Consider the following 70,290-nt stretch of genomic DNA (forward strand, 5'->3'; position numbering starts at 1 on the left):
AATTACTGCATAATTATTTTCAGCTGTTTTCCTACATGTCCTTATCCTCCCTTTTCCCCAGCTCCGACCGTGATTGTGGATTTGCAGGAGTCGGACGCTCTGATGCAGGAAGAAATATTCGGCCCTATTCTGCCCATCATCACCGTAGAGTCTCTGGAACAGGGCATCGACTTCGTCAACCAGAGAGAGAAGCCTCTGGCTCTCTATATCTTTTCTGACGAGTCTCAGGTAGGAAGCTGAATAAGAACCATGCCAGCCAAACCAATTTTCCCTTCGCAAAAAAAAAAAAAAATACAAGGTGAAAAGATACAGAGGTTTCTTTGCTTCCTTTGCCCCCCAGATTGTGAACACAGTGTTGGAGAGAACCAGCAGTGGAGGGTTTTGCTCCAATGACGGAATCATTCACATGACTCTCCCTGGTTTGCCTTTCGGAGGAGTGGGTGAGTGCACCACCAGTGTGTTTATGGATCTGAGCCATCGCTGCTCTTAAAGCACTAGTCTGCAGGTGGGGAAGTAACAGGAATACCCAAATGTTGTCATTAATAAAAGATGGTGGAGTCTAATTTAGCAGCACCCGACTAGCCATTACATTAAAACCACTGGCAGGTGAAGTGAATAACATTGATTATCTGGTCAAGAGGTGGGATCTACATATTAGGCATCAAGTAAACAGGCAGTTTTTTAAGGTAGGTCAGAGCGTCTCCAAAACATCAGGCAGGTCTTGTTGGGTTTTTCCAGCATGCAGTGATCAGTACCTACCAAAAGTGCTTAAAGAAAGGACAACCAGTGAACCGGTGACACGGTGGCTCATCGTGGTCCACCTCACAACTTACAGGACTTCAAGGATGCTGCATTGTCTGATCCACTCGAACCAACATGACACACACAAACAAAGTGTCCAAAAGGGTCACCCATATAAGGTCTGCTCTGTGGTGGTCCTGACCATTGAAGAACAGAGTGAAAGAAGGCTAATAAAGTATGCAGGGAAACAGGTGGACTACTGTGCTAGAAGCAAGGAGGTGGTTTTAAAGAAGTGGCTGGTCAGTGTATTCAAATAAATAATTTAATAAATAAATAAATAAATATTTTCTTTGTTTTTTTTTCCTCTCCAGGTGCTAGCGGGATGGGCAGTTATCACGGACGCTGGACCTTCGAGACGTTCAGCCACAGGCGTGGTTGTATGCTCCGAGGATGGGGCCTGGAGCGTATTAGCATGCTACGCTACCCACCGTACCAAGAGAGAAACCTGAGCTGGCTACGTTGGGCCACCACAGCCAAAAAGAAGGCCTGGGGAGGATGTTCTGTGATGTAAAGGGTGTGGTCCTTTTTTTTTTTGTATGAGCCAGTTTTGAAAACAAGGCTCTCATAGAATCCGACTAGCTTGAACAATCAGGAGGAAACAAAACAAAAAACAAAAGCACGCAAGAAATGCCACACTGGAGTAAGGTCATAGTGGCTAGGTTGCAGTGTTTTCTTGCAGAGTATTAGGGTGTGGGTTTCCCTTTTTCTGTCACTTAATACACTGTGTCTCCACTAGAGGGCGGACTTTAGCTGGCCAAAGTCTTACTACAATCACAGATCAACAGTTTTCTATGAGGTATTTGTGTGGACCTGAAAATCAAATATGCAGAGAAGTATCTCTGATCTTGTATGGTCATAAATTACAATCATTTTTCTACCAAATATTGCAGTGTTGTTTATTGTCTTCTGAAAAAAACCTGCTTCAAATGTTCATAACGTGTACTGGACACACCTTGCTGGTCCTCCATACTAGAGAGATACATAGAGGACAATATCAATATTGATTAAATGAGCCAGTCTCCTCTTAAACACACAATCAAATGGAAAAGATTGTTCTTGGTTGGAATCTTCTCACCTATCATACCACACTAGTGGAGTAAGAGATCTAATGAAATGAGCTGCTATAGGTTGGACCAGTAGGTCTACTGGTTGGCTCCTCGATATCTACACTCTAAGTATAAAGGGTTTTTGACTCACAGTGGTGGAACCTTTCCTTGGGGCTATTTAGAAAGGTTTCCACATCCTGAGGAATGCATTTAAGCATCTAAATCTGTATACACTATATTGGCAAATGTTTGTGGACAACCCTTCTAATACATTCTCATACTTTCAGCTATTTTGAGTTGCACTAATTGGTGACCCAGATTGTCTAGTCCCTGTAGAAAAGTATTGGCAATAGACTAGGACTCTCTGGAGCAGATAATCATGAACAACATGCCTAATGCTAGACGTGAGCTAGAGTTGTATTGAGCCCCCCAGCACTGAGCTGTGGAACTGTGTTCTCTGGAATAATGGCGCTCCGTCCAATACTTTTGGGATGAGTTAGAGACGAGGTGGGTTGGTGATCATTTAACATCCTGACCTCACCAATGTTCGTCATTGAAACCAGTCAAACAGCAAGAAAGCCATCCCTGGACAGTAGAGACAATGACTCCAACGAAAGCAGAATAAACTAACTTAACATCCCAATGAATGAGAAGCTGTCCAAACACTTCTGACCATGTAGCCTTCTCTCAAGAACTGCTGAAGAACCTTTCCTACCAGTTTCCAATCGGCTTCAATCCATATGAACCCTGCGTGACCCATCGAATTACTGTCTTTAAGTAGATCTCCAGGAGAAAGACTGGTAACCACTGGATTAGAAAGTTATGAATCACGGTGTACACATCATTATTATTTTATTCCAGATTCTGATTAGTAAAATCTGAAGGTTTTTGTAGGACACACATGAAAGTGAGACAAGATCCCATGTTCCTGTAAAAAGTTCCAAAATGTTTTGGTCAGTCTTTACCTACCAAGGCCAGAGCTGCCCAATGAGAGACTCCAAGACTATGTGAGGAACAGGAGAAAGGCTCAGATTCGGATAGCCAGAGTGTCTAGTTTCTTAGAACCACCTAGCTCGTACTTATCGGCACTGGAAATCATCTCCCATATAGGTCCACTTTATATGTGTACAATCACTGACTGTAGTCCAACCATCCATCCATCCATCCATCCCTGCACAATTCATCAGCACCCCTCCACACCTGACCAGATATCATTAGATCTACACTCAGCACCGCAGTGACTCTGCTTACATAGTAGAGTGTGTGACGATCATATAAGAGCATCCTCTAGTTCTTTATAAGAGCTGTTCTTGGGTGGATATTTTTAGATGGAGCACCATTCAGGGATGACCGTCTTGGTCCTGTGGTCAGAAACTAGCAAACTAGCCAATCTAATGGGGCAGATGGCTGCAGAAGGGTTGTGCAGAAATAAGCAGACTACAGTGTGTACCTGTACACCTGTATAGTGGACCCATAGTAGTAGGTGTTTCTGATAAAGGTAGGTGGACCTACAAATCTGACATCTAAGTGTTTAAGAAGATACAAAATAAATCAAACTCTTCATCACAGACATCGTTTCATAGAAACGCAGCACTAGATCCAGGTCCATCTTATGGTTCAGGTTTGTATGAAGACGGAGGGCTAGCCCCAGTTTGGGCTGGTTCAGAAGCTGCTGCTTGGGCAGTGGGGCTGGATGAAGCATCTGGTTCTTTCTGAACCAGCTCCGGCTCGTCCTGTCCAGCCTGAGGGGGGTGGACCAGGACCCGGTCAATAATGCCAAAGTCCTGTGCCTCCATAGGGCTCATGTATCTGTCTCGCTCCATCACACCCTCTGTATAATCCAAAGACAAAAAAAAAAACAGCTGTCAGATAACTGCAGTGTTCTCTGTATATTTGGGATTTACTAAGCAGTGAATAGCTACTACTTATCCGGCATAGCTAAAAGCTTGATAACGAAAAAAATGAAAAGTGGCTTCACATGCAATACCTATGGTTTCCAGAGGCTGGCCTGTATGTTTACAGTAGATGTTGTTAATCTGTCTCTTCAGCTTCAGAATCTCCTCAGCTTGAATGGCAATGTCTGTGGCTTGACCCTAAAATCAGGAATTACGAGTGTGTTAGATGCACCATAGACACAAGAAGTATAGTAAATGTATGGTAACAAGTACAATACCAGTTAAAAGTTTGGACACACCTGCTTGTAGGCTTGTCACGACAATTATGTCAGCGACTTATTGTACAATTTATGGACAAGACCTTGATCATTTTTGTTGACCTCAATATTGCCCATTGTGTTTACTTGCAAGCATTTTATCATAGATATTGGCCGATTCTCAATCTGTGTTCTTGTGAAACGTCATCAGTAGCACCCCAAGTCCTGCTCCATTCAAAAGCTAGACGAGTACAGTCCGAACGCCCGAGTGCGCTCTTGTTCCAACCCATGTTATGCATCAGAACGTGACCTGTGGGGACTTGGCACAGCCAAATATCCCAAAATGCATTACGCACCACACTGCTGTTCCAACTGCAAAATGACCGTACAGCGTCCTCAGGAGTTTGTACCCGCGAATCGAACTTGCGGTCAAGTAAACCATCCTGAACTTGGCATACTTTGTATTGAGAATCCCCCCAGGCACTCTCGTCTGCTCTTTCTAGGAGGAGAGGGTCTGAGTCTGTGAGCAGATAGCGACATCTGTCTTGATTTTGGGGGGGGGGGGGGGGGGGGGACACTAAACGAGCAGCTGTCCACAAACGTTTGACCATGTAGCCTTCTCCGAAGAACTGCTGAGGAAGAACCTTTCCTACCGGTATCCAATCGGCTCCAATCAATATAAACTCTGCATGACCCATCTAATTACTGCCGTTAAAAGCGTCCAACTAAATGAATGAGGGGTGTACGATAATTCTGCAATTGGAACAGCAGCGTGGTGCGTAATGCATTCTGGGATATTTGGCTGTGCCAAGTCCACACGAGTCACGTCACGATGCGTCCTTGATAACATGGGTGGAACAAGAACTCATCCGGGCGTTCGGACTGTACTCAGCTTGGGTGCGACTGATGACATTTCACAAGTACAGACACGATTGCAGATTGAGAATATAGCTATATAAAACCATAATAACTAATATATCTATAACTACTACCATTTATACGATATGATTACAAAAAATAATTATCATGACAGGCCTACCTGCTTGAATACGTGCAGATTTAACAATGCTAGGGTCATATGTATGGCACTGGGGGCACACAGGTATCCACCGTAGTTAGGATATCATAGCTGAGGGGTTTCAAGTAGGCCTAAGTTATAGAACTGTGGCAGTCTGTGTGTGTGAGAGAGAGGGTGGAAGAACCTCTCAAACCATGCAGCTATAGTATGTCGATGTACATTAATACACAAAACTTTGTGTGTGTGTGTGTGTGTGTAATTTAGACTTAATAGCCTTAATAGCCCCTATATATACTATGACGACAGTTTTCCTAAAATTTGATGTAATAATACATATTTTTTAAATATTGTAACTCGCCAGGTACTTGCCGATACACAGCCCTAGTTAAAAGTATCAAGATGCTCTATTGCCCACCTTTAGGCAGTATCATGACCCCTCTCCAAACTCGGTCCCCACCGCCCCCCATCTTACCCTGGCCCCTCCTGAAGGCTGGTGCACCATGATGCGAGCGTTGGGCAGTGAGTGTCTCATGCCTGCGGTGCCCGCAGCCAGCAGCAGACTGCCCATACTGGCCGCCTGCCCGACACACCACGTGGAAATGGGGTTGAGGATGTACTGCATAGTGTCATAGATCGCCAGCCCTGCTGTGACTACGCCACCTGTAGGAAAACACAGAGAAAGACAAGTGGCAGAAAAAGTCAAGCAGCGCAATTACATATCAGTGACCTATCAGGATAACGCTAATGCTAATATACTCACGCTATAGAAACCCAAATCAAAGCACACTCATCCACTATAGACCAGTTATTTCACACCAGCAGTCAACAAAAAACAACAGATATTAGTCCAGGGTGTGTACCACTACACACACACAGGAAGTGATTAGAGTGTTGTAAAGGAGCTGGGAGCTGATTGGTCAGGTAGGAGAGTCAGACTGGATTATTAGATATTAAACACACTATAAAGCAGTCATTTATAAGAAAAGTCTCTACTAAACTAAACCAGTCCAGAATGTCTGATCATAGAAACTGCCACAAAAAATAAAGGGATTTTACCTTACGGACTTCGATCAAATTGGGGGCAAAAAATACCTTATTGAGACATCCCTAGAAAATACTTTTTTTTTATTCTGCATAAACTGACAGGTGAGTCTGCAGTGTTGCCTGGTTGGGAGGTTTTGTGCATATTTGGACTGCTTTTTTGGGATGGTTTAGACCTTTAGAGAAACACTAACAAGTTTATAAGAATGTTCTTTAATGCAAGAACAAAAAAAAAGCCAAAAAATGTAAGACGTTCTCAAACACTCAACTCTATTATCTTCTTAAGAAGGCAGTCATTGTCATATTTAGGCCAATTGTAACAATCTTATGCTGTTTTTCACTTACATAAGCTTGCATAAACAATGTGAGAACACTTAATTTTCCATTATTCAGCTAAATCTATGCAAAACATAGGACAAACAGAATTAAACTAAGCGTTTAAACATTTTCAGTGTATAATATTTTAGAGGTGGACCTTTTGAATGCTGTCTGAAATCAGTGTGAGGCTGTACGGTCCTATGAACAAATTGACTTTTTTGTGGAATATTAATTCATACTAGAATGTCCTAGAAAGAAAATATACATTTATAAAATAAGGAAAACATTATTTTGCAAAAAATGTCTGCAGAGCCAAGATTTTATTTTTGTTGTTTTTTACTTTTGTGACTCTAACCCACCCTACACTAGAGTTTGGAGCTGTACTAGCAGATCAATATTTGCTTCTGTTGTAGAATGAGGCTTTTTTAAATTGTGTCTAAAAACTGAATTAGTCAAACTGATCATTTTAGAGCTTACCTCTCCAAGATCTTTCATTTAAGAAAATTATAAATATATATATTTTTACAAATACCATTTGTTCTTAGAATGTATCCTAAGAGGAAAGTTAGTTAGTAATAATAATTCTAATATACAATAAGATTGTTGGTGTCATCTTGGTAGTAAATGAGGTTCATATTGACTATTTTGGGGGTTTTTAAGCATTTTCCCCAGTCCTAAACAATTGAATGGCCCACAAACATTTGAGAAATCTGGCAACCCTTCAAGATGTTTGGGTCTCTCTCACCTGGACTGTTGATGTACATGTGAATGGGTTTGTTGTTGCTTTCTGACTGAAGGAAAAGAAGCTGTGCAATTACCAGACTTGCCACAGAGTCATCGATCTAGAGGGAGAGGGAGATCAAGAGAGGAAATGTAAATAGAAATGACTTCATCTACCTGTCCAGCCAAATCTAACCCATGTAGAGACACTCACCGGACCCATTACACAGATGATCCTCTCCCTCAGCAGCCGAGAGTAAATGTCATAGGCCCGCTCTCCTCTGCCCTGTGAAAGAGATGACAGGAAAGCGCTTAGTGTAACATGCTGGTGAAGTTCTAGTATGCTGATTTTAAGAAACACTCGAGATGAAGACCAACATCGCAAGACCATCAGCACCTCCCTGTCCCACAAGTGGTCCCTCACTAATAACGAGTGATCACTAACCACAGGAATGGAGTCTGGGGCAGGCCTAATATTTCAGAAATCCGTCCCACATATATAAAGTTATGCATAAGTTTGCGTGCCTTCGGCCAAACGACAATTAGTAAACACAGCCTCTGTAGCTAATCAGGCATACCTTGTACCTTACAGAATCAGTTTAGTCCTCCTCACACTATTCTTCACAGCTTGTTTAAAGTCTATCCACAATTTCTCCATGAGGTTTAAATCAGGGCACTCAGAGAGCCAAATGCTTCAGTTTGCGTGTTTTCAGGTAGTCCAAGGTGGATTCTGAGGTATATTTTGGATCACTAGCCTGTTGCAGAAGCCGTCCTCTTTACAGCTTCAGCCTGGTTTGACATTTGCATCCAGGATCTGCTGGTATTCTTGTGGAATCCATTTTTCCACCAACCTTCCAGTATTGCCAATGCCACTGGCAGCAGGACAACCCTAACGCTTCACAGTTGGCAAGGTGTTCTCTTCATGAACTGCAGTTCTTCGTTTTCTCTGATCTCTGATTTCTCTGATTCTTCGTTTTCTCTGATCACGGTCAAAGAGTTGTAGTTTGACTCAATCAGTCCATCGCAGTTTCCAAACGTCACCTGGTTTACCTGGATGTTCTGAAGCATACTTCAAAACTATGAGATTCGTGGCAGGTAAAATTTTCTTCTTATGACTCTTCCATGAAGATAGAATGGACGGTGCACCACTCCGCTAAACACTCATGCATGTTCTTGACGGTCATTCGGGAGTTTTGGTTTGCCTTTTCTTACCAGTATACGAGCTGTTCTCACTCCTCCAAATCTCATACAGACCTCATCTTACCTTTCCTTGTCTTGTGGGCATCCATTTTTTCATCTTTAGACAGTTGCTTAACAAAGCTTGGACGTTTTGTAGAGTAAGTGCATTGATAAAGCTTGGAAATTTACATCTGACATGTTTATTGAAATTTCCCGTTCCACCTTAAATTGTACAGCAGTTACAGTCTGGCAGCTCAGGGCGCACCAATGTAACAGCGGCGCCATTTAAGGTGGAACGGAAAGTTGTGGGGAAAAAAGTGGAGATCTGACAACTACTGCTATTGTGTGGTTGAGTGATGAGCCTTAAAATGACAAATACATTCAGGAAACCACCCTTACCGTCTGTTCAACAACTATGGGTATGAGAGGACTTCTCCATGGAGCACTCTGGTGGACAGACCGCTTGCCCTTCAGTGCAGACACACCGCACTGTAACACCCTCTGGGGACACAAAACAGGACTTTAGCAATTATCTATAGAGGTCATTAGTTTGTCAGGAGACATTCTTACGCTTGAGTGTTTCTACGTGTTCTTCTAATGTGTCTGACCGTGACCCATTTCACCCAAACCCAGGAAAACCGTCCGTTACAGAGGCATGTTTCATCACAGCTAGCCTAGCTAGCCTAGCTAGCACTGCTGCTACCGACCCATTACACACAGGCCGAGCTCTGTTTGTCCTCGATAAACACCTGAAGTGGATATTTTAACCACCTTAAAACTAAAAAGTCGGCTGTTTTGGTATAAATAGCTTCACTTACTCGTAATAACATGTTATTAATTAAGTCAAGTCCACTCAGCCCAGGCTCTTCTTCGTTGTGAGGGTTTGACGGTAGCTGAACGGCGCTGGACTCAATACCGCCCCTACTGGAAGTGCGCCACTCGAACATGACTTAGCTCTCCGTTTACTCCAATGGCTGAAGCGGTCACAGAGGGTCGGTTTCAACCGTGTTTCAACCTGCCCTTGTCGACTTGCCCTCGATAAACTCCCCTAAAAACGACGGAGGCATTTCAGCTTAATTATTGCTTCCACATCTAAAAAAAAAACAATATTTAAACATCGCTAACAAAGCTGTAATCTGCGTATCTGGAGCAGAAATGCACAACACGCGGATGTGGCAGATGTTAGGGGACTAACTGCTAGCTACCTTATCAGGGATCCACGACGCCATCTTAAGGGAAGTTCACTCTCAATTAAGTTCACTGCAGAGGTTACCTAGCTAGATAGATAGCAAGCTGGGTAGCTAGCAATAACATAGTAATTAGGGTAGGGGGTCGCCTCTGAAATGTTAAGGAAACCAACTTTTGCCATAAATGATTATGTAGTAGCCATGTGTAAGCATTTACCTCAGTATCTACTCCCAGTTCTGCAAAGTTTATTTTAGTAGACTATTGTGGTTTGATTGATTGTTTAGGATGTAGAGTTTTTAAAGTGGAGTGAATGATCATTTATTTCATATTCAGTAGTATTAGCCAATATAAATATTGTATATGGCCATTTAAATAACAAATTATACTAATGGAGTAATAGTTAATAAATAAATACATTAGTTAGAGAAAATGTTTCAGAAATTGAAACATTTAAACGCTCTTTAATATATACATATTTCCTAGATTAAACATGTTTGTAGTCGGGTGGGTGTCTCTTATTTTCATGTATGAGATGTGGCAACCCTAGGTGTCGGAAACTGGAAATATACATATATATATATATATATATACAGATATATTGCAACCCTTTCACTTTTCCATATGTTTTTAAGTATATATATATATATATATATATATATATATATATATATATATAAACTCACTTGTAAATACAACAATATTGAATGAAATGAATACATTTTAGTCAGCAAGGAGTGTAAAAACAAACAAACCCAATATATATATATATATATTGGGTTTGTTTGTTTTTACACTCCTTGCTGACTAAAATGTATTCATTTCATTCATATATCACAATATATATCATTTATATATCATTTCATTCATATATCACAATATATATATCACAACCCTTTCACTTTTCCATATGTTTTTAAGTTTTTTTTTTTTTTAAGACTTTTATTTAGAGAAAATGGATCATCACTGTGCGATATAGGGTGAGAGCATTTAGTTGAGAAACATAGGAGCCATAGTGCATTGTGGGTAGTTCCCTTAAATCCCACGTTCGATTCCACTTCACAATTGCTAACAATTGTCCAGGCGTTGCTCCTAAAACACATCAACACAATTATAAACAAAATAGTTAATAATGTGGCTTCAGCAGAGTGTTCACTATGTAGGGCACTATATGTGAAATTCACGGCGTTCAGTAGCTCATGATTATCAATTGCAAACGTCGTCAGCTCCATTTCTTCCCACTGGCCGCTGTTTAGTAACGCCACACACGGTGAATCTGGTCCACGTTCAGCTGACGTAGTGAGCTACGATGTTCACTACAAATTACCAGTGCATTGTGGGTAGTTCCCTCAAATCCCACTTTCAAATTCCACTCCGAAGAAATGGCCGACATACTCATTAGTGCCCAAAAACATAAACAGGGTTCGTTTTGGTCACAGTCTAGACCTAAACCTGTGATGTGAATTGCCCTAATGTGGGATCGACGGCACAAAATGGAGCTTCTGTTGCTAACATGCCGCACGTCTCCCTGGCGACGTTTCTCCTAAATCCGTCTACACAATTATGAACAAAATACGCTTCTTAATCGTTTATAATGTTTGTCTTATTGTTTAAGTTAAGGTATATTTTAATCAACAGTCTTGGCTAAACTAGAAAGTAGCTAGCTAGTTAGACTAGCTATAGCAGTGGAAATGTGGCTTCAGCAGAGTGTTCACTATGTAGGGCACGATATGTGAAATGCAGGAGCTCATAATTCATATGAAATTTTATAACATAAGTCCTTATTGGCCCCATTTCACTCTCTGGCCCGTTGTTTAGTAACGCCACACGCGGTGAATCTGGTCCACGTTCAGCTGACGTAGTGAGCTACGATGTTCACTACAAATTACCAGTGCATTGTGGGTAGTCCCCTCAAATCTCATGTTCGGATTCCACATTTCGGACACTCCGAAGAAATGGCCGGCATACTCATTAGTGCCCGAAAACTAAATAAATAGGGGCTCATTTTAGTCACCTACACCTAAACTAAACCACAATGGAGCTTCCGTTGCTAACATACCCGCACATCTTTGTGGCAATGTTTCTCCTAAATCCGTCTACACAATTATGAACTAAAATAAGCTTCTTAATTGTTTATAATGTTTGTCTTATACTTATACTTATAATTAAAGTAAGTTTTAATAAATAGACTGAGGATATTAGAAACTAGAAACTAGCTAGCTAGACTAGCTATAGCGTTGGCAGTATGGCTTCAGCAGAGTGTTCACTATGTAGGGCACTTAGGCTCGATATAAGACGAGGCCGCTCCTGAAGAGTGTGCGGAGGGGGCGCAGACGAGCTGGGTTTGACTTTTTTTTTTTACACTTGAATCCCAGTTCAGTTTGGAGCACTCTCTGACCACCTCGCAGGCGGGTGAGATGTCAAACAACAGCGCAAGCAGCTTGGTCATCGCCCAAAAAGCCGTGAAGCAGCTGCGGCTGGAGGCGAGTGTGCGCCGGATAAAGGTAGGGAAGAAGTCGAGGCTTGCGGAGAGGAAATGAGTGGAGTTGTGAAGTGAAGTACGAGGGTGTGACTGGACTAACTAGTTTCACGGTTACATAGGAGCTCAAAGTTTTGCAGGTTACACGGTCCTGTTTTCACAAAACTTGTTTTGGAGCCAGAATATTTTGGTTAAATCTAAAACTTTAATGTTTATTAGGAAAGCTGTCCGCTGTGTTACGGTCCTGAACAGACACCTGTCACTCACCTTCAGCGCCGCCAGTGCAGCCACCCCGCCGTCCGCCCTACGCCCTACGCCCTCGATCAACTCGCTTTTAAAGGTGTAGTTTGGTAGAAAATCAAATGTCCACAGATTTCATCCTTAACCTAAATGTAGTCGATTGCTGATTTGATTTTGTTTGCGTTTGAAGCGCTTGCTCCTTTTTGCCCTGGAGTTGTGAGGCTAATGTAGCTAACAAGTAATGGAAGCGTATGGGCACCGAATCGATCCGCTAAAAGTACATAAACCATCACATACCTGCCTGAAACTATAGGAAATTTGTTGATTTTTGCGGATAACAGTATAAGAAACACCTCATACACTAGTCTATTTTTATTTTTATTTTTTTAAAATGTAGCAATATAGTTTGAGACAAGTTTGTAGTTATTTAGATAGCTAATTCTGCGTACAGAATTGTGTTAGAAATATAATAACCAGCCCAAAGATATGAGAAACGTGTTAGCTAGCTGGTCAGTAAAGTATTTAGTAATGCTAAATATACTAGTATTAGAATTTGAAGGTAACATAGTTGGGCATTTCCATTACATGTTAGCAGTATTAGACTTTAGCTAAGCTAAAGAAGCTTCAAAAAGCTTAAGAACAACAGTTTACATGATAGCGAGGCGCTGGCAAGGTGTGAACACCAGCTTCACTTAAAATGTAAGAAAAGCTCCCATACGGTGTGGCTTCAGGCCGCCACCGCCTCCCACTCTCCGAACTCTACATGTTGATGTTAGTGAGCTGTGGTGAGCGTGAACATGTGGCTGTGAACAGAGCAGCTCTTTGTTGATTGTAAACCGTGTGACAGTGGGCCGATTGTTGGCTTCCAAAGGCCAAGTCCTAATTGGAGACCATCATCCAGACACATGGTTTTCCCTGCGGGAACGATCAGATAAATGTTTAATGTCTAAGAGGGTCTATAAATAACGACGAATGCTTGAAAAATGCACCATGTACAGTACGCCACTGTCCAGCAATCACTGCACACCCTTCATTTACTTAATGTCCAGTTACTTAATTTTTACATAGTCTAATGTAGATATAAGAGAATCTACTTGCATAAGGAAAGGAAATAAGGGGGGGGGTTCTCCAAACAACTGTACCCATGAAATAAACTGCACCTAAACCTTGTCATCTTTAAGCGGGACTGGAAAACCCAGAGCCAAATGTGTCCCAATAATCAACAGGAAAGATTTTCCTGTATTACATCCTTAGAACTATGATGTTGAGGTCTGGACTCTGGGAAGGTCAGTCCATTGTCCTGTAAACACCTTGATCTTTTCAATAGAGGCTACTCAACCTAAGCCTGAGGGGTCAGACAGAATATCAAGTTTTGGGCAAGCTTGGGTTGAGTAGCCTCTATTGAAAAGATCAAGGTCTTTACAGAACAATGGACTGACCTTCCCAGAGTCCAGACCTCAACATCATTGTTTTTTGTAATATTTATTTTTTTTAAGGATGTAATGTAATAACAAAATGGCATGCAACTAAAACAGTTGATGTCTGGAGGAGGAGGGGACTGCTCGTAAGACTGCTAGAAAACAAACCTAGAACCCTGCTCTACTGTGCAATGACCCCTGCACAAATATATGACCTTCAAGAAAATCTTTCCTGCATGTTCGGCACAAAATTCAGCACCAGTTTTCAGAGAGGAACGTCTAAAGAAGCCTGAAGCATTAAAAACCCTGCTGAAATATAACTTTTTGGCTGCGGTGGAGAGAAAAGGGGCAAAATCTTATTAGAAGAAAACCATTCCAACTGTCAAGGAACTGTTGGATCGATCGTTCATTGGGTTTGTGTTGCAGCCGGTGACACATGGGCCCCAAGCCATTCTGCTGTGCCATCAGTGGATGGAGTCTGAGAGAGCACAATTGGCCATGCTCACTCCGGAAAGGTAGATGGCGCTCTCTCCACTCTTAAGCAATGTAGGCCAGCACTGCCTTTGAGCTTATCAGCTGCCTGGAAACGCAGCAACGGTGGCAATTGGCTTACATGTATCAGAGGAGACGCGTGTTAAGTCCTAGTGTCGGGAGCGTCGCTAGAGCTGGGGGGAGCTACGAAAGGGTGGGCCAATTGGTAGAACGGTCAACAGCTTGAGCATCTCTCAGAACTAGAAGCCTCTCCTTAGCGGCTGATAGGAAAAGTTTACAAGCTGTGGTATTTACCCAAGAAGTACTGACCGTGCAGGGTACCTAAACTTTTGCTTTGTTTTTCCTTCGGAATTTAAACAGAAAAAGATGGAAAGAAAGAAGTAATGTTGTTTAAAATATATAAAATTAAGGAAATGCTTCATCTTTAACTTTGTGAGACATTTCAGGTCACCTTTTACTCGCTCGGCTATTTAACGTTAGCTACAGGACCTTAGACCAGGGTGCCCCAACTTTTGAATGCTACTGTAAATAGAACAGCATCTACAAATAATTCCTCCTTCTTCTTTTTCTTTTTTCCCTTTCAATGACATTAGGTGTCCCAGGCTGCCGCTGACTTGAAGGCGTTTTGCTTGCAAAATGCCCATAAGGACCCGCTGCTTGTGGGGGTCCCGTCCAGCGATAATCCGTTCCGGCCACCCAAATCATGCGAACTCTTCTGAGGTAAACACAAACAGCCATGAGCACAAACTTGGGTTACAGATAGTAATCCGGGTCTGATGCCCAGCTCTCACCATGAGGAAATACCACACAGTAGCTTTTACAGTAAACAACAGCCAGGATCAATCCCTGAGCACAGGGGGGAATAACAAGCAGGTGGTGTGGCTGTCATTTGCTTATGCAGTGTGGGTAGTGTTTGTAGACAGACAGAGAGACCTATTGCTCACTGGGAGAGATTAAGGGTAAGGCTGACGCTGAGGGGAGACATCATGAAGCCTGTAAATACACAGGGACCAGTTACTGCTGCACTTTTTATGGTGGAATAGAGAATTTGACTAAGAGATGGAGAGTACATATTGTGTGCATGCAGTTCATTCTCTCTCTCTCTCTCTCTCTCTCTCTCTCTCTCTCTCTCTCTCTGTCTCTCTCTCTCTCTCTCTGTCTCTTCTCTCCGTTGCTCTTCCTCTCTGTCTACCTTTGCCACCACCTTTCCCTCCTGCCCCACTCTCTCTTTCTTTTTCCCTTTACTCTTTCCACCTCTTTTTATATCTTTCCCTCTCCCCTTCTATCTCTCTACCTCTCTCCTTCTCCCCCCACCATTCCCTCCTTCCCCACTTTCTCTCTCTCTCTCTCTCTCTCTCTCTCTCTTGCTCTCCCCTCCCTCTACACTCCCTCCCCATCCTCCCTCTTTTTCTCTATCCACCTCTCTTACCCTCTCCCCACCTTATTCTCCTTACCCCTCTCTGCCCCTCTCTCCGTACCTCTCCCCTCTGTCTCGCTTCCTGTCTCCCTCTCCCCACCTTTCCCTCTTTACCCGTACCCCTCCCACCTCTTTCTCCCCCTCTCCTTCCTTCCTCCGTCTCTGCCTCCCTCCCTAATCTTCTCTATCCACCTCTCTTACCCTCTCCCCACCTTGTTGTTCTTACCCCTCTCTCTCCTTCCTCCCTATCTGCCTCTCTCTCCATACCTCTCCCCTCTGTCTTGCTTCCTGTCTCCCTCTCCCCACCTTTCTCTCTTTACCCGTACCCCTCCCACCTCTTTCTCCCCCTCTCTTTCCCTCCTCCGTCTCTGCCTCCCTCCCTAATCTTCTCTATCCACCTCTCCCTCCCTCTCTTCCTCTATCTCTATCCCTCTCTCTCCCCAATCACTCCCCCTTACCCACTGTCTCTCTCCTTTATATCCTTTCCACCTTCTCCCAACACCCCCCCCCCCTCCTTCTCGTCCATTAGAACTGAAGATGAAGGCGGCTACAGACACATTCCCTTCCACTCGTTCTTAATCGCGTCAGGCGGCACTGGATCAACACTGGATCAACACTACCCTTACATTACAGACCTTCTAGATTTAATGGCTGAAGGTTTGCTTTAGTTCTATAGCACATGTATACATCATCGCTCTCTTACATTTTCCCGCCATTGAAGCTGCCATCCTTCATTTTACCTGACCAGTTTCCATCATCTCTTTATCTCTATTACAATTAAACAGGCTGCGTCTGTTACTGTGCATTTAGAGGCTAATGTGTGTAAACATGCTCTGTTCTGATTGGCTGTCCTGTATTGTGCCTTATTCTTATACTCCTTATAACTTCTACAGGAAGGGGCGGGGCTAAATCGCTGATGTTTGTCATTGTAAATGTGTTTGGTTTTGTGACATCACAAAATTTGAGTCATTTTAGAAACATCATTGTCCATATATGGGCTAAATGAACTGGGGACTGAATTGAACCTTGTTTACAGGATACATCTTTTTATGTTTGTTTCTGGAAAAAAGTTGGAAAATTGAAGTTTTCCCTGATATGGGCCCTTTAAAAGAAGTGATTGTTGTTTTTCTTTTGCATCAGTTACTGTAAAAACGAAGGACGTTGAGTCCTGAAAGCTGAAGTGTGCCAATAACAGCTGGAAGAAAGAAAAAACGAAGTTCTCAGGCTTTTTATTCTAAACGCTGAATAACCTTCCTATCCTGCCTCCTGTTTTGCTTGTCTATGTTATTTTCTTGCATTTTTTTATTTTCTTTTAATTGATGATAGACACTAAATTACCACTTTCTGGTGGTATATTCGATTAGGTAGAAAATTTAAGTAAAGTAAAAAATGTAAAATGAAAAATCTAATAGCTTACTGACCCCAGATGCAGTTGATCAGTCAAGACATCTAAAGATGTCTGGTATCTAAAATGTGCTTCTTTATATTGCAATGGGGGGTGCTAGGCTGATGGCTAAACACTGGACTGGTCATCTCTGTTAACATACCATCTTTATCAAAATGGGTGAGTCCATCAGACTAAGATGCTGCCACCATGCCCTGAGGATCACTAGTTCGAATCCCAGGTCATTCTGACTGCCATCAGCATCCAGAGCCAGAGAGAGCACAATTGGCCTTGCTCTCTCCAAGTGGGTGGATGTGGTTCCTCTGGTTGAATTGCTGCCACCATTTACCATTCAATACTTAATATACTTAATAGCTTTTTAGACAACATTAATTTACCTGCACAAAGCAATCAAAAATCTGGAGGCGTCTTGAGCTGAATGTTTTGGGCGGGTATTTACAGAAATTAATTCTGTTTAATCTGGAGAAATAATTAGATGGGAGCGATGTTAGCAAATTAAACTGTTGATCGTCTTTGGCATAGGCTCCCTGTCTTCAGCCCAGGTCTTACGACATCAGGACTCTCGCAAATCCTGCTGAACTGATAGGCAGGGGGCCAAACTGGTAAGAGAGACGTGACGACACTTCTGAAAGCAGCAAAAACGCCTTTTAACTCAAGTGGAGCGCAGCTGTCAGTCGGCAGAAGAAAGGTGGTGCTGCATTGGAGCTTCCACTCATTTCAGATACCAAACATGTCTTGGCTGATCAAGACTTCTGTGGGGAGGGATAAGTGAAGATGATTTGATTTGATTGAAATATTTTTTTTACATTTTCTGTTTTAGCAGGATTTATATTAATCTTCAGATCTTTATCTTCAAAATTTGACTACTAAAAAAAGTTTGTGAAATAATCCCATTGCCCATTTAGTTCAAATATTGACTAAACAGGCTGTAAAACAATATCCATCAAAATGAGCCAAATGGTGTACCATATTTTGTCACATATGTCATCAGTGTATTGAGCAAATAGGAGCTGTGTTCTCAGTAGCAATAGCAGATACCCAATTAGAAAACCCCTATTACTTAATGTACTTCTGATTGTAGCTCTACAGTGTTTGAAATATGGAAATGTACACATTTGTATAGATTCACCTGCTCTGAGTGCTCCCCATGGTGAAGGATGTCTGTTGCTATTTTTGTATTATTTTGATGTTTGTATCAGGCCTCCTGATATTCTTCAAAAACGACTACGATGACATGACACTTACAATATGTCAGCACTGTGCACCAAAGCTCAAGATGATTACTGTCTGAACTGAAGAACTCTGATCTAAGCATTGACGCCGCTGTTAGGAGATCATACAGCAATGCCACCCCAGCCATGGCTTCCTGCATAGCGTCACTGGCCTTGCTCTTTTTGGGTGGGTAGGCTCTGCACCCTACCATCACCACCACTCAGCATGAGGTGAGGACAGTCTGCGTTCTCCTCCAAGTCCTCCAAGTCCGTTGAAGAAAGCTCACTGGTAATGCCACCACGCACATTATTATGAGATGTTCAACCTCCAAAATGGCAACTTTACAAGTGAACATCCTTGGTAACTTTCAGTAAAAGGCCCCGTTCACACATATCCGGATATTTTTTAAAAACTGAAGGTGGAGATTTGTTGTCGTGTGGACGAGGGAAAACGCTGCATGTTTCTGGCTGAATCTCAAACACCTCCTTACTCCCTATATAGGGAACTAGATAAGTCATAAAGCTACAACGTCAACATGCAGTGAGCTAGATTTCAGATTTCCACGTTTAAATACATGTAACTACTGGTCTGCTGAAAATGATGATGATGATTCAGCGGCTTGTATAGTACACTACATAGGGAGTAGTGTGTCATTTGGGGTTAACTGCCAATGCAAGCATCTCTGTGGACAGAAATATTTTCAAAAATGGGACGAGGAAAAATCCCCTATGTGTGGAGTGTTTCTATTGGTCCATCCGGCCTGAAATTTGGACACAACGTGGACACAAAGAGAGAGACAGGTTTTTTTGCACAACATTGACAACATGCTCGGCATGCTTCACCCTGTCAACACTGGTACCACATGACTCACGCATTCAGTCATGTACCCATAACAGCTAATATACATCCACCCAATTTGCAGAAGTTCATACTAACCCACAGACATACCACTGAGAACTGTCTTGGGTTTGTTCTGCACATCCACAGATATATTTGTGTCCATGTTGCTCAGGCCTACATGATATGTGCCAAATGAATATCATTTCTAAACTGGCCAGGTTTTACACGGTTCCTGCCTGGAGCGGTTCTTCTTGTTCTTCTTGCTCTTCAATACACCGCGAGCTTTCAGCTGCTTGATGCCTTGATTCGTATTCAATAAAGTGAGACGATAATGACGTTTCCATGTGCTTATATTATTACAGCACGACACCAAGTGTTGACATGGTATGACCTGGGTGTGCGCACCGCCTTCTTTAGAGCTTTCTGCTCTCCACAGTGCGGGTGTAGACCGTTTTGAGGATGCAGGGCTTTATACCAAACCTCCTCGGCCGCCTGAGGGAGAAGAGGCGCTGCTGTGCCTGTCCATGAGGTCCACTATCAGCTCCTTGGTCTTGTTGATGTTTACAGGCCAGGGACCAGGGTCCAGTTAGAGATCAGGGCCTATTGACAGGCCTAATAAATGCACACATCTCAGCATATGTTTATGGTACTAAATGAACTTTTAGTATTATTCATTTAAATGATTATTTTTATAGTCGTTTAAAAAATATTGAGCCAATATTTTGTTTTGATATCGATCAGAAAAAAGGGTAGCTATCTATTGTATCGTCCACTCCTAAACGCTGTTATCTTACACGGGTTGCCCGAGCGGGGGCGGTAGCGAGCCCGGCCTTCCTTCCCCGCCGAGTCCGCGGGAGATCGGATCAGAGCGGTTGCGTGTTCGCTGCTGCAGCTGCTGCTCTCTTCCCCCCCGAGCTTGAAGATGGCGGTGTCGGTGTTCCCCGGCGTGCGGCTCCTCTCTATTGGGGACGCGAACGGAGATATCCAGCGGCACTCGGAGCAGCAGCCTCTCCGACTGGAGGTGAAAACGACGCAGGACGCGGCCCTGATCAACCTCTCCAACAGTGAGTGGACGCTCGCCTTTACGACCAGCCTTTGTGTCCGGCACGCTTAGCTAGCTTTAGCGAGCGGTGGCTAGGCTAGCACGTATACAGCGTTCATCACTTCGCTAGGTGTTACACTTGGACATATGCGCGTTTATATGTGTTTGGGTGTCGCTTTCGGGTTTAGGGGGTTTAATTGGCATGTAGCTGTGATTTGTACCACTTATTCCAGCTGTAAGCGGCGAGAAACGGGCTGTTTATTACACACGTCCTGCACCACGTTGGTAGCGGCGCAGCGTTAGCTAGCTAGCATGCCCCGATTCATTTGTATGGAGTAAGCTGCTTATAGCGGGCTAGCTAGCTAGCTCAGTTAGCCGCGTCTCCGCTGTCTCCAGCAAAGTGTAAAAGTTTCGTTTGGCTGTAAACTAAACTAGTTATGGCGTGTTTTTGGACACAAAGCACAACTCCAGTCTTCACCTTGGCGATCCAGACAATAAGTGTGCAGCTAGGTGGTTAGACTGGTAGCTAGCTCGCTCGCCAGGCTAACTCCTAGCTTATTGATGCTGGTCGGCAATAGTGGTGAATCCACGTCCAGACGCTTCAAATCCAGCCCGGGATTTTGTTGTAACCACCTGCGCAGCCACTCTGCTGCGAGCGTGCCCAGGCAGCTGGGGTAAAATCCCGGGCTGGATTTGAAGCGTCTGGACGTGGATTTGCCGTTTCTGTTGATTGGCGCCGAGTCGTGAAGTTCTCCGCTCTGTGTCTTTCTCTCCTGTTGGTTTACGAGTTTGCAGATGGTAGAAAAATGAAAGTCGGCCATCAGATCTACCCCAGAGTTGAGTCTAACGCGTTTAACTTGAACTTCTCTCGCCGGCGTGGATAGTTAAAGCGCCCCGGCTAACTAACCTGAACCCCAACGCCTAACGCCTGCCAGCTGGCAGGGGGAGTGCGAGTGTGTTGTGGTGGTGAAGCTCGGATGGCGCACATCGCTCCCCCGCTTCTTAGGAGAAATACTGATGGATATAAACGGTAATCAGGAGGTCTGCCTAGCTGGATAACATGCAGTGCGCCGAGCCCGTGGGCTAAGACGTTCATCTTTGTTCGCTGCGAGACAATAGCCGGTCCCCCTCGCCTCGCCTCCCCTCTTGCCCGCCTGTTCATTCAGCGGTCTCGGCTTTTGTTCGAGACGAGCTGCCTCGGAGCCCCCCTGGAAGAGAAGAATGGAGGGAACAGCAGCCGAGCTTTAACACCCATCCACACTAGGGATGTCACAGTACCTAAAATTACCATAAATAAAATCTACCTCATTCTCAAATCCAGTTTTAATATTAATTATTAAAAAAAGAATTATTTTATAGCTGGTCCCAGCTGCCTGAAATAGGAAAAAAATTTTAATAAAACATAATAATGCAAAATATTATTACATACAAACAGTGCTGTACTTTACTGAAACTCACTCACTCACTCAATCTGGTATGGCACAGCATGCCCACAGTGATGCCCGGCCTGGTCATTAGAAACAGGTGATCAGAACAGAAGGAGCACTGACCGGGTCCAGTGCCGAGTCCAGTGTTGGAGCGTACCCATAAAGCACCGTCCAGTGATCATTATGGCTGTACCGGCTTCGAACCTCGCAGAGAGTAGGCAAAACCAACATGGCGCTTCTAGTAGGTAGTCGGAGCGGTCAGATGACCGGCGCTCTGCGCTCTTCTGCATTTCTTCTTCCCTTTGCTTCGACTAGGCTTATGATGCTGCTCGTCAGTTCCAGGTATCTACGATGACCTTCGATATCGTAGAAAATGAGTATGGTATTGGTGCACCACTATTCAACACTATTAAATGGTTGATTCAAAATGTAGCCATGCAAAATGAATGGGTCTGAAATATCATTAATTACACACACAATATTATTTACCTAAGTATTAATTAGCGGCACATCGTACCTTTGTAATTATGTGATGGTATGATTTAGAGAAACCCAAAGATCAGCTCTGTATCGGCCGATGCTCAGAATTAAAATGTCTTACAGTGGAAGCTCTTCTCAGTTTTCTTTAATCGAACCCGTTTTCAGTCAGACCGTCCGGTATCATCTCCTCTTGTCTGTTTACGTGTGTCTTGCGCTTTGTCTCTGATCTGGACCGTTCCAGGCTGTCCGAGTTTGCCTCTAAGTTTGTGCCCCGTCTGTGGGCTGCTTCATTGCAAGCTGATACAGCCTTACCTCATCCTGCTCAACAGTCAAACCGCTAAGCCAGGCCTCAGGATCTCTGTAGGATAACAAGTTTGTCCCCCTTTTCAACAGTCAGACCACCGTGAGATTAATTGGTGGTTATGAAATGCTGGTTATGGTTGTTTATTAAACTGTCAGGTGTGGACATTTTAGATGGACCGTTTTTAAAGAGTAAGTACTTGGGGATGTCCTGCTCCAGTTATTTTGACCCCGATCTGATCCGAGTCTCTTAAAGCCGAGTATTGACCGATCATTTCAGATAAGATGAGCTGCTGATTAATCCGTTCAGTAAAATCCCTTTATTTTAGTGTCAGTTTCTATAATCAGATGTTCTGAACTGATTGATTTAGTTTAGTAGAGACTTGTGTTTAATATCTTTTACAATCCAGTCTGACTCTCCTCCCTGACCAATCAGCTCCCAGCTCCTTTACACTCCATTGCTGTCTGTAGTGTGTAGTGTTGCACTCTCTGGACTCATATCTGTTGTTGGTTCTCTGGTGTGAAATAACTGGTATATAGCCTCCATAACTCTGGAATACAGCATTAGCCTCCACTAAATGGGCTCTACAATGCTGGTTTAAAAGCAGAGAAAGGTGAGTGCTTCTCCCGCTGGTAAAACTGAGCTTTTCAGTAATAGTTTTATATAAGTGTCAGAAAATCTGTTCTGTTTGTTTCACTGTAAAATAGCTCCAAACTGCTCTACTCTACGCTGTCCTCACTGCTGCAGCTGGCTGGGCGATAACCTCGGTTAATGGCGCCCTTAAGGACAACAGATGGTTAAAACATTAAACAGTATTAAAATACCCGATCCAGTGAAATATGCCTGAATTGGCCCCAGTCACTGGGTCGGACCGGGACGTCGCTAGTACTTTAAGTGGTTCTAATGTAATTCTGTCATAGAATTGTCTGGCACCAGTGAAACTTGAATGGTTGATGTGTAGGCACCAAAACCTACAGGGGTGGAATGGTTTTACTGTGGTTTAGTCCAGGTTTTACTCCATCTTTAGCTCTGTGGGTCCGACAGTGAGACTTCCGATGCACCGATTGGTTGTATTTGGGACGTTATTTTTATTTTGCCCAATACAGAAAGGTTGTGGGCGGGACCTTGACGTAGGAGGCATGCTTCTGCCGGTGGCCTCGGAACACAAATAAGTGATAATTTTGATCATTATTAAAATTATCCATATGGTCCAGCCAATAATCAGCCGATCCCCTACTTTCAGCTTCCAAATATTTTTTGTTTGGGCCTTATGACCTATTCTGCTTCTCAATAGCACATATAACTCAATGAATAGCTGTAATCAGAGGTTTCAGAAGAGAGAGGAGGGGGGGGGGGGGTGTTCAGAATATGAAGTTCTCAACCCTAGTCCTAGTCACCTGCAGTATGTTGGACCTCCATCACACCAGGATGCAGGTCTGAGGACCAGATCTGCTGTTTAATAGGGGGTTTGACTTACCAGCAGAAAATTGATTGAGAATGCGAGACAGATCGGGCTAGATCTGTACAAAGTTAGCAGTGTCAGTCTTCCTGTGGAGTAGCAGGGTTTGAGTAGTTGGCCTACTTTTAGATTATCCTCTTAGGTGAAGTGCTTCATTATATATCATTATATATGAAGCACTCAGCTAATATATGGTTTTGGTGTTGTGTGAATTCGTCCCTTTTTTCCGCCCAATTGGGCACTGCCGACTTAACCCGCCCATTCGTAGCTTCCCCTAGCAGTAGCAATAATCCCGACACTAGGAGCATAAGGACTTTACGTGTATATCTCCTCCGATACGTGCAAATTGACCAGTGCCAGGCCAGTTGGGCTCTCTGACACTGGCTGCTGATGGCAGGCAGCATGACCTGGGATTCGAACCCTCATGGCAGCCCATTTGGGCCAAGCCCTTGTTTGCGGCTTTACGCAAGGTGATCAGGAAAACGGGTCAGCAGTTTGCCGATGAGATGATCATGGCATATCGCAAACGGAGGCTTCGTTTTCTTGTGGCTTCATGTCAGATTCTGCTTTACTGTCTAGGCTTACACTGTCTGCAGTGTGGAAGTGATTCTGTAGATCATCATTCACAATCTCGAGCAAATGCAGAAGTGAAAGAGGCTCTACAGCAGAAAAGGTTTCTGTAGTTTTCTTTTTTTTATGTTTTGAGGATTTTCAGTGTATGTCTCGTCATTAGCCAGTCAGAAAACCTCAGCGCTTGGTATGTTTATTGGTATCACTCAATATCTGCCAGTGCAGGTTATGCTTTCTTTGGTTTATAATTAACACAACTAGTGAAGAAAATCAGCCATTAAATCTGCACTTAAGTCGATGAAGGTTTCAGTTGGTGTCCTTTTTTAATAGAAATCCCCCCAACTTTGGTACTGCAAATTAACTCCCCCATTCATCACCTCCTATCAGTGCTCCTGACACTGGGAGGGTAAGGACTAAACACACGTCTCCTCCGATACATGTAAAGCAAGCCTCCCTTTTGCTGCCAGCACCTGCTAATAGACACCTGTGCATGCCAACTTCGCTTCAAGAGTGATGAGGAGAGAGCGTCATCTTTGCCGTGCTTTCTTGCGCTCCGGCTGCTGATGGCAAAGAGGCATGGGATTCCAACCTGTGAACCCTGGTCCGCTGTGGTGGCGCATTAGACTCCTGAGCTGGTAAAAATCTACCCTGAGCAGGACTCATCCTGCAGGTGGAAGCAGTGCAAGGGTAAGGTACATGATGTGAACCAGCCACATTAGCTAATCTCGCCTGGCTGATCATGATCGACACCTCGTTTTAACCCTCTGGCAGCTAAAAGACTGCTGTAAATGCTAGTGTTGGTGCTTTCTGAGAGCATCCCGTTACTGTTTATTATCTCTTAAGCAGCTCCTAATGTGGAATTCTGCTCGTCTGATTCTGTTAGAGGCTGCAATGGAAGCCCGGTATCTAGCAGGGAAGTACTAAGTGTGCTTCTGGAATACAGCTAGCTTAACCAGCCTGCTTTATGCTATTAACATTTAGGCCTAACACGGCCATAGGCGAGCGCACACATTAGATTCTGGTCAGATCCCAGCCGCGCCCACCTAGTAATGTCACTTAAGGTCAAGATGCCGTTATTCCACTACCAATGTTTGGTTGTTGACCATGTTGCATGCTCGGTTCTCGTGTTCTTGGACTAACCTGTTGGTATTTGTGTTGCAGATGAAGAGGCGAGTGTGTTTAAGTGCTCAGTGTCGCGGGAGACGGAGTGCAGCCGTGTTGGAAAACAGTCCTTCATCATCACGCTCGGCTGTAACAGCGTCCTCCTGCAGTTCGCCTCCCCCACAGGTAACACTTGACCTCCCGGCCCACACACCCCCCACACGCTTACACTCCTGAACAGTCACCTAGAAATAATTTAGAGGAGCTAACCGGGCACATAATTAGGACAGTGTTTTGGTAAGAACCTGGTGATGCGATACACATCATGATGCAGGGGTTACTATTCTGTCTGTTGTGGTGCTGAGAGTTTCGAGAATTGGTCAGAACATCAAACCCTGCACTTTTAAAGAATTAGAATTATCTGTTGGTTCAGGCTGGTAGGTTTCATTAGACAAAAAAACTAAAATACATAGAATCTAAAATGGTTAAAGGATTTGTGTTCTGAGCTGTATTAAAAAAAAAAATTGACCTGTTTATTGAATTTTGCAAAGTAGAACAAATAAGTGGCAGTAACATTAGTAGTATTGTACAATAATCAAAATCTGAATACAGAGGGCTTAAAAATAAAGAAATGGAAAAATAAGAATGTAATTAAACAAGACAAATCTGCAATAAAACTGCACAAAATAAATAAATAAAATTATATAATTATGTAATGTTCTGTTACAAGAGTCAGTCAATTGAAAGGTAAGCATCTTAGAAAAATGTGAGAATGTAAGTAACTGTATAATGTGTTAAGGGAGTTTAAGGGAGGATATGACTTCTACATGACCAAAAAAGGAGTCCTGTACCTTATGGAATTTGCGTACAGAGCCAGCTCTAATGCATCTAATCTTCTCCAGTTTTGCCACGTTACACACTTCTTGGATCCACGTGGTGTAGGAAGAAGGGATAGGACATTTCCATTTCAGTAGTGTAGCAAGAAGAGTGGCGAAGGACTCTTCAACGGTCACCCTCCACCGTTGAAAGGGAAACAGTAGTGGAAAGGGAAAAGTTTGTCTATGAGCCCAAAGAAGCTGGTTTGCTAAAGCCTACAGCCTTTTAAAGTTTTATTTTTTAACATATTAATAAGGTTATGGGAAGCATTTAAGATATTATTGATTTCTCTGATGTTGCAGAGGTTTAAAGGCTTGCGTTAATTATGATACACCAGACTTTAATAGGGTAAAAAGTAGAACATGTAGGTTTGGATTTCTATGAATATCAGATTAATGAAGCCTTTGGATGTTAAAAATGTTAAGGCGGTATTGTCCTAACCTGCTGTTGTCGGGTGCTGCTTTTATCAATGTGCAGATTTCTCCTCCTTCTACAACCTCCTGAAGAACTGCCGCGGACACCTCAACGAACACTCGGTCTTCAGCGAAAGGACGGAGGAGTCATCAGCTGTTCAGTATTTTCAGGTGAGGATCCACTAATGCATTTGCTAGCACATGTGTAATCATTTTTTATATACACACCCTTCACATGATCACATGATTCAGTGCTTTTACCAATTATGGGTTGTGGCGGTAATCCACACCACTGTATTAGTAGATATATTTCCATTTTCTATGTGGGTGGTTTTGCTGATGATGAATATGCAATTTGGGGGAATTGTAGATCCGAAACCTTTGTGAAGGGGAGGAATCTGTGAATCCTCTCGCCCACGCAGAGCACAGCAAAAGCTCATGTTATTGTTCGCCCAACCCTTAGATATAATATACAGTTTTATTTGGGGTCTTTCAGAGCTAAGCCATGTTTTGTGAGCCTTGACGTTGGGATCACTTTCTCATAGTTGGATTTCCATCTTCATTGGTTTTCTGGGTTAATCTGTGTAAATGTTCGGACTCTGGCCCAGTCAGCAAGCATTTAGTACGTGCTCGCTTGATGAAAAGGAGGCACTGATGAAAGCCTGTTTAAGGCTTAAAGTTGTATTTAAGCATTTCGCAGATGCAGGCCGGCTGGTGCTATGTGCTTTTTGGGTTGCTGTCATCATGTGAAGCTGCCAATTCAGCTATTTCACAATTTTTACCTAGCAAACATCAAAATTCGTATGTTATCACTAAAGTACTATGAGTATTTAGAAAAACTACATGGTTTAGTGTTTAAGTACATTTTATATTTTATGTTTTTTAAAAGCTCCTAAATATATGCTTAGTAGCGGTTAGAAACTGTAGTGTTTATTTGACCTTCGGACCAATTATTAATTATCTATTGGTTTTAAAGATTTCTGAGAAATTTAAAGAGATCTTTTTTGATCTTTAGATCTTTCTGGGTGTATTTAGAAGCACTGCATGGTTAAATGTTGTGGGTTTTTTTAAGGACGTTTATATTGTATGTCCTTAAAAAAAAAGAAACTGTGGTGAAGACTTTTATTTTGAATGTTTGCTGCAGAACAGTTTTACAGAACTGTTTAAAAAAATCCTATTCTCTTTTCTGCTGAAGTGCTTTTAAACACTGGCTTATATATGGTAGATTTATGTTTTATGCCCTTTAAAAACTCTAAATAATTAGCATTTCTATTTAGTTGTAGACTAAGCTTAAGCTGTGTGTAGGAAACCAGTCCATCTTTATTTTTAATTTTTTTTTTAATTTTAATTAATTAATTAATTTATGTATTTTCTTCCCTTATTTCTTCATTACGGCCTGCGGCAGTTTTATGGCTACCTCTCCCAGCAGCAGAACATGATGCAGGATTACGTTCGAACTGGAACTTATCAGCGGGCCATCCTACAGAACCACACCGACTTCAAGGACAAGGTACTAACCTAACTGCTACCTTCTTTGCAGGCCGAAAGAGCGGAAATGGATCGAACCGTAGCTTTATGATCTCAAAGGGTTTATTCCTGTTGTGCGCCGCAACAAAGGGATTTATTGCAGTTCTAATCAGTCTGACGTGTTTGTCCTCCTTCAGACGCTCCTCTAAAGGTTTCGTCAACTCTGTAAGGTGTTCCATTGGACTTTTAGACTAATGTGGAGTAAGAGTACTACTTTAGACAGGTGGAATGTACTGGAACAAGCTGCGTTCAGTTAAACTAGATGGTTGCATCATTCTATGCCTTTATTTATTATTTTTTTATTTCATTAACACATTTTTCCACATCGGTCATGAACTCCTTATTAGTATTATCCTGTTTGTTTAGACAGAGGATCCATGTTCACAATAAATGTGACTGGGTGGTAAATGTCATCCTAAAATGACTGCAGACCACTTCCTTACCTAACACAATTAAACCAATTCATTGAAATGTATATCTTTTTCTTTTTTAAGTAATAATGTAAAGGTTTGAGCAGATTACTCTATGTCGTTCAGAGCAACAGTACACGATTTAACACTAAGCGAACGGGGTGGTTAGTCATATATTTACTTGGTTTTAGGTCCTATTTTAACAGTAAACGAACATGATGAGAAAGATGGTTTGATAAATGATGTTTGTTTTGGTGATATTTTTAATGCAGATGTGAGAAATGGGTAAAAATAGCTTGTTGGTGTAATTTAATAGTATAATTTTCACTTATGTTAACAAGAACACTTGAATTGAAAGCTGTAAGCTTTGGAAAAACAGTGCATTAATGCAGATTCTCAGACATCGCGGACACATGGCACCTGTTTCGTAGAATGACTCGGTAGGCATTGTGTGCTGTATTTGATGAATCGACTTAATTATAAAAGTATTTTAGGAAAAATAAACAGTTTGGCCTGCTGTGTGTGCGCACACTTTGATATTTGCCTTGCTGAGTAGAAGGCTCAGCTCTGCTGAACACACGCTCTTCTGATGAATTAGTTTGATGATGAGGCGTGGTGATATTTTTTCTTTCTCAGCAATTTTTGTCTTATAAAGCTCCAGTTCACTCTGATGCTGATTCTATAAATCTAAAATGCGGAGAGTCTGACTTGAACAGCTCATAGAGGTTTCTAGCTTTCACCAAAATAGTCTGTATTGTCTGGAGTGTATTTGGGTTTATTAATATGCAGGAATTTGAGGTCAAGACAATACTCTGATAATACTGCACAGATCAGTCTGGGCCAGAAAAATAAAGGTTTTCCGATAGAACACTTACAGTGCATGCAATACAGCCCACTACCACCCAAAAATAACTACCTCTGGAATTAATAAGCACCTTCAGAAAAATGCCAAGTCATAGCAAAATACCCTCCTCCTCCCTGCCCACTGTACCCTGCTAGGATGCACCCAGATTTCTTCTGCTAGATGCAGTAATGGAGAAAAGGCCTGTACGCTTTCACACCATGCTAATCATGCATCCCCCGAATCATCACTTCCATCAGGTGACCTTCTCTTCCTCTCTCTTTTGTAGGTGGTGCTGGATGTGGGCTGTGGCTCGGGGATTCTTTCGTTTTTCGCAGCTCAGGCTGGAGCGCGGAAAGTTTATGCTGTGGAGGCCAGCACCATGGCTCAGCACGCAGAGGTACAACACTTCACTACATGTTTGTTTCCAATTCATCAGATATGTTCCTCAAATGTAGCCAAACACAAGGCAAGTTTAGGAACGCTGTGGTTAGGAGGTCACTGTTTGCTAAGAGATCAGTACAGTGAATGGGGAGCAACAGAAAGACACTTCGGACACCAATCAGCTTTAACTAAACTTGGCATGGTGTCATGGTGTTGCCTACAGCTTAAGGGAAGGGTTCCCAGACCTTTCATGCCGAGACCTATTTGTATCCACTCTTGCTCAGTTTACTGTTCTTTTATAAAACAATATACTATAAAAAATATAATCATAAAAAGGACCTTAATTTGTTCCATTTCAGCTCTAATCTTCAGTGTGAACAAGTTTATAATTCAGAAATATTCAGCAAACTGATTCTGATCCATGCTGTCAGCTGCAGAGCTGGGTTTTCCCTCTTAAGCACAAATTAAAGATCTTACAGATGGTATAAATCAATGAGCTGTGTATCGCTATTGCCCGGTTTTTAGCCAAAGTATTCATTTCGCCGATTGGTCTCTGATTTAGCCAGTCCTGAGAGCTGATCAGATCATATTAGTGAGTTAAGGACTACAGCAGCTCTGCATGAGGCTTCTTTGTCACAGGTATTTTTAGTTCCATGTTCAGACACTAGATCAAACTACAGAGCTTGTGCATGGCCATGGAAACCTATTGAAGCCAGCATGGCGCTCTGCTCAGTGTGCTGCAAGTTTCCAGCATGTCTGGGGGGGGGGGGGGAACCAGCAGAGACGCACAGTCCACATGCATGTCTTACTGGAGTGTCAACCAGCCAGTTTTCATGTTCTCCGATGTTTTCCTGTTCTCCGATGAATTGCAACCTTGTAATCTGGTGGTTGGTGTGGCGCAACAGATAACACCACTACCTGCCGCTGGGTTACAACACCATGTGGGAGACCAGGGTTCGATTCCCGGTCTGGGTGACTATGCTGCGCTACACCAATAAGAGTCCCTGGGCCAGACTCCTAACACTACATTGGCCCTCCTCTGTAATACGAGTAACCTTGCAAGTCGCTCTGGATAAGAGTGTCAGCTAAATGCTAAATGTCATGGTGTGCATGCGCAGGTGCTGGTGAACAGTAACCGTCTGACTGAGCGAGTGGTAGTAATCCCAGGGAAAGTGGAGGAGGTGACCTTACCTGAGCAGGTGGACATCATCATCTCTGAGCCAATGGGCTACATGCTGTTTAATGAGAGGATGCTGGAGAGCTACCTGCATGCCAAGAAGTTCCTCAAACCTAATGGTGAGTGCTATAGGTATATTTGTCTCTGTCCATACAGGCAGTGCAGTATTGGTTTTAATGCATTGGTTGTTTCTTTGCTTTGTGCGTGTAGGTAAAATGTTCCCCACCATTGGCGACGTCCATCTCGCTCCTTTCACAGACGAGCAGCTCTACATGGAGCAGTTTACCAAGGCCAACTTCTGGTGAGCGTCTTTAGCCAATGGTGAACAGCAGTGTCCATCCCCGACCTTATAGCAGTTGTTTAGGATACAATCCTTGGAATTATTTGGAGTGTTTTGGTACAGTTTACAGTACACACAAACTTCTGCACCAGCAGGTGACAAACAACTTATTTTAAGGCCGCTTTCACACCTGGGGCCCTATCTTACAATTGCACATTTTTAGTTTGGTAGAATTTGACTCTGAATCCTTTGGTCTGATTCATTTGGGCAGGTGTAAATACAGTCCCAAATCAAATGTGCTGCCCTGATAATTGCTAAGGCTACCAACAAATGGCAGCTCTCTGTGCCATTGCTTCATGTTAAACTGCACAGAAATATGTACCAGTCTAGATCTCGCTGCAATGTATCTATACCAACGTTTATGATTTTTCTGTTCTAGGACACCTTTAACCGTTTGATCTTTACATTTCATTTGGTATTAATCCTGATAATATAATCATGAGAACAGTTTAGCCAGTTTGGTGTCCCACAGGGTCCTGATTTAGGGTGTATGAAGCTGATAATTATTATATTATTCACTGTATATATTAGAGTATCGCAGTTGTCAGGCTGAACACTTGCAGTGCAGGCCAACACGTATGGTTTAAGGAGTTAAAATATCTTGTAAATGATGGATTTACCCAACAGTGAGGGCTCCCTTTTGTAACAGTGTCTGACTTCCTGTCTGTCTGTGTGTTTCAGGTACCAGCCATCTTTTCATGGGGTGGATTTGTCTGCTTTGAGGGGGGCAGCTGTAGATGAGTATTTTAGACAGCCCATTGTGGTAAGTAAAGAAGGATGAACACACTCAAAGATCCAGTTACAGTACTTAAGCACATCTCATTTGGTGTTATCGGTCTCTCTAGATGTGTGTGTTTATTTTAATACAAGTGAACCCCTTTTTTTTTTTTTTTTAAGATATGCCTGTCGTTACATTTTTCACTAGCAATACTTAAAAAACATAGCACACTTTTATTCACCTGTAAAATACAGTGTGTAGCTGCTGAGTGTAATACAAAGTCAGCTGGCTGTAGTTGGCAACATTTAACTTTTTTCCCTTTTTTTGTTCCTTAATAAATTCCCACATAAAATCTGTGTTCATGCACGGCCCTTTCTGTTATGGATGTTGGCATGATTTTAATATGCGTTTGTGGAGGCAGAGTTTGGATGGCGAGTGCGTGTGTGTGGGCATAAGGCTTGTTCTTTGCAGATATGTAGGATGTGCAGTGGGGGGAAACTGCAGGCTAAGTTGCTGCTGATGTGTGAGAAATGAGGGCTGAGGGGGGAAATGATGCCCGCTGTGTCAAACTCTGTCAAACAGAAGATTTTTTTTCTTGATGCAAAACAGCAGTACATAATATACTACTAATGCAGACTAAATGACATGTAGACACTCATGTCTACAGTCAGAAATGTGCCACGTTTGTTGATCATACTCTAATTTGGGGTTCTTTTACGATCTTAAGATAAGATGACACTTTATTGATCCCCGAAGCAAATTGCAGTGTTACAGTACTGTACATATTGCACACAGGAACAGACATATATTATTAGAATGAATGCAAAAAACAGAAGTTGCAGAAGTTATTAACCATAAACAGTAAATAAAAGTAAGCCGGGCCGACGTGGATAAATTATGTACTAGCAGTGTGTGCATACATTCATTTGTACTGAAGAACTATTAACCACAAGTTGCAAAAGTGTGTGTAAATATATGTGTATATGAGTATATAAGGAATTTAACATGTCATAGCAACTATAATACATATTGCACTAATAAGCATGTTATATAAGAAGCATGAACAAGGGCTGCAAAGGTATTATTGCACTGATGGAGATACGAGGTAGTAAGACAGATAGTTAAAAATTATTATTATTATTATTAGTAGTATTAGTTTAGTTTAGTATTACTAGGAGCCACAGTGACAGGAGAGTGAAACTAGTAAAAGCAGCTGGCCAGGTACAAATAACAATGCAATGAGTGCATTAAATAATAATAAAGTTTTAAATATTGATATTCTATGTAAGCTTATTGATCATTACCTCTTGACTAAAAAGCATGTAAACATTTTTTGAGTGACGATGTGCAAAAAAAATCTAATCCAGATAAGTGTATTAATTCCCCACATTCTATATTCTCTAAAGGTCCACTGATGTCTTACAACAATACTGCCTGGAAAAACAGTGGAAATTTGGTTTTAGCAGTTTAGTTTACATTAAATTGTAATGTAATAATTAAAACATACTGAAGTTGAAACTAAAAACTATTTTATTTTATTTCTTTTTAATAACAGATCCCTAAGTCATGAATATCCAAAAAATACCCCACGGCTTAGTGTGAGATGCACTTTAAATACATATGTATATACAATCTGAAGATTAAACTTTTACAAATTGTGGTAAACTGTCTCTGAATGACCTTGAATAAACCTGCTCCATTAACAGAAATGCAATTAAGGAATATATGATTAAATTACTCACTTTTCCAGACACTCATCTCTCATGGCCAACATATACTCCCCTCCATGTCTTACCTTAGCTAAAATTTAGCTTCAGTCATTTTTTACAGGAATTTTTGGAGGATTTTTGCAGCTCATTATAAATAATTTGTATGTATAATGTATTACATATTTAAAGGTTTTTTTTTTAATTATTTATTTAGTATGTTTTATTTTGTAATGACTTATTTGTAACCTGGAGACTTGAGTTCACCTTGAAATCTGATCTGTTGTGCCTGTGTATATGATGTGTGTATTGGGTCCAGCAGTTGTCAGCTGTGCAGGCGTGTGTGTGTGTGCCTGAGGCAGTAAAATCCTGCTGAAACAGTGAGATGCAGCTGTGCCGACCTGGCTTTAGAGGGTGCTGTTCCGATGACACCCTCATAGTTCAGGCTCAGGCAGTGCAGAGTCCCTCCGAGCGAGAGCTGGGCTTTTTGTAGTAGCTCAGCGCTTGACATGAGGCCTTACACTCATTACCCCCCTGTGTCTTCACACCGTTAGTCATGTCTGGTGTTGCTGGGGTTATGAATCAGAGTCTTCGTTTACACTCTCTCTTTCTCCCGTTTCTTTTAGGACACATTTGACATTCGAATCCTGATGGCCAAATCTGTGAAATACACAGTCAACTTTTTAGAAGCTAAAGAGGAAGACCTTTATAAGTAAGTCGCTCCTAATGTTTCAGATGTTTTTTTTGGGATTTACCCAAGGGGGTTTGGGGGAATCGGCCGTGTTAAACTAGGTAAAAAAGGTACACGTTCCAAATAAGGAGTCTGGGGGCGTGGTGGGCATGTTTGAAAGGGTCTTAACACACACAAGCAACAATTAAGCTGCAACGCTTTGCTGTATTCATGCATATCCTTCAGTTTCACAAACATTGGCTTAGGGAGCTCCAGGTTGATATTGTCTGTCTGTTTTTGTCTTTCTCAGGATAGAGATCCCATTCAAGTTTCACATGATGCACTCGGGGCTGGTGCATGGCCTGGCCTTCTGGTTTGACGTTGCTTTCATGGGATCTGTGTAAGTGCAATACTTGAACTCTTGAGCACTACGTCATAGTGCCCCCCCCCCCCCCCCTCTTCCTTGAGTCATCTGAGGCATGTTCAATCACTTAGAGTTGCAGTTATAAAATGGAAATGTTCATCCCGTCTCATCCTGACCTTGAAAAAGCCTTCTGAATTTGATACCCTGTGACCACAGAGAGTGCAGATTAGTTTCTGTTGAGGAATTGTGTTGAAGGGCGCTGACCAATAAAAGCTGCTGGATGGCCGTGGTTGAACTCTGAGCTGTGCCCAGAAAGATCTGAAGTGTAACATGATTCGGATGCGAGTTGCTCTAGATAAGAGTGTCAGCCTAATGCTGTAAATGTAAATATACAGCAAAGCTACAGGAGCATCTACAGGGTACCTAAGAATTTGAACTTGAGTCACTGTGGTTTACTACAGGATAAGTCCTCCATAAAAGACTGTAGATTCTAATAGGTAATATATTATTAAATACTTAAAAAAATACTATAGCACGATATAAAAATATGGGAAAATATATAAAGCAACTCATAAATTGATACACTCCTTTTTATACATAAGAACATTTTATGCCACTTCACAAGAAGCGATACATTTAGGAGCGTGAGCTGTTCAGATATAGTATAATATAATATAAAAATCTATAGTGTGAACGGCATAAAAAATTGACTTGCTGAGTAAATTGGATTTGGGCCACTTAGTCGGCTATATAAAGGAAGCCTCTGTAGTGTCTGAAATTGAAGGTCTAAATGTAGGTTACATACAAAATGGATGTTCCGAGCAGATAGTTTGGTTAAAGCAGAGTATGCCTGATCAACCAGAGGTGCTGTGAACATCCTGACCAGTCCCAGATGAGGTTCAGTGAACATTTTTGTCTTGTCATTTCTTTCTTTTCTTTTTATTTAAATATTTCTCTTTGTCTCCAGGATGACAGTGTGGCTCTCCACAGCCCCTACAGAGCCCCTCACTCATTGGTATCAGGTTCGCTGCCTGCTGCAGTCGCCGCTCTTTGCTAAGGCTGGAGACACGATGTCAGGCACGGCTATCCTCATCGCCAACAAGAGGTTCGTATTTTGTTGTATTTTTTTTTTTTTTGTCCTATGCTAGTCCTATGACTTCTGGAGCAGATAAACTTGAACCTACTAGCACCATGCCTAATGCCAGACGTGGGGTAGAGGCGTATAGAGCCCTCCAGCATTGCATTGAGCTGTAGAGCACAGGAACTGTGTTCTCTTGAATGATGGTTGGTGCTAAAGCCAATACTTTTGGGATGAGTTGTTTGGTGGTGATAATCCAACATCCGGACCTCACTGTCGCTGAACACAATCAAATTCACAGCAGTGCTCAGATATATCTAGTAGCAAGCCTTCTACCCTGGACAGTAGACAGCTGCTCCATCAAAAGCAGGATTACTTTTTGTTTATTTTTTTTAAATATATGAATACCCTTCACTTCATAAAGAGAATAAATGAGCAGGTGTCCAAATACTTTTGTATGGAATGGAAGAGCACACCAAACAAAGCAATCACAGTTTTGCCTCTTGCTTTTTGTCTCTTTCAGGCAAAGCTATGACATTAGCATTGTTGCTCAAGTGGATCAGACGGGCTCAAAGTCCAGCAACCTCCTGGATCTGAAGAACCCGTTTTTCAGGTGAGTTGGTGCTAATGATGCCCTCATCAGGTCCTCAACAGCTCATAGCTACTATATGCGGGGAATGTACTGCAAGGAATTTCTGGTTCTGGACAGCCAGTGTCCAGCGCAGTTCAGAATCTGGTGTATCTGAGCGCAGAACTCGCCCGACTGTGCTGGACATCGTCCCTCCAGGACCAGAACTGAAGGTGCAGCTTCCTTTAGTTCACTCTGTAACATTGGACCTGTAGAGGTGGGTTCCTGAGGGTAGAACCGTTCCCTTTATCGTTCTGTGTGTTGTTTCTGTAGGTACACAGGCACGACCCCTAACCCCCCACCAGGCTCGCACTACACCTCCCCCTCTGAGAACATGTGGAACTCTGGGGGGGCCTATAGCATGAGCCAAGGCATGGCTGTGTCAGGTACACGCACACACCTCTTTACCACCTAATGCACTGGAACACTGGAAAATTTGGTCCTGGTGTACCAGTGGTCCTGCACGTTGTGGTTCCTTGCCGTGACACTGTGTTCAGCTTAGGGAGGATGCACTAATTAGCGAGTTTGTTTAATGGGTTTGGTTAGAGCAGGGAAAAACGAGATGCGCCCGAGCTGGAAGGGGCGATAGGGTACCTCCCAAATTCTAATAAATGTCTGCTGTATCGCTCTCCTCCTTGTGAATAGGCGGTCCTAAAGGTGGCTCAGGTTTACCTCTGCATAACCCTGACCTATCAATAATAATAGCCTTCAATGGAATAGGAGAGCATGGCTCCGCCCTCTCATTGAGCGAGCTGGAGAGCTAAAGATAAACCTGGCGGGCTAAAGCCTGAACCTCGACAGGGGGAGCGCTTGATCCATGTGGCCCGTTGTCCCTCACTAGGGTGCCCGCCACCCCTCTGCCTCACCGCAGAATTTAGCGGCTGTGTGCCGAGACGGAAAGGAGGTCCGCTGCCTTAGTGATGGAGGGCAGTCAGTCATGCATGTTCATTAGAATAATAAGTGTTTTATCAAATTTCTGATTTGCGTTTTCGAGTTAAACTTTGCTGAACACTTCACAGATCACCCAGGTTTAGTTTTATACAAAAATTTATGTATCAATGTTTTGTGAAAATGGAGTATGCTCAGACTTGGAAGCGTTTTTGCCCCCAGAAGCATCAGTGCTAAACCCAGTGAGGTAACGTGAAGGCACCAGGTGGCAGTGTGAGCATCTTCTGTCAAAATGTTAAAAAGTTTAACATAAATATTATTAGTATTTTATTATTTATTTACTGGATCACTGATAGTCCTGTATTGGCAACATCTAGTGTACGTAATTCTTAAACAACCACAAACAATTTTATCCAGCTGGGGATCAGTTGATTTTGTCCGGTACTGTAAAAAGTGAAAACTGTCCAAGATTCTGAGAATTTGGACATTCGAAAAGTAGTGTCCACTGGTAGCGTACTGCTTTCGTTATCGTTAGTGTTAATAAATGAGGTGTGCAATTTCTCAGCAAGGCAGGGAGTCTTTCCTTTTTCTCTTTGGGTTGACCACTGACATCAGTTCAGTGCACTCTGTCTGTCAACACTGCAAGGATAAGGACTGATCAATGGCCAGACAGTGGCCGACAATCCGCTGGAATTGAGCTTAAAAGCCTATAATACAGCAAACTATGAACCATGAGCTGCCTTTATTGGCTACAGCAAAGTGTAGCTCTGCTTTTGACTACAATGCTACAGTGTGCATAATAGGACCGGAGACTCCAGGACCAGAGGGGACACACACACACAGGGGCTTGTTAAGTACGGCTGTCCAGTATCCATTATTTGACCACATGGACTGATATAAGTTCAATAGTAAAACATAGAGGCTGACTTCCCAGCATTCCATAGCGTCTCTGTGGGGAATGGTGTGTGTTGTGCATGACTCGGGTTTCTCATCTGCTCTTTTTTTCTTCCCTCTCTCTTTCTCTCGTTCTCTCACTTTCTCTCAGGGATGCCAGCAGCTTATGACCTCAGCACTGTCATCGGTGGCAGTGGCTCGACGGTGTCTCACAACAACCTCATCCCCCTTGGTACAGACACGCATGCACGTACGGATATGCACTCGCTCGCACACATGTCTATACACACAGATGAGCCGGCAGGACATGGCCATTAAACCTCGATTGACCCTTAGAAGTCATGCGTTTCCTTATTGCTGTGAGCCAGCGTTTGTTGTAGACCTCCGTACGTTTGAATGTGCATCTGTTGTGTCTCTGTCGAATTGATAAATAAATAAAAGAAGCGACTAGAGACTGAACATTACTCCCTGTTGAGTATCAGCTGATACTCTGCGGGGAAAAAGTGGGATCGTGCCATTTCTAAAAAAAAAATAATAATAATAATTGGATTTACATTGATTTACATTCTGTATCTTAATGCTCCCCCCTCCCTCCCAAAAAAGTGTAAAGTTTGTTTTGATGCCCAAAAAATGTGAAGATGTTTGTTTTGTACACAAAAAAAGAATTCACAATAAAATGATCTGCTTTTCTTACAAACACAATTGTGGTATGTAAATTCATAATCTGCACTTTCAAATTTGTCATTTCTCGTTGGAAAATAGATGATGCCTGACTTCTAAGGGACATCGTTCTCGCATCATGTACCTGTGATCTTGTCGCTGTCATGCAAAAACCTGTTATCTCCAGATGTATCTTCAGTATGACAATTTTATCGTTGCGTGATAAATGATGATGATAAAAGCTTTTCTAAGCATATCGAAGATAATGTTAGTGCTTTTAAAATACTGACCGTGTTGGACTGGGTGAATTGAATGAAGAGCAGCAGATATTGAATAACAATTTCTGTACTCAGTACGTGAGAATACCTGAATAGTAGTTTTTAACAATCTGTTGCTAATATGTTTAGTTTGTGGTTCCATGTATTGTGGAATGTCTTTAAATATCGTGATTTTTAGTATTTCTACTATATCGCCCAGCCCTACTTCTGGTGATCTTCGATATGCCAGCTTTACGGTAGAAGGGGAAACCTTCTCAACTTTCAATGGAAGTCAGTGCAAAAAGAAAATATTCCAGCTCATTTTGGAGCATTTCTATTGGTCTGTACATCGCGTCCACATGTCAAGGAACCAAGTGCCAAATTTAAAATTGCAAGAAAAGGAGATAAAAGGTTTGTGTGTGACAGTGTTTCTATAGTATTTGATTATTAAAATTAGACAATTCTTTTAATATTCATGTTTCCTGGCTTATGTTAACTTTCATTGTTTGGTTAAAGCTGAAATGGAGATTAATATTATATATATTTTTTTCGAATTGTTCTGTTTCTTTCCCCCTCAGTGAACACGGGGATTGTGAACCATACTCACTCCAGAATGGGCTCGATCATGAGCACAGGAATTGTCCAGGGTAAGGGTGTCTCTCGCCCCCTCTCTGCTCTTGCACTGCTCTTTGTCCACACCAATACAGACACATTTAAAATAATAATAATAATAATTTCTCAGATTTTACCTTGTGTGAACTGGAGATTCCAAAAAAGAAAAGTTTGTGATTGGACCCTGATTGTTGCATGATCTCGGCGCCACTGCCTTCAAAATTGAAAATCAATTACGTGTTACGCTCTGATTGACGATACACACCTTTGTGCGGATTTGTCATTTTGAAAAGTGAAGCTTAGCTTAGTTTTTTAGCTACTTTCTACTCTGCATTAGCAAACGGCTGCCTGAACTGTACATATGAGTGGTGTAATAGATCACAAAACTCTGTTCGGATCATGTTGCGCCCTGTTGGTGGTGATTTTATTTTTGCGTGGGCTGTTAGTTTTATTAGTGACTATTAGTGAAGATTAGTGTCTTTCTGTATTAGTGACTTCTTTAGACACAGTCTGTTCACACGGCCTCTGTCAAAATAAGTCACCAATACAAACAGGCCGTGTCAAGAGCAAGTCACTAAAACGAACAGCCTGCATCAAAAATATCTCAATCAAAACAGACTATCAAAATAAGTCATTAATACAAAGTTTTTTGTTTGTATTAGTAAAAGATATTAACAGTCTCTGCTTTCTTAGTGACTTGCTCTTGACCCAGATTGTTTGTTTCAGTTTGAGAGACTTGTCTGTTTTATGGTGACTTTTTCCACCACTACAGAGGAGAGCATTAGCTTTGTGTTTATAAAAAAAAAAAAAGAGAATCAAGATTGTAAGCACTTTGCTTTTTTCCGCAAGAATTTACACAGCTCCCCTGCAACCATGCCAAAATTAAAGCGAGTTGGGACCCTTTTGGTTGTTCTAACAGCCTCTTTCTGTAAAAGTTGGCGATTCTTGACCGCACCAAGCAGTGAAAACCACCTAAAAAAACGAACCGGACTAAATGGCAGAGGTTTAAAAAAGACGGGCTTCTCCAAAATCCCCTCTAATTATCAGCTGATGTTTTGCACCTGATTCTAATTTTACACATTTAAGCAGTAATAAATTCAGGGTGTCCCCACTTTTTCCATACAGACAAAAAAAAACATTATTTTACAGATTTTCTTTTTTCAAATGTGTTTAGTTATATTAACTACATCTCTCAGTATTGATCAAATGAGGATCACATTTCCAGATGTTGAAATGTTAAACAAGATTTTCAGGGATTTTGTCCTAATTTCTCGAATGACTACGATGACTGTTTATGGCTCTAATTTGTATTAACCCTCTGGAGTCTATTGGCATTGTTCTCGATTGTTGCACATCATAGATTCGCCTTTAATTGTTTAGGAGGAAATACCCACTTGTTTATATCAAAATGTTCATAGCAGGCTTATCTCTCTGTAATGAGCCCCCATTTGACCTAGAGCCCTGTGTGAGGAGAGAATCTGACCCTGAACTTAAACAGAAGTCAGATTTGAGAAATTCTTCATATTTCCTGTAAAAACGTTCCTTTACTCACGTGAACATTATTGTTTTGGTGCTTAAAATGGGTCCTAGCTTCAGATAAGCAGTGAAATGCATGAATACAGTGGTTTCTAAATGGCGAGAGGCTGACTAGTTTGAGTGTCCGCTGGTCAGTTTCACAGAAAACCATAGACGGAGGCACGAGTCCAGCAATTACGGATGAGAGGCAGATGACGGACACGCGAATCCACCAGTTAGACTGGGAGAGAGGCAGAGGCGAGTTTCTCGACCTGTCTTCACAGCCTCATAACTCCAGATGTGAGTCACGTACGATCTCGCGATGCATTGGAAAGGGCGGGGTCTACTGATTCTGGAAATGTTGAAGCGGATTTCTGTGTTGCTGTACTGTCACAGAGAGAAACCTCGGGAAACGTCAGATTTCGTGGACTCCAGAGGGTTAATGTGTACAAAGCCTATTAGAAATACAGCTTTTTCACTCTAGACCAGGGGTGGGCAATGGGAGTCCAGCACAGACCTACTGCTACTGGCAATCAGCAGGGCAGTGGAGTCAGTGGTGTGCTCAAGCAGGAAAAGCACCAAAGTGTGCTGGAATTGGCCACCCCTGCTCTAGACCGTTTGCACTGCATGGCTCCATCTATGCAAATACTAACTGCTCACGTCTTTCAGGCTGTTGATGCCATCACTGTCATTCACATGTATGCAAAAGCTTCTGCAGTCAGGCGTTACGTAGCGAGGGAACTTTGGATAAGGTTCATGAATGGAGCCAGTGTTGATCTTGGATGTGGACCTAACGGCTGCTGTTGACCAATACAGTTGGAAAGCACACACTCGCCCTACAAATTCTAATAGTTCTCATACGCACGTTTACATGGCTCAGCATGCTCGTACTTTAGGTAATGTAGCCTATGACCAATTTCGGACGATTCCGTGATGACCATTGTCCACCTCTGCACGACTCCCATCAGTTGTAGCCAATAGGCTGTGATAACTGAGACCGTATGAGACCATAATGCGCCATTTTACCAATGAGAGGACGGAGTCTGCATGGCTGCTTTCATTCTTATTGACTTTTCACCCTCGTTTCTAACTTTGTCTTCTCTCTTGTCTTGTTCTCCTCCCAGGAGCTACGACTGGTCAGCAGGGTTCCAGCAGCAGCACTCACTACCCAGTCACCAACCAGTTCACCATGGGTGGCCCAGCCATCTCCATGGCCTCCCCCATGGCCATCCCCAGCAACACCATGCACTATGGGAGTTAAGCCCCTCCACTTTCGGGCCCCCCTGCATGTCCAGCCTCCTTAACTGACCACAGCCAAAATCTGAGAAAACCAAATCCAGTGCTGCAGTCTCTGGCCATCACCTCTCTCTCTCTCTCCGTCTCTCTCTCTCTGTCTCTCTCAATATATGTATATTATATATTCGTATATATTCTCTCTCTCTCTTCCTCACCCCACACCACCCCCACCCCCCTCGCTTTTTTTGTTTGTTTGTTTTTTTTAATTCTCACATATCCGTCCCCCCATCGTATGATGCCAGCGTCCGTTCGCTCTCTTTTACTCAAGTCAGTCAGAGGTGCACCACCATCAGCTGCCGAAACTGTTCCAGGACAAGCCACCGGGGGGCAGCACTTGGTTGTCGATGGGACTGAAAGAGCACAAACTGACACAAGCTTTGAAATCTAGTGGACAAAGACTCTCGAGTTGGACGGAATGCTGACCACAGGACAGTTTTAACAATGATGATGATGATCTGATGCTTTTCAGACATAAAATTCACACTCGGTGTTTGCATACATCAGCAGTGGACCGTTGATGCTGATCCTGAGATTTGTTGCAGGACTTGTCCCGCTGTCTCTCGCTTGTTTTTCCGCTCTCTCTGTCTCTCTTTTCTCGATCATGTCAGACTGTGCACACGTTTTACCCCCTTTCCACATGAAGTCTGCTCCCAGGCACCTTGACCTGTCCGGGGATGAGGGAAGGAAAAGGAAGAAGGAAAAAAAACAAAAAAACGTCTGGCTCCAAGGAACGTGATCGGCCACATGCTCTTGTACAGCTCAACAGTTCGTGCTGTAGACACCCAGTGAGGACATGGCACCTTGTTTTTTTTTTTTTGTTTTTTTAATGAACCTGCCTGTAGAGCAACCTTGTGTAGGTAGATGTGTCCATGTTGCGTAGTTCGTTCCATTCGCAAGCACGCTCGTCGTCCAGTCCCTTCTAAATGTAGTGCAGTCCCCACATGTGCGTGGCTAGATGTACTCCCACCCACTCCCAAACCCCCTCCCACCAGTCTCTGGGAGGTTTCGGCCGCTCCGGAGGACTGCGGACAGAGAGGAAGGCTTCAGACGGCCAGCCCACGCCGGAGAGGGTGGAAGGATTAGCATGTTAGCGCATTAGCATAGGCAGACGGATGATTGAAGAGCCAGGCGGGATCCAGCGGACATGGAGAGTCCATCGGCCTCTGCAGCAGGACGCTTGTTTGTGTTCCTATCATATAGTTTACAGCCCTCTCATCTCATGCCCTGCGTACCTCGTCCACCTCTGTGTATTGTGAGACTGTTGTCTAGCTTACCCGGAGGATCTGAGGGAGTAATTAGCTTTGACCCCTTTCCCCTTTGCCTCCTCTCCTGCCTCCCCGTGATGGGGGACGCGCTAGTCCAAAAGACAAAGACTCTGAAAGTGTACTCATCGCTTTCATTCACACTGCTTCAGTTTTGAGGTTTTGATTTAGAAACTTTCATGGAGGAAAAGAAAAGCCTGCTAGTTTGTAGAATTATTTTTTTTTGTTTTTGTTTTTGTTTTTTTCCTTTCACAAAAAAAGCAACAGACACAAAAAAGAAAAAAAAGAAGGTGCAAATTAAAGTTGTTGGTGGAGACGTCCCTATAAAGTCTGGCTTCTTCTGACAGTAGTTGTGTGTGACGCCTCCTGGTCCAGAGGGTCATACCAGACTGACGTTACCTGAGGCCGAAAAACAACAAACAAACAGTGCATTTCCTTATGTTTACATTTTGACATTTTGTTTAATCGGTGGGCAGTTTCACACATATGGATTAAAGTGTAACTGCACCCTCATGCCTCCGTTGTTACCCCCCTTTCTTTTATTTGAACCTGTGGTCAGGCATCCTGTGGGCGGCAGCAGGCCCCTTCCGGCAACTCGTGGCTCGGTTTCTGTGTCGGAAATTAACAGGATTTTCACATCTTGCCATCCTCGCCCACCCTTCCCCAAATTGAGGAGGAAGGTTTAAGAGTGTGCACTGCTGAACACAGTCGGGGGACCAGGACCGGAAAGGCCCACCCATTGCTCAATCATTGGAAGAAGCTCACTGGTTTGTTTGGGGGTGGTGTCAGTCTTCTTGAGGGTGCAGCAGTTTGGTTTGGGCATTTCTAATTCCCACCCACATGCTAGGATGTGGCATCGCATAAGTCGCACTATATGTCCAAATGTTTGTGGACATCCCTTCTGACCTCTGATCCGCATGAACCTGTTGGCATGCTGCTTAATGCCAGGTGTGGGATAGAGGGGTATAAAGCCCACCAGCATTGAGCTGTGGAGCAGGGGAACTGTGGAATGATAATTATGCTCCATCTAATACTTTGAGGATGCGCTGGGGTGGTGATCGTCCATCACCCTGACCTCGCTAAAGCTCTATTCCACAATCTAGTAGAAAGCCTTCTTTCCTGGACAGTAGAGAAGGTTACTTCAACAAAAGCAGGATACACATTTTTAAATAGACCCTTGATGTGGGAAGAAACAATAAATAAGCAGGTGTCCCAATACTTTAGTCCATATAGTGTTAGACTGGTTGGGGCTAAAAAAAAAAAAAGGTCAGAAGTGGTTTTACAATCCATTTTACTGGCAGAGCTTGGTTTAGCTTAGGATTGTAGCTTCCTGCTGCAGTTGGCCTAGTGTTAGCTTTCATATTCTCCTGAAGTAGCCGCTACGTTTAGCCTCCGACGGCTTTTGCCACAAACATAATTTGGCCCAGCAAGTGTCTCTAGAACCGAGCATCCTTTTCCTAACATCCTTTCTAGAGGTCTCTACAAATTAGGAGTGGGAACCGCACATCAAGGGTGATATGTGACTCAGTAGAGCCCTACATCACACAACCCAACTGAGGGTCCAGCTCTCCCAGTTTTAACATTAAACCCAGACAGGGGGAGAGTATGGAAACATGGGAATTGGTGAGATGGAGATGGAGAGCCGTGGCCAGAAGGCTAATTTCAACCCCCTTGTTCTAACAAAAGACTACAGGGGGCCTCTAGTGGCTCAACTGCCCAAGTATCGATTCAGTCATTAGGAGACACAAACCTGCAGGTTTGATCCCTGGTGATGCCCAGGCCCTCCATGGTCTGTGGCCTGGCTAACCCGGGGAGGGGGTTTGCACCCCAACCTGACCACAATTTCTTTAGTATGTGTTAAAACTCGTGTTAATAAGCTTATTCTTAGCAAATACACTAATGTGTTCTCTACTCCAGGCTGTAAACTGCGTGTAATTGGCATATCATGTATCACCACAGTGCTGTAGAGGATGTTTTCACAGGCTCTGTCTGGGTCATTCTACTGGTTTAAGGGCTAACGTGTGGCGTTTGTGGTGGGCCGAGACCCACAAATCCAAAAGATATGGATGAAGAAGGTAGGTGTGTAGGTCTTACCAAAAAGGGTTATTTGATTCAACAGTAGTGGAGCCTTTTGTGGTGCTATTTATAGATGCACACTATGTGGAGAAAAGTATTTGGACACCCACTTATTTATTGTTAATGTCTGAAATTAAGATTATTATAAACATTTCTAGCCTGCGTTTGTTGGAGTAGCTGTCTCTACTGTCCAGGGAAGAAGGCTTTAGTGTGTGTGTGTGTGTGTGTTTAGAAGTGCATTAGTGAGGTCAGGATGTTCAAAAATCACCACCCTATCTCATCCTAGTATTGGCTGGAGCTCCATTATCACCATTTCAGAGAACACCATTCCACTACTTCACAGCTCAATGCTAAGTGGCTTTATACCCCTCTAGCCCATGCCTGGCATTAGGCATGGTACCAATAGGTTCATGTTTATCTGGCCCATAGAGTCCTACTCTATTGGCAATTCTTCTCAATTGTGCAGGGACTATACAACTAACTTAAAGTAGCTGAATGGACGTGGGCTAGGAGGGGTGCTCCGTCCATTACTTTTAGGATGAGGTGGGGTGGTGATCATCCAACAGCCTGACCTCACCAACGCTCTTGGTGCCCAACGCAGTTAAATGCTCACGCCAACGCTCCTTTCAGTTTAGACAATGATAAAGGAGCAGGTGACCCAATAATTTTGGCAATGCAGTGCAGCCTAGGCCAATTTGGTGTGATTATAGGAGACAAAAAAAATGTAATAAAAACATGACTTTTTTTTATTATTATTTATTTTTTCCTCCTCCCCCTCATGGAGGGCGGGTGTACATCAGATGGTACAGTAACAAAATCTGACCTCAGTCGGTACAGTTGGCCTTCCCACTGTAGCGTATCCCCTGCGAGCCCTTTAATTATAATTCCAATTACAATACAATTACACACACACACACACACAGTGTCACACTGTGGAGAGGAATGACTACGTTCAACATGGAATAACAAACAGAAAACTGATCACAGACAAAAATATGCAAATAAATAACAGCAGACTTTCAGTTAGTCTGAGAAAGAGGGGAAAAAAACGTAAGATGCTGTTCTCAAGTCTGGCTGAAGGACTGGTCGAGGAGTTGCTAATGTCACACAGCATTTCACATTGCGAATTATATGAAAAGACTCATCAGTCTAGAAGCAACAAACCACTTCAGTGTCGTTGAAAATAGTGCAGGAACAAGAAAAGAACTCAAGGAGCAGCTCAAAGAGGATTCTTCTGAGGACCACCAGAGTCCTGATCCTAAACGACCTTCATAACACCACCACGGTCTGATCGTCAAAACGTCCCCCAACTCCACTTTCATGGACAATGGACTCATACATCCGAGGTTTACCCGAAGTATAGAGTCTGAAGAGGTACTTTAGGAACATCTTGGAACCGCTTTTGTTCCAACAGCAATGCCATGTCCCAAGTCCTGGCTTACAACCTGCCCTGCACTGTTCTCTCTGCCTATTTACCCAAAGACTGGAAACTCAAGTTTGTAGCAGATGGAGCATCACCCAAGCTTCATTCATGTTTATGAGCTGCTAAACCAGTAGCTTACTAATCAAAAGGTGCAAATTTGACAATACAGTCATTCAGTCAATCTGATTTCTGTACATTACTCTCCTAATCGTTCACCCTGCCCCCCCCCACCCCCAGACACGTGCTGCAGGTCAGTGAGCTTTACTCGTCAGCGCTGTGTGATTTAGCGGAGCAGGAGTCACCGTAGAGTCTGGCAGCACTGCTAACGGCTCTGCTGTTTGGAAGAAATACATCTGAAACAGAGGAGGAAGAAATATCTGTTAGAAAATGAAGACTTCAGGTGATCATTTGGTGGAAACTGGGTTTAACCTTCTCTATAGCCCCCACACTCAACCCTGCCCCCGGCAGTCTTATCCTCCACCAGTTTACACACTGTCAACAATTACATATAAATTACAGGAATTTTTAAGAGCTGGATTGTTGCTTATCAATATGCCTGGATTTCTTGTTATTCATATCATCATATTACAACGTTAAGCGTTTATCATAGTGACGTGTAGTTCTGACCTCGCCGTGTGATTGGCTAAGAGGTGTTCCATAAGTGCTATAAAATCATAAAGCCCCTGTGAACAAATTCTGATATTCTGGATTATTTTTATACAACTAAACCTGGGTGCCGAGTTACCTTGCAACCGATGGCCAGCAGCGCATGGAGAAGCACTATGGTCGCCATGGAGACGAAAGCGGTCGTCTTGGTGTCATCGCGGACAACCGGCCAGAAGGTGATTACCAACACCGAGCCAGAGATCACCATGGCGACCAGAATCAGGAGCCACTGAAGCCATCCAAAAGGAATGATCCATAATATCTTTAGACAGAAAAACAGAGATTTATAGGTGTGGTATGGTTGCGCAAATTCATGTGCACACCTCTTTTCCACTGTAGGGCCAAACGGTTACTAAGACCACGCTAGCTAACTCCCTGAAGCCACATCTCATCTTTTAGCATTGTGTAATCTGCATGGATTCATCACACTGGCTTTAAACCACGCGGAGGAGGCAATTATACAGATGTCGTATGCAGAATAACATTGAAATCCAACAAGTCTGCCTAACTAACTCAACGAGGTTTGCTGAGAGCATTATGCTAATGGATAGTAACAGTGGTGTTAACTCCGACTGCCTCATAGACCAAGATGCAGTCTCAGCCATTTTCTGTACTGCCCCCCCCCAAATGTCCCTCAAAACACAATAGACAACGCTCACATCAGATCCAAAACGACCTCCAGTTCTCCTGCCTCCACATATGAAAACAGCTCATTAGCATCTGCGGCATTACTACAGCAACCTATGCATATAGGTTTGTGAAGTCCCCCCCTGCATGCGTAGTAGCATACTTACAGAGGTAGGAATATATATGAAGAGGGAGTATCCATAGACGCACACCGTCTCTAGAAAGGAATAGGCACTGATCTGTCTCTCAGCGTTCTGTCGCCAGGTCATGAAGCCCCACACGCCCAGTGGTACCAGCCATGCATAGAGGAACACGGCCACGGCTGCGATGGTCACTGTCAAAAAACAAAATGACCACTTTAAGAGAATGTCCTCCACTCACTCGCTCGCATTCATATGTTTAACAGGCTTCTCCACAAGAGGGTGCTATATTACAAGTAGCTAGTGGTGCTTCACGTTAATGACAAACACTCCTGAATCCTTGTTTCTTCCTTAAACCCCCAAATATAGTGTTTCCTTAGTATTGCATCGAAGCTTCCTTCAAATATACCTTTGAGAGGAAATGGCGACAAAGCAGGTACAATCACATCTGACTGACCTGCCAGTAAGGCGCTTTACATGATGTCTCAAGGACCAGCCTCATATCTCGAGCAATTATTTACTTTAGTATTTTTTCCATGTAGATAAAATTAGGCTTGGTTCAAACTCTTTACACCAATAGAGAGGGTCATGTGGTGGGAGTCACTGTGACCAGCGGTTTAGTGTGAATGCCACTAAAACCCAAAGGCGGGAGGGAGCTATTGTGTGATTGAGCGTACAGATTCCCACTGTAGTTGCGAATTTAGCGACATGCTAAGTTTAATTAAAACATAAAACCAACAAACCTGGATTAACCAGTCTACTAAATTTGCCTGAAAATGTTAGAAAACACTCCTCGTTCTCAGATATGAGGCTTTACACTCTAAACAGGTGTAATCTGAGCCGCAGTTAGCTGGCTGTCCCTGGCTACACATCTCTGACCATGGACCATTGGTACTTTAGTCATTTGGTTGGATTGCGGTCGAATCCGACTGCCTTTAACTTAAGCAGGTAATTGTCAGTTAATTGTTTCATTCCCAGTTTGGTCAGTTTCCCTAATAAACGCTGCAGCCGTCCTGCTGAACGTTTTGCCGCTTAGTCTGACTAAAGGGGGCGTGTCCCAGAGGGAACATGACCTTGATGCATAATTTTTACATTAAAATAAACAAATATTCTAGAAGCCAAAGTTGAAACAATACTGAGTGGATTAATTGATCGGGGTTGCTAGAGAAGCATCTCGTGATTTACTCAAAAACAGCTTTTGTTTACCCTGTTAGCCCTGGAAAGATGATGCTAGAGTTTCCTGTAACGTACACGTGAACTGTCATGGTCCATCTCATTAGTCAATCAAACCCTTTTTATGTCGGCACAGAAAAGCCACCAGCTCTAGCCAATCCCGATTACTAACAGAGGAACTTTCAACTCTAGTGTATGAACAGGGGATTTTAACCCTTTTCTTCCTTTGCATCTAAGGATGCTAGCTTACCTCTGTGGAACTGAGGCCTGTAGTGGTAGCGAGGGTTACCCATCTCACTCAGAAACGTTGAGAGGTTTCCACTGATGGCCACCGAAAACACTAGAGTTGCGCATATCCAAAACGGCCCTGGAAATCAAGGAAACATCATGGCTTATGCAATTAACGTTTGTTTGAGAATATTTGTAATTTTATTTAGAAAACCTGCCAAGATGTACTTCCACTCACTAAGCACTTAATTAGGTACACCTATCCATTCATGCAACTATCTAATCAACCAATCATGTGGCAGCTGTGCAGTGCATACTATCATGCAGATATGGGTCATCAGCTTCAGGTTATGCTCAGATCCACCATCAGAATAAATAACGCCTCCATCCTTTTTGCATGGCATAATTATCGGTGCAATGAGGGCTGGTTTAAGTATTTCTACAACTTCTAAACTCCTGGGATTTTTCTCTAGATCAGGGGTGATCAATTTCGGTCCTGGAGGGCAGGATTCAAGCACACCTGATTCAACTGACCTGTTAACTGCCAGGATTAGCAGGTCTGTTAGATCAGGGAAATCAGCAAATTGTGCCGGACTCCAGCCCCCACTGCTCACCCCTGCTCTAGAGTTTACACAGAAACATCTGCACGTTCTGCAGACGGAAACGCCTGGCTGGTGAGAGGGGTCACCACAGAGAATGGCCAGACTGGTTGGAGCTGACAGGAAGGCGACAGTAACTCAGAAAACCACTGTGTATCTCAGAATGCACAACACTTCCATTCTTGAGGTGGATGAGCTACTGCACCAGAAGACCACATGAGGTTCTGCTTTGGTCAGCCAAGAACAGAAAGCTGAGGCTGCACCAAACTGGACAGACAAAGACTGGAGGCATGTGGTGAATCTGGATTTCTACTAGTGCACACAGATGGTAGGGTCGGAATTTGGCACCAACAGCTTGAATCCATGGACCCAATCTGCCTAGTGTCAACGGTCCAGACTGGTGGAGGTGGTGGAATGGTGTGAGCATCATGTTTTCATCCCTTCATGGCCACAGTTTACCCATCTGTTAACGACTACGTCCAGCATGATGATGCACCAGGTCACAAAGCACAAGACCTGGATCTCAAACTGGATTCATCACAACGGCAATGAGTTCAGTGTCCATCAGTGGCCTTCCCAGTCATCGGAACTCAATCCATAAGAACACCTTTGGGATGTGGTAGAACGGGAGATTCCCTAAGGAAATCTGCAGGAATTGCGTAATGCCATCATGTCAACCTGGACCAGAATCTCAAAGGAATGTTTCAAACATCTTGTGGAATCCATGCCACCAAGAACTGAAGCTGTTCTGCGAGCTAAAGAAGGCCCTATCCAGCATCAGTATATATATATACTTACCATACAAATCTGGGTTGTTTCTAATGTGATGTTTGATGAAGTTCCGGCCAGGCAAAGGCATCACTGAGGCTTTGATCCTATCCAACACCTAAATTAAATAGGAAAGAGACGTGACTGACTGTTTTTCAGATACGTCAGTAAGACTGGCACTACGCAGAAACTAGTTAATCTAATTTACAGCCAGTCGTGGAAATTTGTACCAATGATCCAAACTAGGCATCTCGGATGACAGCATAGGTTACAAGAGGCTCAGACCCAGATCTCTGCTTTGTGATAACATTCGTTGTGAAAAGCTCTGTATAATTATTTAAACAGATTCAGTTCAATTCAAATTCATGTCAATTTAACTTGAGAGTGGTTTATAAATTGGAATCTTATATAGATTCGAGACGTTTTAAGCACATATAACATCACATTGGATCTCAAATCAGAGGCAGATCACAATAGAGTCTGAAAAAAAGGGCTACAAAGATTCAAAGAATTTAAAACTTGATTTGGTGAGATACTGTGGTGTCCCGACATTTTTTCAAAATAGCAAGAAGCAACTATATTTAAGACTAAATGATCCAATAATTGCCAGAAAATTCTAAATGTTACAAATTGGAATGTTTATTACATTTTACATTGGCTTTCAATTTGTATCATGATTGCTCACAACATTTTTGTTTAAACAAATGAAAACATATAGAAAACAAAATTGTTTAATCCTTATTTTCAACTCTAGAAGTAATTTTTTTTGCGCACACAGGGCATGGATAACCCACCAGGGAGCAGAAAACAATGCTTCTAAACCCATTTCCTCTTTCTTATTAATATGTATCACATGTTACTGTTATAATGACATATTATGAAAGGTAATCAATACACACATCAAGAGTGTACAAATTCCATACCTGCATTGTGTCAACATTGAAGAACGACTGATAGTATTCAAATGTCCAGAAGCCACCGGTTTGTTTTTCACCTCCAAGCAACTGCAATTAAAGGACAAAGCAGTGGTGTTCAGACACGGTATTAGGTACAACTGGAGCAATGCAAGATTTAAGGTGTAGTAATTTTGGAATTCTGTGACAACAAAGAGAGAACAGGGCACAATTGTACTTGTTCTTTGTAGCAGACTGGGTGAAGTGTAGAATTTCTGAATGGAGGGAACACCGCTGTAAAGACCAGGGTGTTATTAGCATAAAAACTAACCCAGCCAACCAGCTATGATCTCTTCAGCTAGCTAAGCATACAGCGCACCAAGAGGAGAGTAGCACTATCCAATACAAATCTGGAATTATTACTTTAAATAATAAAGAAATAAATACATTATTCATCACTTAATAATCATTATCATATAAAAAAAATCTATATTCTGTTACAGAAAATATATATTTTAAAATATTTCTTTAACCTTTTTTATTATTTGTATTCTCTATTTGACATTACAATGTGCAATATTTTTCCATTTCCCCATGTGCAATTAAGGGTCAATGTGCAACTATCTTTAAATAATCTGTAAATAATATTTATTTTTCAGAATGTTTGACTTCTATTATTTATACTGTGTATATATACTGTTAATTTATCTACTTTGTCTTGTCTGGTCTTTGCCTTTGCTGCTGTGACACTTTGAATTTCCCCAATGTGGGACTAATAATGGATTACCTTATTTTATCTTATTTTGTAGTATGGTTTTACCGCATGTCCTAACTGGTAAACCATAAATAAATAAACAATAAAGCTATGCTATGCTATGCTATGCTATAATGACTCCTGTGAGCCGCCACAGTGATGTTAATCAGCCAGTCAAAGCAGGGTTCGTGTATTTTTTTCCACAGTGTTTAATCCTATGACAAAATAACAGGGTTTGCAATGAATAGGCTTGTAAAGTCATTTTTACCCCCAACAAACTATTCATACAATGACAACTTCACATACTTAGTAAAAGCATTCTAGGGCGACCTTAAAGAGAGCCTTGATATGGCGGAGTTCATGTTAATCTAGTTTTACAACCTATATCACAAATGTAAACAATGAATAAAGTCCATACACTGCCAATGAAATTCAATAGTGTAGATCTTTTGGAAGTGGTACTACAGTACTGTCACGTCAATAAAATTTAGTTAAATTTTAAAGTTTGTTTATGTCCCGCTGTCCTTCTAATCATTCATCAACTTTACAAAGGCACCTCTGAGCTCTCCTGCTGATTGTCCTCATCATCCGACAGGTCCAGTTTAACGTCCCCTGAAGGTGCAGCAGTGCTGGAGTTGGAGATGCTGAGTGTGGAGGCGCCTGGGTCAGCGGCCAGTAAACCTGCGGCCTCTTCGAACTCTGCACAGGTTTGCAAAGAGTACATGAGTGAGGCAGGAGGGGAGAGGCAGGAAAATCTGAGCAGTTTACTGAGCTGAACAGAATCACCCACCTTGAAACTTTAGATCGTCAGGACTAGCCATGGTAGGAGATCAGAGAAATGACTGAAGAAAGAGGAGAACGTAGCAGAGCAGACCATGAATATCAACCTTTTCACGCCCACATATGACATTTATTTAGATCTAAACTAAATGTTTTGAATCTTAAAGCACACACCCATCAAGCAATTTATTAGGAACACCTGTACACCTACTCATTCATGCCATGAGTGCTAGCAGTGCAGGTGTGAGTCCGATGGGCTACAGCAGTAGGACACTTTATCAGGTTCCACTTCTGTCAGCCAAAAACAGACTCACTTAACAGACACTATTTTTTATCGAATTAAATTTTAATTTTAATTTAATGGCTACGTCCAGCATGATGAAGAGCCATGTCATAAAGCAAAAGTCGTCTCAATCTGGTTCAGTTCAGTGTTCTTTAGTGCCATTCCCAGTCACTGAATCTAAATCCAACAAAACTCATTAGGGATGTGGCAGAAAATCAGACGTACAGTTGTGAAAGTGCTCCTGAAAAATCTGAGAAATGCAATCATGTCAATATGAACCAGAATCTCAAAAAAAAACACTTCCAAAATCCTGTAGAATCCTGGACAAGACAAGTCTACCCTATTCACCATTTGTGTTGGAATTTGGCCTCCGCTGCACCCATCCGTGCAGTGAACACACATGCCCTGAGCGGTGGGCAGGCATTGCTGCAATGCCCGATAAGCAGAGGAGGTTCCCCAGGTGCCCTATAAAGCAACCCAATAGTATCAGCTTGCCGAGCCAGAGTTTTAAACCCGGTGATCTGGCATTCTAGCCATGATTGATTGATTAATTGATTGATTGATTGGTATAAACAAGCTCAATGTGTGGGCAAAAAAACCAAAAAAACAACATTCCCCAAACCATTACACCACCTCCACCAGCCTGGACTTTTGACACAAGGCAGGCTGGGTCCATGGATTCAAGCTGTTGGTGCTAAATTTTGATTCCACCCTCTGTGAACCTTAGCAGATATCGAGATTCATCAATACAGGCGCCGTTTTTTTTGCAATGAAGAACTGAGGTGGTTGTAAGCACACAGGGAGACCCTGCCCAATATAAGCACTGTGTTTCTAATAAATTGCTTGGTAAGCATCTCTCAGAGGTCAGAGTTTTTTTTATACCACCACATTAAATTATCATTAATTCATGGTGCTGTGGGAAGTTCCTCCAAGGTTTAACTGTACAAATGGCATCACTTTAGGTCAGGTATTGGTCAAATACAGGGGGTTGAGAACAGGTTCTGCCCTCTTGCACCCTTGGCACCCTGCACCATTTAAGGTGGAAAGGAATATTGGTGGCTCGCAGCTTTGCACTAATATTCACCATTAATCCATCCCTGTCCAGCAACAGCATTTGGTAGAATCGATACCTTGGAGAAACCTCCAGCATAACCCAATCAGGACCCAACGCTGCTGCTTCTGCTGCTCATGATCATGAAGATTTAAGGTGGAACAAAATATTTGCAAAACAGAATCAGGAATTAGATAGCTACCAACTCCAGCAACAAGGTATGTAGCTAAGAACGTCAGCGTCCTCTCACCAGTGGTCAGTCCTCCTGTGGGCACACCATTAAGCTGCCTCTGCCTGCTAACGTTAGCTTTTAAGCTAGTAACAACACTGTGGGAGACAACAGGATGTATGACAACCGCTGCCTCTAAACAGCCCTAACTATTATAAACAAGTGGTCACACTAAATAAAGATTTAAGACCGTCTAATTACATGAAAATGTTAAGTTAGTTAGCTAGCCAGCTAGCCCATGCTCCACGTCACCTATCGAACAAGCCAGTTCCTGCGTGTGTCAAAATAAGGTCACGTGACCGGACCCAAGCCGGAATATATATTATTAAAAAATAAATAAATAACTAAATTAACTAAAACACTTTACAGTGTTTTTTTGGTTGGAAGAACTTAAGCTAAGTTAAACTGATTAGCGGGTAATTTTTAATAAAATAAAATGAAATATAATTATCGTTCTATTAACAAAACTAATTTTAAGTCGAATTAAAATATTCACCTGTTCTTTTAAAAGAGCACGGGTACGATACATTGTGTGTCTGTGTATGTTGGAATATTTTTAAATGTTTTTATTTCTGAGTTCAAAAACCGTGTTGCATTTGTAGTTTTAAAAGTGAGATAAGTGAGTGCAGTTAGCGCAGAGGGAGCGTCGCAAAAACTACAATTCCCATGATCATGCTGTAACATGTATTTATGTTTATTTAATTTTTTACAGCCCATGCTGTTATCCTTTTACGGCATTTTGGCAGCTATGATTAAATAACCAAAAAAATAATTGTGTGATATAAATAATCGATAAACATCATTTTAAAAAAATATCTAAAATAAAAGCACCTCACATAACGCTGAGCTGTAAGCAGATAATATATAAAAAAAATAATTGTATTATTTCCAACGCTAAAACGTATCTGCGCCATTCGGGCTCTGCAGCTGTGCCGCTTTTCGTGTTTACGGAGGGGCTGTGGGGAAACAAGGCCGTCCCGTAGCTGTTCCGGTTGAATGTACAGTCATGTGCCGCTGACAGGCGTGTGTTTGGGGGCTAACATGGCTGCCTCGTGTGTGTTGAGGAGGCTTTGCTCCACGGCGGCTGCGGCTCAGGGCAAGGGCACCAGGTGGGAGAGACTGAAGAGCAGTCGTGTGGGTAAGCGCTTTAATAGACTAATAAATAAAACCCGAACAGTTTATTATATTTAATAAAGCTGTTCAGCAGCGCAGGTCAGTGTCCGGGCTGTCCTACTGCAGAACCGGAGCGAGGAACCGGTGTTCTGACCCTAGAGTTTATTATAATTTATTACAGTGAAGGATTATTTTTTCATTTAAATGGTTGTAAGAAGCTGAAAGAGATTATGAACAGGTTTAGCAGTGTGTGAAATCCCAAAAGCTCTGGCTAACATCCCGGTCCTTAAAGGTCTTTAAGGTTATTGCCTATAAAAGTCACCACGAGCTATCGGCCTTACTTTTCTCAATGATCTTTTATTACTTTATTCTTTTATTTGCATTAAAATCTATTGTTTTTTTTTTTTGTTATTTTATTTATTTAAGTGTTTTTTTTTTGTTGTTGTTTTTTTTTACTAATGTTTGTACCCATTTATTATTTAAGATTATTATAATTAACTAGTTTTTTAAAATTAGGCTTCAAATCTGTTTTTTATATTAATTTTAAATGTTTAGCATTTTTATTTAATGTATTTTATCAATTTTCTTTTTTATTATTATTATTATTATTATTATTTTAAATGTATAGCTTGGTAAAATAAGATAAGATAAGATAAGAGTCCTTTATTAGTCCCGCAGTGGGGAAATTCACAGTGTAACAGCAGAAAGGGATAGCAGGACACTCAGTTACAAAAATTTAGATAAATAATTTACACTATGTACACAATATAAATAAGAATTAAAAAAGCAATAAACAATATTATTTACAGCAAAAGACTCTTAATTGCACATGGGGGTGGGATATTGCACATAGTATTCCCTGAACATGAACATGTGTGTGTAGTTAAGTTAAATCAGTTGAAAGCAATTAAAATCTGCCTGTCCAAAAAACCTAAAAAGCCGCTCCACTTGTCTGGATAACGATGTGGGGAAAAGTAATTCACAGGCAAACAAACAAGATGGATGAGCTGCTTATTATTGGTATTTCAGGGCACCCCAGCCTGTAAAACCTAGCCCAACTATCCAACCAGATAGCTAACCTGAGCTCTGCGCTGAAACCCTACACCCACAGTTTCCTGATTTTGCCCCATCCCTGCTAATAAAATCGCAAGACAGACTCTGGTGTGACCATGAATTTAAGGCTTTGTCGTACTTCTTGAGGATACAATGTTTGCTTGACATAATTGAGGAGCAAAGGAATAACTGCAGACGTCGTGTGAAGCATTTGCCTGGTCGATGCTGAAAAAGCAGCTCTTCGCAGCATGCGGTCCACTTCACGTGAGCTGTGTTGAAACTGTGCCCTCTTCACTGTCCCCTACATGTAAAAGTCCAGGAACAGAAATCAGGCCCTTTGTGTGTGAGCTCACTGCTGTGAGACCAAACAGTGCAATGGATTATGGGTATTTCATGTCCTTTTAGTGTACATTGTTTGTATACTATATGTTACGTTGCATTGTGGGATTATTGCAGTGCACAAAAAAAGCAGCGCTACATTCTACGCACCTAAAAACTAAAAACAAGTAGTGCACTATTTAGTGAATAGGGCACAGTTTCGGACACATCTGTCATCATGGAACTGTCTGTAGGGTCATAGGTAGGGTCACCACCTGCTGTACTGGAGAGCTCTTACAAAACATGCAAAACAAAGTCATGGAGTTTATGCAAGCTTGTAAGCTCACTGTAAAATCCTGGTATCATGAAATCCTATCTCACTAAAATCTGTCAATGTCCTTTTTGGCAGGTGTGTGGTGCCGTGGCCTTTTGGGTGACTACAAGGAGGCTTGTCGGGAGGCTATTGTTGGAGCACGGGAGCGCCCCTTTAAAGCCTCGGTTTACATGGCCCTGCTCGGTGGAACGTACGCCTGTTATCGAACCAACCCAGACAACACGTCCTTCCAGACCGATCTACTAGAAACCTCCAATAAGCTGGCCCTTCTGTCTCCGTGGATACGGAGCGGGACATCAGACGGTCACGTGCAGAACCTGGTGAAGTTGGGCAACGAAGGCCGACTGCGTTACCTCAGTCTGGGCGTGGCTTCGGTGACCTACGTGGTGAGCTTCGACCCAGAGAGCAGCCTGTACGAGGCGCAGTGCTCTGCTCTTTCTGTGCCCTGGGCAGAGCTCCCCGGACGCGTGCTGGACGTGGGCTTCGCCGGCCGCTGGTGGGTGCTGCACCACAAGATGAAGGACTACGACATCAACGAGGAAGAGTTCAAGCACCTCCCTCCAGCTTTGGCTGCCACGTCGGCCCCTTCGGCGCAGGAGACGGCGCAGAACGAGAGGCTGCACAGGGAGTCGCTGAAGGCGCTGGTGATGGAGGTGGAGGAGGAAAAGGCAGATGGTGTAGTCAGCATACAGAAAGAGGGGGAGATCGTAGCGGCAGGAGGTGAGAGAAGTACGTGAGGGGAGATGTGAGGCCAAGCGGTGATGTGCTGCAGTAAAGGACATGTACTGTCGTGGACGTATGGACTGGAGACATGTGACATAAGATCAGCTTAATGTGTGTGCAGCTTTCCCAGAGGGGGAGAAGCGCATCTCTGGACGTGGACTTTCATTTATATGTAGTTATTGGAGTTCTAGGTCTTTCACATATTGCAATACTGTATATTGAAACCTCACTCTAAAAATATTACAAATGGTGACGACATAGAAGAACCACATTTGGTTCCATCAGAAACATTGTTGTGAAATGAGATGTGAGTGTAAAGAACCTTTAAACCCACTTCTCTAAACCTTTAAAAGGTTTTTCCGACTCAATATTTTACAAAACATGGTTCTTTATGGAACTACACAGTTCTTCTACGTCACCGCCTTAAAGAATCATTTTGTGGCTGAACTGAAACAATACGCATTATTGTTATTTTGCGGTCATCGTCACTCTTGATTATGTTATGGTGAAGTTTACCGGCTTTTGTTTTCTTTTTTCTTTCAATTGTTCAAAATTGTCTTGAAAATAAAGGTGCTTAAAGGGGTTATATGGAGCAGTGGCACTGACAAACCTTCACTGTTGGCAACCAAGACTTTCAGCCTCCATGTCATTTTGATAAAAATTTCATGTAACACACTGATGTCTTCCCTCCCCCCCCCTGATCAGCTATTAACATTAAAACCACCTGCCTAATGTTGAGTACTGTCCCAAGTCAAGTCAAGTCAAGTCAAATTTATTTGTATAGCGCTTTTTACAACTGTTGTCGTCACAAAGCAGCTTTACATAATTAGTACTTAATAAAGAACAGAGACAGAGAAGAAAGAAGGAATAACATGAAGCGTCAAAGACCCCCGTGAGCAAGCCAACGGCGACAGTGGCAAGGAAAAACTCCCTCAGAGCTGGAGAAGGAAACCTTGGGAGGAACCAAGACTCACAAGGGGGACCCATCCCCCTCTGGTCAGACTATTTAAACATTAATGATAAAAATTACCAAAGCAGATACAACAGAAAGTTAATAGTCGTGATATTAATAGTGTCAGACAGGCACGAGTCCATCTAGGTTAATAGTGTCAGACAGGCACGAGTCCATCTAGTCCATCCCAAGAACTTGCAAATGTCTTGTGGGTTTATCGGACACTAGAGGGCGATGCCGAGCGAGTTCTCTGAATTTGTTAATATGGTGCTTTTGAGCAAAATCATACATTATAAGTCTTTGATCATTTGTATTCTGACTAATGCCCTCATTCCCTCAACGCATCGTTTAAAGCTTTAAACTCCAGTTAAAAGACTCCAGCGTCAGCTCGCCAACCAGTCAGCACTCAGTAGCAGTAATGCAAGAATTTCTACTACCCTAAATCTGTTTGCTATAGAATATGAAAATATACAGGTATGCTTTCTCTGCGTTGGCTGCAATGTCCTCTGGTATGGCACCAAGACGTCAGCAGCAGGTCCCTTAAGTCATGTAAGTTGTAAGGTTTATGGATCACCTCAGTGAGCCTTAGGTGCCCATGAGCCAGTCGCTGGTTCGCTGGTTACTCTTCCTTGGACCACTTTTGGTAAGGACTCACCACTGCATAATAAAAACCTGCCAAATGTTATGGAGATGATTGACCCAGTCGTCTAGCCATCATAATTTGTTTGTGGTCAAACTGATACAGATCCTTATGCTTGGCTGTTAACGGACTTCACCTGCTGCCTAATCTGTAGATCCCTCCTCTTGACAGGTGCCACTGTAACCATACATTCAATGCTGACTTCACCCGTCAGTGGTTTTGATGTTCTAGCTGATTTGGTGTCATCGTAACTGGCAATCATCGGGGTGCAAGCACTGTGTTCCATTATTATTAGAGAACATATCGTTAGGAGTTCTGCCCAAGGACTGCGCAATAATAGATGTCGTATGGTGTGCTTGCCTGACCGTGGAATCGAACCCTAGTCTGTAACGGAAGGGCAGTGTTATTACCCACTACGACCATTAATAACCAATTTATGACTGGTAGGGTTTTCAGAAAATTCTGCGTTACTGTGCCTAAGATAAGATAAACAAACAATGTTTATTGGTAAATGAACTCTGCCCTAAACTCTGAACCGGCTGCCATGTGTTGAGGCTGAAACACTCCTTATAACTTCAGAGGGGATGAATGGGCGGGGCTAAACTTAATACTATCCCAAAAATAATGTATTTAAAACAGGCTGTTTTTGGCAGCTTTCTTTCCATATATGCACTGGGAGTTAAAAGCGTGTGCCCACCAGGACCCAGTAGGTAACTAGGCTCAGAGACAACCCCAACACAAGGTTCAGGTTATTCACTGACCTTCATTTTGCTCTCTCTCCACCTCACCCAAATGAAAACTCAGCAATACGCTCAACACACATGTACGCTTCTGTAGTCTACTGGCAGCTCAGTCCTCATCCTCGCCATATTTGGCCCTCCTCCGTTTGAGCCAGAGCAGGCCACCTGGGCTATGATTATATTAGTTTAACAGTATATTAGTATAATATAATTAGTATAATAGTATATTTGTTTAATATACTATATTAGGATTATGATATTATGATTACGTTGCAAACCTGACCAGTAGAACTGCTGGGGGGGGGGCGCTATACAAATTAAATTTAATAATAAAGAAAATACACACATTTATGAAAGTGTACACCAGGTTCAGAGTCTTCCTAAATAAATGAATGAATGAATGAATAAATTAATGCAGATTTAAAATCTGCATTGTCATCACGCTGACTGCCAGTTCCTCAAACTGGTGGCTTAATTTAATTTGTTTATGTTTGTGTTTAATTGAGTAATCTTACCCGCCCCATTAATTTTAGTACCATAGAGAGTTCTCTCTTCAGCTGATTCCAAGAGGCAAAATGAGGAAAGTAAATCTGCTGTAAACTAAATGCAGGAAAATAAATGGAAGTTGTCCCACTGCGAAGGCAGGCGAAGGTGTGGCCTTGTCCTCCAGAGGAAAAAGGCTATTTTCTTTACAGCCCTGAACAACAATTGCCGTTATTTTATTCTCTTTGCCAAAGACGTGAAGTTAATCATGCCTTTAATCAGATTCCCTTTGAATGACCTCCTGTTTCATTTTCAGGAGAAATCCCCTCACTGCAAATTAATCTCTCTCTGGGCCGCTATCGGCCTTGCGTGCTCGCGCACCCCGTGCTGAGACGGCTGGTATTGATCCCACAGCCCCACAGGCCGCGCAGGCCCTCGATTCTGATCAGTATCCGATCTGCCGAGAGCCATCGTTCATCCTGATCCAGCAGTAAAGAATGTGCAGACGTTGCGGAAGTGGTGTGTTAAAGGACCCATATCCAAATGGGCATGACCCCTTTACAATCTCTCTTAGTACTTACAGTCCAACAGACTGCTTCTAAGACTAACATATGGACATGAGCACTGCTGTGATTGGCCGCTGTATATCGTGCATCACTCCAAAAGCATAACAGGCTGAAACACTCCTTCTAACGTCGGTGTGAATGGCTGGAGCTAGGCTGCAACAGGCTGAGTAGTTGTATATTTATATTCAAATAGTTGTCATTTCTTTTTTCTTTATTATTTATTTATTTCTATCAACCACTTTATAAATAGATGGGGTTATCAATTTCACGTTTTTGGCAGATTTCACATTCTTACTCAAGAAATTCAGTCAAGTTTTATCACTGTAAAGTCTCTGTGAAAAGATGTTATTGGCTTAAAAAAGAACACTATCACAGTTACAAAAGTAACAAAAAAATTTTTTTACAATAAAATAAATCTTTGTTTGGGATTAAATAAATTAATTTAAGCAAATAAAACATTTGGTTACACAAAAGAAAGTGATTGCGATTAAATACACATGTGATTAAGCACACATGTAATTATTATTCATGACTGACTACGCAAAATAATGTGATTTATGATTGACATTAAGAATTATGTGATTAATCGGGATTAACCACAAATGTGATTAATCACAACAAACCACCAAATAATGTGATTAATAATGACTACACAAAAAAGCGGGCGATTTTAACTAACACAGAATAATGTTTCTAATTGTGCCTGACTACACACGGGAACGTGATTAATCATGACTAACAACACAAAAAATAATTTACCATGATTCAATACACAGATGAATGTGATTAATCATGATTAAGTACACATGTGATTAATTACAAACAATTGGCAACCTAATGTGATTAACACAGAATTACGTGATTTATCAGACTTAACCACAAATGTGATTAATCACAACACACCACAAAATCTTTCTAATTGTGACTAACACCACAAGGGAATGTGATTAATCTTGACTAACAACACAAAATGTGATTGATGATTGCACAAAATAATGTGATTCATCGTGATTGACTACACCAATTAATGAGATTGATCATGATTAAGTACACATGTGATGAATCACATTAGATTTGTGATTTTTGTATTGAATCATGATTGAGCACACAAATTGTAATTACTTCTACACAAAAATGAATGTGATAACACAGAATTGTGTGATTAATCAGGATGAACCACAAATGTAATTAATCACAACACACCACAAAATAATGTGATTAATCATGACTACACAGAAAAGCATGTGATGAATTTTGACTAACACAGACTACTGTTTCTAATTGTGACTGACTACACAAGTGAATGTGATTAATCTTGACTTACAGCACAAAAGAAAAGTGATTCATCATGATTAAGCACACACGTTGTGATTATGGTTGACTACACAAAAATGATTGTAATTAACGCAGTATTGTGTGATTGATCAGGATTAACCACAAATGTGATTAATCACAACACATCACAATATAATGTCATTTATCATGACTACACAAAAAAGCATGTGATGAATTGCGACTAACACAGAATGTGTCTAATTGAATGAGCGAATGTGTCTAAGTAAATGTAATTATTCATGGCTAACAACACAGAGGAATGTGATGAAGGATGATGAATTAAACAAAATAATCTTATTTATCATGATTGGCTACACAGAATGTGATTAATCATAATTAATGCAATTAATTGTGATTAAATAATGTAATGTAAATAAATGTGACTAAATGCACAAGTGATTAACTACTCAGGATAATGTGATTAAATGTTTAATTTTTAAAACACATTTATTTCAAACATATATCATATAGGTTTTACGACCCCAGGTGAGTGGATAAACTTGAAAATCGATAGATATAAATAAATAAATAAGGGGAATGCTTTACTGAATGTTATTATAATTATTATAATGGATTAGAATAAATTTTAACGTTTCAAAATCAATGTAGTCGAATCGACTCTTTCAGACGGATTTCTTTGCCCCATGCCCCAACTGATGACTGTGGTTGACCCAGACAGACACCGTCTCTGGGGTTTTAGCCCTCCAGAGGGCGCTCTGTCTGGGCATAGCATGACCTGAAGGGTCTTTCCTTATCTCCCTGTAACCTTACCCCACTTGGGAATGGAAGGACACTGGCTGTAATGGGGTCAAAGGTCAGTCTATGATGTCATTAATGCACACATCCAAAGCGGCCTATCTGAACTATCGTGTGTCGCTCAATGAGAACAACGCTCCTCCTCGCTTCAGTCAAAGAATGAATTAGGGCCAAATTATTACAGCCTTATCCAATTACTGCTCTTTTGTCTTCTGGCTGCCGTGTGGTCACTCCGCTGTACGCAGGAATGGCCGTTCAGTCCGATCACGCAGCTCGTTATCCAATCACTAAAGATTTTTTCCCGACAGTAAGAGGAAGTCGCTGGCATATCTGATGCATTGTCCATCCTCATAATGCACCGGGGCACTTGGCCTGCCCATCAGAAGGTCCGCAGGGAACCCACAGCTAGGAATGGGACAGTTCAGTTGTATGAAGTCCAGTAATGATTACAGAGCTCCAGTTTGCCCAGGCATCATTTCAACGCGATTAGCATCTTTTTCAAAAGTGGTAGAAGCACATGCACTTTTAAACATTGCTGTGAGGCTTTTGATTGCATTTAGCCACAAGGCCATCACTGGGATCAGCTTCTGATGTTGAATGATTAGTTCTGGATCACAAACACTACTCCAGCTCATCCCAAAGGTATTGGATGGAGCACCCTCCACTGCCCCACAGCTCAATCCTGAGACGCAGAGCCTTATACCCCTCCGGCTGGAGCTTGGGATTGGGCGTGGTGACCTCAGGCTCATGTGGGACTGCTCCGGAGCTTTCCTAACCTGCTTCGCTTTGTTCAAGCTGATGGATCTTCATGCTGACATATTACGGCAAAGGACAGCTGCTGTGAAGGGAGTTCATCCAAGTTCATCCAAAACTAGTATTACCCTTACTCAGAGGTGTGGATTTCAATCACGTAGCTTGGACTCAGGGGTGCAGATTTGGTTGGAAAACTCAACAGAACCAGCGTACCTAACTAGGTGAACAGGAATGACCATATCCTCATGATGCCTAATGCTTCATATGTCAATAAAACATCATGCATTTTACAAAGGCACCTGTTTATGGGTGGTATACGCATACACTATATGGACAAAAGTATTGGGACACTCGTTTGTTCATTGCTTCTTCCGGAATCAAAGGTATTAAAAAATAGTTTATCCTGCTTTTGCTGGAGTGACAGTCTCAAGTGTTCAGAAAAGCCTTTCTATTAGAGTTTGGAGCATTGCTGTGAGGATTTGATTGCATGCAGTGACAAGAGTTTTAGTAGTAGGATGTTGGATGGTCACCTTCCCACCTGATTCCCAACTCCTCAACTCATCCTTTCAAAAGCATTGGCTGGAGCACCACCATCATTCCTGAGAACACACAGTTCCACTGCTTCACAACTCAATATTTTAGGGGGCTTTATACCTCTCTAGCCCATGCCTGGCATTAGGCTTGTTCCAAAAGGTTCATGTTTACCTGATCTAGAGAGTCCTATTGTATTGGCAACACTTCTCTACAGGGTCTAGATAAGCTGTTTGTGTGAATTTGTGTCAGCAATGGGTGCAAATCAAAGTAGCTGAATGCATTCATGAAGGGACCAACAGAAATGCTCCAAAATTACTGGGAATAAAATCTTTGTACATTGTCTGATGTTCCTGAATTAAACTGAATTATGAGTGATTTTGTTACATAAACCCACACAAACAGTGTAAGTGGACCACAAGGAAAAATGTAATCCAGGAAAACTGTAGGATGTGGGCCCTTTAACTTTGCTTGTGCTGTTTGCTGCGTCCCCAATAAGTCATTCAAAATAAAAGACGCTTTTTCTGTTACATTTTTAAACGCAAAATGCCATCTGCTGCTTCCGCCTTCCTTTCTGCTGTTTTTTTAATGATCTTTGTCCTCCATTCATCCTTCCATCTTCTCCTCGATCAACACAAAGCCCTGCCCCCAGTGCTGTCTATCGACTATCGGCCGCCGCTGTCAAGCGCGTCTGAGTGGACAGGCTCAGATGGATGTGGGACTGCAGTGTGTGTGTTGTGTGTGCCTGTGTGACAGAGGTTGAGACTAATGAATGGTCAGCGTAGTCCAGACAGTGCAGGGTGGAGAGGTCATGGGTCATTGAGGATAAAGTTGGGAGGGGGGTGCGTTTGTCTGACCTGCAGCACAAAGTGCATCTCATCAATATGTAACAAAGAAAAGGAAGATAAAGGATCAAATGAGACGAATAAAGTCTAGAAAATAATAAATAATAATATAATAAAGTGCAAATATATATATATATAATATATATATATTAATATCTATATATATATATAATATTACAATTAATAAGTTATATTAATATTAATATATACTATTTTAGTTAATAATTAAATTTTAGGTAAAGTAGGTAAATTTTAGGTAAATTTTTGTGTTTCGGGCTGATTTAGTGATTTAGCTTTGTGTTTCAGGCTGATTTAATGACTTATTTTTGTGTTTTGAGCTGATTTAGTAATTTATTTACAATGTACTACATCAAGAGACATAGGCCGAAGATTTTGCTATGGCTTTTGCACAGTCCCCTGACCTCAACATCATATAAATATGTGGATAGGCCTAAAAGGAATGGTGCATGAAAGAATCTCACTAGAAGCTAGAAAACTAGAAACTAGAAGCCTCCTTCCAGATAGAATGGGCAAACATTCCTCAAACAAGAACTGAAAGACTCTTAGCTGCAAGAAGTGTTTACTTGTAAACTTGTAAAATGTGTATTGACCATGCAAGGTGCCCAAACATTTATTTCATGCCCTTTTCTTTCTTTTTGTTTGTTTGCTGGAAACTGTAAAGGATAATAAAAAAGTAATAATCATTCTTAAAATATTAAAGAAATGTTTAATCTTAATGTTATACCTTTTGGAAACCAGGTCATCTTTTACTCATTTAACTATTTACATCAAGCAGGGGTGGCCAAAATATTTGCTGTATACATACTCTTAAAATTAAAGGTGCTTCAAATGGTTATTTGAGTGAAGCCACAGAAGAATTGCTTTTGGCACCCAAACGTTATTTAACCAATCAAACAAGATCAGTCTAAATATCTCAACACTAATAGAACCAGTGATTTCTCCACATGCTACACTTTTAATGGGGACTGCAGTCTCAGAACTATTCAACCCCTTCATGACAAGTGCCTCTAGTACTTAGTAGAGACCCTTTAGCTGTTATGACCTGCTGCAAACATGATGCATAGCCAGACACCACTTTCTGGCAGCATTCCTAAGGAATCTTAGCCCATTCCTCATGGTCAGTGGCCTCCAGTTCACTAACATTCTTGTGTTTGTTGCTGCAATCGCCTTCTTCAAATCCCACCACCAAGATTTTCTATGGGGTTTGAGTCAGGCGACTGTGATGGCCACTCCAGAATATTCCAGGATTTCTTCTGAAACCAAGCCTTGGTGGACTTCGAGGTATACTTGGTATAATTTTCCTGTCACCCAAGCTTCAGTTTCCTCACATGACGTTTTCTTCTAGGATTTCCTGATACTTGATTGCATCCATCTTGCTGGTCTCCACATGCTGCAGGTTTCCAGTGCAAGAGGATGCAAAGCAGCCCCAGAGTATCACAGAGCCACCTCCATGCTTCATTCTTCCTCCTTCAAACATACCGCTGATCTAAACATAACCTAAAAGTCAACTGAACCAGAAAACCACTTGCTGTGTTAGTTGTGTTGAGCTACTGGACTTGTTTGGCTGGTTTATTGGAAACTGCTCAGAGTTGGTCAATAAACCCAATTTGCACTGGAGGTTAAATCATTTTAAATGCAATTTTATGTGCAAACTAACATCACAATAAATATAAATTCATTATAATTTGATGCGAGTATGTTAGCTTTCCCAAAACCATTCCCAAAGCTCTCCTGAAGGAAGGCCGGTATTTACAGTTACCATCCAGCAACTAGTTTATCTAATCAGTGTCTGGAGTTCACAGATTAGTCAACAACCCAATCTGTGTTCTTCTAGCCAACATATCAATATCCTTACTGACCAACAACACATTTTAAAAGTTTCTAGGCAGTAGTTTTACACAATTGTGATTAAAATACACTTTTTCTAATCATATCTAATCTTATACATAATCAGTCTCAGAGTCAGCCGAGTTGATTCTGCACTTTTTTATAGCCCCAGTTTAATCTTTTGTTAATGTTTCTGTTATGAATCCTGTTATTAATGCAGAAACTCCTGCGGATTATTTGGTAACAGTTCAGCACATTTTGTGGTGTCCCACAGGGTTCAGTTTTAGGATCTATGAAACTGATGTTACTCATGAGAGCAAAGTAGTCATGAGGGGGGAGAACCGAAGTGTAGGCCTACGTACAGGGTTCGAGGAGGTGAGCAGAAGAATGTGCTGCATTGTTCAACCCGGCGAGGAGGTGATATACCAGTGCTACCTGAGACACATTCAGGGCTGTGGCTGTCAGAACAGAAGGGGTTAAATGTCTGGCACACAGTGGGAGGAAGGTGTGTGTGTGTGTATGTGGTGTGTGTGTGTGTGCAAGACAGGAGCAAAGACGACAGATAGAGGGGGAGAGGTTTAAATATAAATGTCTGGTGTGAAAATGTTTGACGATGGGAGAGAAGGCAGACAGAGCTCTCACACACACAGAGCAGGGTGGGGAAGGAGGGAGAGAGAGGGGGTAGTGAGAGAGAGAGAGAGAGAGAGAGAGGAGAAAGAGAAAAAGAGCGAGCAAGAGGGCGAGAAAGAAGAGAGCGAGAGAAAGGTGGGAGAGAGAGAGAGGGAGCTAAAGAGTGGGAGAGAGAGAGAGGGAGGGGGAGAGAGAGGGAGAGCAAGCAGGAGAGAGGGAGGGGAGTGAGAGAGGGAGAGAGAGACAGAGAGAGGGAGGGGAGAGAGAGGGAGGGGTGAGAGTGAGAGGGAGCGAGTGAGGGAGGAGGGAGAAGCAGAGCATTCAGAATTTTCATTCAAACTGACACAGCCTGCGTGTCCTGGTTTGCACTTCCCTCTCTCTCTCTCTCTCTCTCTCTCTCTCTCTCTCCCTCTCTCTCTCTCTCTCTCTCTTTCTCTTTCTCTCTCTCGCACACTCTCACACACTCTCTCACCCTCGCACGGAAACACCAGACTGTCTGCGGCTCCAGTTTACAGGGGAGGACACCCTGAGAGGACAGGGAGACAGACACAGAGATAGAGAGAGAGAGAACAGAGAGAGGTCAAAAAAAGAAAAAACAAGGATCTGGACAGAGCGCAAGACAGAGACAGAGAGAAAGGGACAGAAGAAGAGTAGGGCAGGATTAGAGAAGGAGAGACGAGGGGGGGACAGACTGAGGGAGTTTTAAAATAGAAGAAAAGAGGGAGTGAAGGGGGGAAGAAGGAAGAGGGAGGGATACGGCGAGATGGAGGAATGCAGGAATGATAGAGCGCAATGTGTAGAGAGAAAGAAAGAGAGAGAGAGACAGAGTGAGAGAGTCAGACTGGGTGTATACATCTGAGCTTTCACACACACTGGCTGGGGTAAGTGCATTTTTTTTTTCCTCTACCGCTCTAATTTTCCAGTTTTTCCTTCTAGCCGGTTTCCTCCCTTTCAATATCTGCACTTAGCTCCATGCACTCTGTATATGCAGTGTCTCCTATGTACTATGCCATGTATTCGGAACCCAATGTCTTTGCTAAAAGCTTGCCCAAAATCTGGGACGCATTATTGTCAAGCCAAAAAAGCCCCGGCTCTTTCCCGAGCCCGACGCAAATGTGATG

The 70,290-nt window shown here is 42.3% G+C and overlaps 6 protein-coding genes across 10 annotated transcripts in view; 4 read left to right on the forward strand and 2 right to left on the reverse strand.

The window, feature by feature from the left end:
- The window catches only part of aldh3b1 (aldehyde dehydrogenase 3 family, member B1), a 12,875-nt gene extending 11,206 nt beyond the window's left edge, over positions 1-1,669 (forward strand). The window contains exons 8-10 of the mRNA XM_072693987.1: positions 62-228; positions 341-440; positions 1,113-1,669. Of these exons, the coding sequence (XP_072550088.1) occupies positions 62-228; positions 341-440; positions 1,113-1,312 (467 nt within the window). The 3' untranslated portion in view covers positions 1,313-1,669. The remainder of the gene's footprint in view (positions 1-61; positions 229-340; positions 441-1,112) is intronic.
- A 1,013-nt stretch (positions 1,670-2,682) lies between these two features.
- Positions 2,683-9,184, reverse strand: clpp (caseinolytic mitochondrial matrix peptidase proteolytic subunit). Its single transcript, XM_072693988.1, has 7 exons — positions 9,094-9,184; positions 8,675-8,776; positions 7,311-7,382; positions 7,122-7,218; positions 5,490-5,677; positions 3,835-3,940; positions 2,683-3,678 (listed from the first exon to the last, which is right to left on the reverse strand). The coding sequence occupies exons 1-7, from the start codon at positions 9,103-9,105 to the stop codon at positions 3,458-3,460; spliced, it is 798 nt and encodes a 265-aa protein (XP_072550089.1). The 5' UTR covers positions 9,106-9,184; the 3' UTR covers positions 2,683-3,457.
- Positions 9,185-11,836: 2,652 nt separating this feature from the next.
- On the forward strand, positions 11,837-16,619 carry LOC140573653 (guanine nucleotide-binding protein G(I)/G(S)/G(O) subunit gamma-5). The gene is made up of 3 exons (XM_072693124.1): positions 11,837-11,964; positions 14,683-14,809; positions 16,036-16,619. Exons 1-2 carry the CDS (start codon positions 11,878-11,880, stop codon positions 14,806-14,808), a joined length of 213 nt encoding a protein of 70 aa, XP_072549225.1. The 5' UTR covers positions 11,837-11,877; the 3' UTR covers position 14,809; positions 16,036-16,619.
- Positions 16,620-19,809: 3,190 nt separating this feature from the next.
- Positions 19,810-44,372, forward strand: carm1 (coactivator-associated arginine methyltransferase 1). Of its 4 annotated transcripts, none has more exons than XM_072692994.1 (17): positions 19,810-20,027; positions 25,404-25,529; positions 26,697-26,803; positions 28,038-28,142; positions 29,700-29,810; positions 30,913-31,090; positions 31,182-31,272; positions 31,993-32,074; positions 34,362-34,447; positions 34,716-34,805; positions 35,737-35,874; positions 36,371-36,460; positions 36,749-36,861; positions 38,409-38,507; positions 39,753-39,821; positions 41,458-41,601; positions 42,426-42,504. In XM_072692994.1, coding segments are annotated over exons 1-17 (1,773 nt in total). In that variant the 5' UTR covers positions 19,810-19,885; the 3' UTR covers positions 42,428-42,504. The 4 variants fall into 4 exon arrangements, with proteins under 4 accessions (XP_072549095.1, XP_072549097.1, XP_072549096.1 ...); XM_072692996.1 differs by having other exon boundaries at positions 38,409-38,489; XM_072692995.1 differs by lacking the exon at positions 41,458-41,601 and having other exon boundaries at positions 42,426-44,372.
- Positions 44,373-46,680: 2,308 nt separating this feature from the next.
- On the reverse strand, positions 46,681-55,811 carry yipf2 (Yip1 domain family, member 2). 2 transcript variants are annotated; one of them, XM_072692998.1, is made up of 9 exons: positions 55,571-55,811; positions 53,997-54,048; positions 53,763-53,905; positions 52,483-52,563; positions 51,590-51,677; positions 50,215-50,331; positions 48,819-48,985; positions 48,104-48,286; positions 46,681-47,711 (listed from the first exon to the last, which is right to left on the reverse strand). In XM_072692998.1, the coding sequence occupies exons 2-9, from the start codon at positions 54,025-54,027 to the stop codon at positions 47,610-47,612; spliced, it is 912 nt and encodes a 303-aa protein (XP_072549099.1). In that variant the 5' UTR covers positions 54,028-54,048; positions 55,571-55,811; the 3' UTR covers positions 46,681-47,609. The 2 variants fall into 2 exon arrangements, with proteins under 2 accessions (XP_072549099.1, XP_072549100.1); XM_072692999.1 differs by having other exon boundaries at positions 55,523-55,811.
- Positions 55,812-56,588: 777 nt separating this feature from the next.
- Positions 56,589-59,790, forward strand: timm29 (translocase of inner mitochondrial membrane 29). Its single transcript, XM_072693892.1, has 2 exons — positions 56,589-56,687; positions 58,443-59,790. Exons 1-2 carry the CDS (start codon positions 56,591-56,593, stop codon positions 59,102-59,104), a joined length of 759 nt encoding a protein of 252 aa, XP_072549993.1. The 5' UTR covers positions 56,589-56,590; the 3' UTR covers positions 59,105-59,790.
- The last annotated feature ends 10,500 nt before the right edge of the window (positions 59,791-70,290 follow it).

This window comes from Salminus brasiliensis, chromosome 12, assembly GCF_030463535.1.
Source record: "Salminus brasiliensis chromosome 12, fSalBra1.hap2, whole genome shotgun sequence".
Taxonomy (NCBI): domain Eukaryota; kingdom Metazoa; phylum Chordata; class Actinopteri; order Characiformes; family Bryconidae; genus Salminus; species Salminus brasiliensis.

What these genes read in the sequence shown, in the direction of transcription:
- clpp (XM_072693988.1), bottom strand. An exon ending in CCATAGTTGTTGAACAGACG is followed by an intron (nt 7,383 to 8,674) that starts GTAAGGGTGGTT and finishes TCTCTTTCACAG; the next exon opens with GGCAGAGGAGAGCGGGCCTA. An exon ending in AGCCTTCAGGAGGGGCCAGG is followed by an intron (nt 3,941 to 5,489) that starts GTAAGATGGGGG and finishes TCCTGATTTTAG; the next exon opens with GGTCAAGCCACAGACATTGC.
- LOC140573653 (XM_072693124.1), top strand. Translation starts at nt 11,878, where the DNA reads ATGTCAAACAACAGCGCAAGCAGCTTGGTCATCGCCCAAAAAGCCGTG. An exon ending in CGAGTGTGCGCCGGATAAAG is followed by an intron (nt 11,965 to 14,682) that starts GTAGGGAAGAAG and finishes CAATGACATTAG; the next exon opens with GTGTCCCAGGCTGCCGCTGA.
- carm1 (XM_072692994.1), top strand. Translation starts at nt 19,886, where the DNA reads ATGGCGGTGTCGGTGTTCCCCGGCGTGCGGCTCCTCTCTATTGGGGAC. An exon ending in GAAGTTCCTCAAACCTAATG is followed by an intron (nt 31,091 to 31,181) that starts GTGAGTGCTATA and finishes TTGTGCGTGTAG; the next exon opens with GTAAAATGTTCCCCACCATT. An exon ending in AAAGAGGAAGACCTTTATAA is followed by an intron (nt 34,448 to 34,715) that starts GTAAGTCGCTCC and finishes TGTCTTTCTCAG; the next exon opens with GATAGAGATCCCATTCAAGT.
- yipf2 (XM_072692998.1), bottom strand. Translation starts at nt 54,027, where the DNA reads ATGGCTAGTCCTGACGATCTAAAGTTTCAAG. An exon ending in ATCAGCAGGAGAGCTCAGAG is followed by an intron (nt 52,564 to 53,762) that starts GTGCCTTTGTAA and finishes CTTTAATTGCAG; the next exon opens with TTGCTTGGAGGTGAAAAACA. An exon ending in TCAATGTTGACACAATGCAG is followed by an intron (nt 51,678 to 52,482) that starts GTATGGAATTTG and finishes TATTTAATTTAG; the next exon opens with GTGTTGGATAGGATCAAAGC.
- timm29 (XM_072693892.1), top strand. Translation starts at nt 56,591, where the DNA reads ATGGCTGCCTCGTGTGTGTTGAGGAGGCTTTGCTCCACGGCGGCTGCG. An exon ending in ACTGAAGAGCAGTCGTGTGG is followed by an intron (nt 56,688 to 58,442) that starts GTAAGCGCTTTA and finishes CCTTTTTGGCAG; the next exon opens with GTGTGTGGTGCCGTGGCCTT.